Source organism: Elgaria multicarinata, chromosome 8 (assembly GCF_023053635.1).
Source record: "Elgaria multicarinata webbii isolate HBS135686 ecotype San Diego chromosome 8, rElgMul1.1.pri, whole genome shotgun sequence".
Taxonomy (NCBI): domain Eukaryota; kingdom Metazoa; phylum Chordata; class Lepidosauria; order Squamata; family Anguidae; genus Elgaria; species Elgaria multicarinata.
In genome coordinates, this window is record NC_086178.1 from 10,042,066 (window position 1) to 10,102,627 (window position 60,562).

The 60,562-nt window shown below is 44.8% G+C and overlaps 1 protein-coding gene across 1 annotated transcript; it reads left to right on the forward strand.

Annotated features, from left to right (window-relative positions):
* The first annotated feature begins 27,553 nt into the window (after positions 1-27,553).
* LOC134402412 (cytochrome P450 2J5-like) lies at positions 27,554-51,444 on the forward strand. Its single transcript, XM_063131842.1, has 10 exons — positions 27,554-27,732; positions 36,984-37,146; positions 38,009-38,152; positions 38,370-38,530; positions 39,639-39,815; positions 43,564-43,569; positions 43,713-43,854; positions 48,465-48,652; positions 49,945-50,086; positions 51,254-51,444. The coding sequence occupies exons 1-10, from the start codon at positions 27,562-27,564 to the stop codon at positions 51,442-51,444; spliced, it is 1,485 nt and encodes a 494-aa protein (XP_062987912.1). The 5' UTR covers positions 27,554-27,561.
* Positions 51,445-60,562: the final 9,118 nt, after the last annotated feature.

Below are 60,562 nucleotides of genomic sequence, written 5' to 3' on the forward strand. Positions count from 1 at the left end.
GCAGAGCGGCCCAATCTGCAAATCGCAGATCTTGAAGAGAAGCGGAGCTAGGGGTCCGTGCACACCCCTACATTCCACCATGTTAAGGCCGTAATTGGGGGTGGGTCATTCTGACGTTCATAAAATGGAAAATGTTTCACCAATCTTTCTGAAATGGAGACCTGCCAGAAAGAAATGTTGGTTTTACATACCCTGTGCGTTTCAAGAAGTTTGGTGAAATATTAAGGGCAGGATGGCAGTTCAAAGTACCAAAATGGGAAAAACCTCTCTTGCTCAAAATGGCTCTTCTGTACTTCTGGGTGGCAACAATATTTTTGCTCACTTAAAGCTCTGAATTGGGACCCTTACCCTTCAAACCAGTGGTGGGATCTTGTCCCCCTGTCCTTCTAGTTGGTGGAATGGATTTTCTTTTTTCAAAGTTCGCTTCCTATGGAAACAAAGAGCGTTGAGAAATATGTCAGTAAGAATAAAAGAGAATTATTTTAAAATTATATGGAGGTGGTACCTAACTCTGGTTAGATTGAATAAGATAAATAATCAGCAGTCAGCAAACTGTTGTAGAGTTTGTGGGGGTAAAGGAACGTATTTACATATGTGGTGGGAATGTAACTATGTTCAAAAATTTTGGAAGATGGTGTTTTTGGAGATTGAAGAAATTGTGGAAATGAAGATAGAACGAACACCAAAAGTTGCATTACTGTCACTATTTGAAGATTTTAAATGTAAAAAGGAAATCAAGGAATTGATAACGAATTTGCTGACTGCAGCAAGATTGATTGTAGCTAGGAATTGGAAGATTCAAGGGGAATATTCCATTGAAGAATGGTATAAAGAAGTATGGGATATAGCTATTAATGATAAATTGAGAAGTAATATTAAATGGAGAAGAGGTATAGCTAAATCAAATGATTTTGAAGGAATTTGGAAACAGTTCCTAATATTTGTGTTTTCTAAAGGAAGTGGGAAACCACCAGCAGAAGAAAGTATGAGATTCTGGAATCAGGAATGAGATCCCGAGGTGGGGGGTGCACTTCTATGTTAATTTTGATTATGTATTTAGATAAGATATTATGTATTCAACGTTTCAATATTATGTAGTATGTTGTTGTTTTTTCTTTAGGAGAGGATGTAATGTGTATGTTTAAGTATTGTAGAAAAATAAAATTATTAAAAAAAAAATCGCTTCCATTGTTTTTTAATGAACATTTCTTTGCCCCATTAAAGTGAGTACAGACTCATAACTCCTAAATGGAGCATGCTCAGTAGCGTCACTCTCCCCCCTCCCTCCTGTCTCAAATAGATTGGAATGTTGGAAATAAGATGGCTGAAATAAATGGCTGCCTGGCTCATTTAGGAGCCATTTCCTTCTGCAGATAAGCCAAGGCCCTGTCTGGGCCCTCTCCTTCCACACAGTGCTGTGGAGGCCAGGGAGGGAGGGAGAAACTATATCTGCCTTGCTTGGAGGGAGGCCCTTCCCTGGCCTCCAAGGAAAAAGAAAACCTTGCTGGCTTAATTAGGGGTTTGATAGAAGGATTGATTGACTTTGTTGTGTGTCTGTGATTGTGAAGAGGGAGGTGTGTGTGTGTGTGCGTGTTTGACGTGCTGGTGCATCCTTCTTAATTCAAAGTAAAGGATATACAGCAAACTTGGGGTGGCAGTTCCTCACCCAAGCCTCTTAAAGTTTAAACTTTATGGAAATAAATATTCAGACTAGGAATGAGAGGAGGTTAACCCTTGCCTATCTGCCATGAGTTTTATCTTCTTCAGGTAGTGTGTGTTTCTTTAAAAGGTGCTGAACTACATTTTAAGCTTTCTTTTATAGATTTGTGTGTGTTTTGGTTGTACATAGAAAATATTTTCCTTTCGCTGTGTACCTGCTTCTTATAAGCTAAATCTGCTGCTTTATGTTTGTATGAAAGGAAAATGTTTTCTAAAATGTACATCCATGAATCTTATACCCAAAGCATTATTTCGGAACAGAGAAATGGGTAAGGGACCTAGTTTTTGCTACAACCTGGCACCCTCCAGTTGCTGTAGACTTAGATTCACAGAATCATAGAATTCAATGCCCCTCAGTAGTTGCAGTAGTCCAGGGCATGTAGTTCTCTTCATCCTCCTCTTCATTTTATCCTCACAACGACCCTGTGAGGTAGTGTAGGCTGAGGGAAAGCCAGGAAGGGGGGTGTAAGGAAATAGTGGGGGCTAAAGGCTGACATGTTACTCTTCATTTTATGGCCCCACTCTTAGCCCCCACTTTTCCCTTTTTCCTTACACACACCCTAGCTTTCCCTCAGCCTACACTTCCTCACAGGGTTGTTGTGAGGATAAAATAAAGAATAAAATGAGAGAGAGGGGTGGTGGTGGTGGATGGAGTGATCCTGAACATGTGTGTGTGTGTGTGTGTGTGTGTGTGTGAGAGAGAGAGAGAGAGAGAGAGAGAGAGAGAGAGAGAATGGGTAGATGGGGTGATCCTGAGTGTGTGTGTGTGTGTGTGTGTGTGTGTGTGTGTGTGCTTGAGAGAGAGAGAGAGAGAGAGGGACGGAGGGAGGGAGGGACGGAGGGAGGGAGAATGGATGCATGGCATGCATGGGGCAGTGCAGCTGGGTAAATTTTAAAGCCTTGACATCATGGTCTTATGCCCCTCTCTTCATCTGAGATGGACTTGTGTAAAACTTCAGTTGTGGAGCACATTTTATTTTCTCACTCCACCCCTCACCCCATCATCCTATGTTTTCAACTGCTCCTACATTTCTTATGTTAGAATTAGGGGTGTGATCCGCTCCGATTAGGAGCGTAGAAGCAGTAGCGGATTGGCCTGCTCCGCCTTACCCAGAGGCGGAGTAGGAGCGGACCGCGGACCCCTAGAAGCAAGGCGAAGAGAAGCGACCATTTTTCGGAGCTCCTAGTTCAGGCGGAGCGCTCCGGTCGCCATCTTGAAAACATTTCGCCATAGGATTGCATTGCGTCAAATAATCGCGCATAACTAGGTTGTTTTTGAAGCTATCGTTCTGGAAATTCTTGTGCTCAGAGAGTCGTGGATGGGGGTCATTTTGAGACCACTCTCACCTCTCTGCGTCGTGTGGGTCCCGTGCTATATTTTTTTGAAAATCGGGTCAACCGCGCGGCTCAAACGGCGTTTTCGGCTTTTCGCCCATAGGATTGCATTGAGGGAAAGAATCGGGGATAACTGGGGGGGGGTTTAAGCTATCGTTCTGAAAATTCTTGTGCACAGAGAGTCGTGGATGGGGGTCATTTTGAGACTACTGTCAACTTTCTGCGTCGTACGGGTCGCGCGCTAGAAGTTTTTAAAAAATCGGCGGGAAAAATACCTTTTTCAAAGGGCTGAGGGGCAGAGTCAGCTCCCGGTCATGATGATCCCAAAGTTAGAGGAGGGCATAGGCAAAACAGGTAACTTGGGATTCTGGGAAACTTCTCTTTCTTCATCTGAACGGGCTTTTCCCCGTGTTTTTTAACACAGTAGCCCCACCAAATGCACAAACACAACCTGAAATCATATACTAAGCCAAGAATAAGAGATAGAAACACAGCACTGCTCCCCACCCTAACTTTGGGGAACAACTGAAAAGATGTGGTGCAAGGGGATGAGCTCCCCTAGGGCATCTCATTGTGGACGTGCCCCCACTCTCTCCTGCACTGGAAGGCCATTAGAGCCTTCCAAAGAGAGTAAAACGGTGGAGCAATGCCTATCATGAGTTGAAGTGAATGTTCACTTTTTAGTGGTGGAGCGATGCCTGTTATGAGTTGAAGTGAGCGTTTACTTCTTAATCTCAGAGCTGTTGGTGGCTGTCTTGAGTTGAACTGGCAGCTGCTTCCCCCTCCCCCGGGCACGTCCCCCTATTGCTGGTAAAAGACAGATATAGCCTTTTTTAAAAAAATCTTCTTGCTGTTTATTCAGCAACACTGCTGCTTTTAATTCCACCCCTCCTTTGTTTATTTATTTGTTTATTTATTCCATTTTATATGCATTACTGGCTTATCCTTGGCTCACTTCCTTATGCCCCCAGAAATGCCAGCTGCATGCCTGCCTGCCTTCCCTCCCTCCTCCCCTGCCCACCTCGCAGGGATGTTGTGTGTGTGTGGCTTTGACTCAGGGGAGAAGTCCTTCCTGCGCTCACTTGGAGTTTTGGAAGTTCCAAATTTTGCAGGTTTAAGCCCCGCCAAAAAACAGGGGATGATGGGACTGCCTTGAGTCTCGGCGTGCGTATGTATCCCTGGATAAGCTGTCATGGTGGTGAGTTTGAGGGGTTTTTTTAACGTGCAAATTGACGGAGCTATTGGAAAGGGGTGTGAATGGGTGTTGGATTTTCATAAATTCCCCAAAAATCAGGGGATGATGGGACTGCCTTGAGTCTCGGCGTGCGTATGTATCCCTGGATAAGCTTTCATGGTGGTGAGTTTGAGGTTTCTAACGTGCAAATTGACGGAGCTATGGAAAGGGGTGTGAATGGGGTGCCCGATTTTCAAAAATTCCCCAAAAATCAGGGGATGATGGGATTGCTTTGAAACTTGGCGTGCGTGTGTATACCCCCATGAGGTGTCATGGTGCCAAACGTGAGGTTTCTAACTTGAACAGAAAAAAAGTTGTATAATTTTTTAGCTTTCAATGCAAGCCTATGGGGGGGGGAAACGGAGCCCCGGATCCGGATCCGGAGCTCCGAGCGGAGCGGAGCGGAAGTGGGCGGAGCGGGGGCGGGGCAGAGCGGCCCGATCCGGAAAATGGCAGATCTGCAAGTGAAGCGGAGCGGGGGGTCCGTGCACACCCCTAGTTAGAATGTTATGTTATGGTGGCTGACATGATCCTCTTCTTCCTCTTCATTTATTCTCACAACAACCCTGTGAGGTAGTGTAGGCTGAGAGAAAGCAGGGAGGGGGTGTTAGAAACACGATTTTGAAATGAAATTGCTTGGACAAAGTGGTGAAAGTTTAAACACTCTGTTTTATTGAGCAAACTTGCAAGTTTGGGTGTCTAGGCAGGTAGGCACACCCACCAGTTAGTGCATAGTCTTTTTATCCCTTAGCCCGGCCGAAGCAGTCCCTCCCCAGTCTCTCCATTGGTCAGAGACTAAAGGGGTTACAGCCTATCCCGGTACGCCTTGTAACTCCTCCCTTGTTTACTTGCTTTTTCATTTCATTTGATATTCCACCCACTATTATTTACTTATGTCCATTTTAAGGTTTTATTCTTTCTGGGCACACCTTTCTTTATTCCTCTTCATCACGTCCCCCCCCATAAGGTCATGAGTTCAAACAACAGATTTGTTTCTCTTCCCCTATCATAACTTCAAAAACATAAATTCTGACAGTTCACATAGTTATTTAACCTCAAAGTCATAAATTCTGAGGGGCTCCAGTAAGTCTAACACACAATTCCATTGCTCTGTTATTTTTGTTATAAAAATATGACTTTCCCTCTGCTAGGTCATATACCCCTACCCCTCACCGTCTTCACTGTTCCTAGCTGAAAAGACCAACATTCTTTTTAGCTGACCCATTTCAGAAACTCTCACAAAATGTTTAATAATGCATTATCTACTATATTTCCCTTATAACATCTATATAATCCATTGGTTATATCTCATTACAATATCCTTATAACATTGAAAAAGCAACATATCTTTCCACATATAACAGGGGGCATAAGGAAAAGAGTGGGGGCAGGATGCAAGGGTGGGTTTGTGAGGGCCGGTGAGGGAAGGAATTTGCCTGGGTTGGGTAATTACATTGATATACTGCCCCATAGCCTGGGTGTATTTATTTATTACATTGATATACTGCTCCATAGCCAAAGCTCTGCAATAAATACCTAAATGTGTTGTTAACAATGATCTCCAGTTATTGACATAGCAAGAAAATACGAGCAAGGAAGCAATGTTTGGTGATGCCTTTCATCTGGAAGGTATGTGATATGTGGGTTATCAAGCAGTTATATGAAAAATGCTAGATACTTATATGAAAAATTTATTATAATTTTTATGAAAATTATAATAAATTATGTGAAAAATGCTATATAATTATTTTTTAAATAATTTCCCAATTTACACTATTTAAAAATTTAAATTATTACACTATAGTGTAATTATTTTAAAAAATTACACTAAAATTTATAATTTTTACTATATTGACATTAAGAATCCACTTAAACCAAGTACAGATCTGGAGGTTATGTGTCATGTGAACCATGAAAATTGATGGAACGAGCCCCTTACTCATTAATCCAGTGGTGGTGTCTTCTTCCTCCTTCATTGTAGTTGGTGGAATGACTTTTCCTTTTTTAAAAAAATCCCTTCGGTTGATTTTTTAATTTTTTTTTTGCCTTAGAGCCTCAACGTTGTTATGTAAACCGTAGGTTTTTTTTTTTATTTGTTTTTTGAATATAATATATAGGGTGGCCATCTTGATTTGTTAGCATGCTCAGTAGTGCCTCCTCCCTCTCCCTCCTGCCTCAGCTATATTGGAACATTGAGAGAAAATGGCTGCCTCTTCTACCAAATACTTACTGTCAGTGTTTTCTCAGAAGTACGTTCCATTGAATGTAATGGTCTTAGTCCCTGGTAAGTGTGTAGAGGATTGTAGCTTTTTCCACACGCCGTACACAGAAATGGTTTTCCACTTCTGTGAATTCTTTGATGTAAAATAAGGGTGAACGTACGACTGAAGCTTTTCCACACTCCACACATTTGTATAGTTTCTCCCCTGTGTGGGTTCTTTGATGTCTACTCAAGGTCCCACTACAGCTGAAGCTTTCCCCACATCCCATACATTTATATGGCTTCTTTCCTGTGTGGTCATCCATTACACAAAGCCATGAAATTCAAAAAACAAAAAAACTACGGTTTACAAAACAACGTTAAAGGCTCTACAGTTTTCAACCAAACTCCAAAAAGCAGGGAAATTGAGAGTTAAGGTTCACAAGCCTTTAACACCACATCCTCCCTAAGGAGGCAGAAAGTGCCAGTGAAATTCTCATTCTCCCAAAGCAGATATAAACCATGAGGACAGGATGGAGAATAGGATATGCAGAGGTGACTGTGGGGTTGTGGAAAACTGATGATGAACAACTTAGGGCCACCTACTTCTCTTTTTTTGTTTAGAGCAGCCCTTCCACAACCTGGTGCCCTCCAAAGGTGTTGGACTACAACTCCCATCATTGCAAGTCATAGAATCATAGAATCATAGAATAGCAGAGTTGGAAGGGGCCTACAAGGCCATCGAGTCCAACCCCATGCTCAATGCAGGAATCCACCCTAAAGCATCCCTGACAGATGGTTGTCCAGCTGCCTCTTGAAGGCCTCTAGTGTGGGACAGGCCACAACCTCACCAGGCAACTGATTCCATTGTCGTACTGCTCTAACAGTCAGGAAGTTTTTCCTGACGTCCAGCTGGAATCTGGCTTCCTTTAACTTGAGCCTGTTATTCCGTGTCCTGCACTCTGGGAAGATCAAGAAGAATAATTTAAAAAAAATAAATTATTACACTATAGTGTAATTATTTAAAAAATAATTCAAACCTTTTCCTTCTTAAAAGCATCCTATGTCGCCAATAGGGAGTAAATTTCTCCCCCACAAGGCCCATTAAGAGAATGGCCTCAAAGCATCCATTCATTTCAGTCATCACATTTCTATACCACCCCATACTCGAAGCTCTCTGGGCAGTTCACAAACATTACAGGCAACAGCTCCGAATGTCCAAATATTTCCCCAACCCAACATTCTCTTGGGATGAGGCCAGCAAGTGGGGAATCATCTTGCTTTTTCGTTTTACTTTTATTTATTTATTTATTTATTTATTTATTTATTTATTTAATTTCTATACCGTCCAATAGCCGAAGCTCTCTGGGCGGTTCACAAAAATTAGAACCATGAAGAGCATAATAAAACAACCAACAATTTAAAAACACAAATACAAAATACAATATAAAAAAGCACGACCCGGATAAAACCACATTTTATTTAGGGTGTGGGGATTAAGAGACGGGAAGGCCTGTCTGCATACTTGCAATTAGGGGTATGCACGGACCACCCGCTCTGCTTCACTTCCAGATCCGCGATTTTTGGATCAGGCCGCTTCGCCCCGCCCCCGCTCCGCCCATGTCTGCTCCGCTCCGCTCGGAGCTGCGGATCCGGATCGGAGGTCCGTTTTCCCCCCCATAGGGTTGCATTGAAAGATAAAAAAGTAAACAACTTTTTTTCTGTTCAAGTTAGAAACCGCATGTTTGGCACCATGACACCTCATGGGGGTATACACATGCACGCCAAGTTTCAAGGGAATCCCATTATCCCCTGATTTTTGGGGAATTTTTGAAAATTGGGCACCCCATTGACACCCTTTTCCATAGCTCCGTCAATTTGCATGCTAAAAATCTCAAACTCGCCACCATGAGAGCTTATCCAGGGACACACACGCACGCCCAGACTCAAGGCAGTCCCATCATCCCCCGTTTTTTGGCGCAGCTCTAACCTCTAATGCACCACCCATAACCCTAATTCACACCCCTTTCGATAGCTCCATCAATTTGCACGTTAGAAACCTCAAACTCAGCACCGTGATAGCTTATCCACGTGTCCACATGGATGCCAAGGTTCAAGGCAATCCCACCATCCCCTGATTTTTGGGGAATTTTTGAAAATCGGGCACCCCATTCAGACCCCTTGGGATAGCTCCGTCAATTTGCACGTTAGAAACATCAAACTCACCACCATGACAGCTTATCCATGTGTCCACATGGATGCCCAGACTCAAGGCAGTCCCATCATCCCCTGATTTTTGGCGCGGCTTAACTCACCCCAAATTGTCCCATTCTACAACTACGTCAATTTGCATGTTAGAAACCTCAAACTCAGCACCATGATAGCTTATCCATGTGTCCACATGGATACCAAGTTTCAAGGCAATCCCATCATCCCCTGATTTTTGGGGAATTTTTGAAAATCGGGCACCCCATTCACACCCCTTGGGATAGCTCCGTCAATTTGCACGTTAGAAACCTCAAACTCGGCACCATGAAAGCTAATCCATGTGTCCACATGGATGCCCAGACTGAAGGCAATCCCATCACCCCCTGATTTTTGGCGCGGCTCTAACTTTTTAACTCACCCTAAATCAAGTCCCATTCTACAACTACGTCAATTTGCATGTCAGAAACCTATCCTTTGGTCCCATGACAGATTACCCATGTGTCCCCATGGACGCCAAGTTTCAAGCCAATCCCATCATCCCCTGATGTTAGGGGAAGTTTTGAAAATCGGACACTCCAGTATGTCAGGGATTTTAAAGTTGCAATGCAGACAGCTGAATGGGGCCAGTTGAAAGGAAATCCCAACATGCCATGAGATAACCCTAAATCTTCTTGCACACTTGAAAAATGGATTTTTGAACTTGATAAAGTCTAAGTGAGCACAGGAAGGACTTCTCCCCTGAGTCAAAGCAAGACACATACACCATCCCTGCAAGGCGGGAAGGGGAGAAGGGAGGGAAAGCAGGCAGGCAGGCAGGCAGGCAGGCAGGCAGGGTTGGCGGGCCCAGAAAAGCTGGTACCTTGCACAAGTAAGCCATAGATCTGCGGGGGAGTCAGTCCCAGCAGATCCAGCTACCTCACAAGGACGGCTCCCAGGTATGCGGGCAGGCGTATCCACTGTAGTGGCTGTGCTCAACTCGGTGCACTACAAGACGAGTTGAAGTGAGAGCTCACTTCTCAGAAAACTTAAACTGTCTGTATGCACAAAGTGGCTGTGCTACGGGTGATCGGTGCATTACTGGAGCTTAGCTTTTTCTCAGAGGGGAAGTCCATGAGTTGAAGTGAGAGGTTGCTTCTCAAAGAGGGGGTTACAGCGGAAGAGGGGTGGGACGAGACGGGGGAGAGAAGCTCAACCAGCTGCTGCGACTAATCCTCACCCACATCCTGAAAGACCACAGCATCCACAGGAGTGGCTGTGGTGAAGTCAATGACTCTCATGAGTTGAAGTGAGAGCTCACTTCTCAGAAAAATTAAACTGTCCGTACGCACTAAGTGGCTGTGCTACGGGAGATCAGTCGACTGCTGGAGCTTGGCTCGCGCACATAGGGGAGAGGAGCTCGACCAGCTGCTGCAACTAATCCTGCTCACCCACATCCTGGAGGACCAAAGCATCCACCGAGAAGTGGCTGTGGTGAAGTCAATGGCTGTCATGAGTTGAAGTGAGAGCTCACTTCTCAGATAACTTAAACTGTCCGTACGCACTAAGTGGCTGTGCTACGGGAGATCGGTCGACTGCTGGAGTACCTCTCTCAATTGGGGAAGTGAATGAGTTTAAGTGAAAGGTTGCTTCTCAAAGTCAGCACACTGATCGAGTCACCCACATCCTGGAGGACCACAGCCTCTATGTAGTGGCTGTGCTGAAGTCAATGACTTCCAGGAGTTGAAGTGAAAGGTTGCTTCTCAAAGGCGAGGACTCTCCTGTTCCATTTTCGCAGCGAGACAGGCAGCTGCAGTAACACTCACAACCACACACACAATGACAGCTTTTGCACAGAGGCTCATGAGTTCAAGTGACAACTTGCTTCTCAAAACCATACTTCTGGATCAGGGAGTACGTCTTCCACTGCCAGGGCACTCCAAAGGGCGACCCGTGGACTGCTGGAGAGAGGCAGCCTGGCTAGTGGTGGTGGTGCCAGGCATTGCCTTGCCCCCTGCTTGCACCTCACCCAAACACATGCAGTCAATCACGGAGTCTTTTGGAACTGGGTGGAAAACTATCCGGATGAGTTTACTAAGCTGTACCAGACGCCACAGAAATGAAATGAAATCGAGTGTGGTGCTTTGCCCTCACACAGTCACACACACACACACGGACGGTGACAAACTCTGCCTACAGCTTTTGTAGAGGCTCATGATGCCCACCAGGCAGGAAGTATTCTCCTTTAGGGGAAGATTCAGCCTGGCAGTGCCTGCTACGTTGTCTACTGTGGTAGTAAGGAAGAGATAGCCTGAATTTGACGGAGTGAACTGAATTGTAGAAGGACTACAGCCTGCCTGCCTGTATGTAAGGCGAAGAAGGCATGACCTTACTGAGAGAGACGAATCGAATGATTCAGAGTTGATGTTGTGAACTGAAACACAGCCACTAAATAATAATAATAATAATAGTAATAATAATAATAATAATAATAATAATAATAATAATAATAATAGAAAAAGCCTGCCTGCCTGCCTGGCTGCCTGAACTGTAGTCTGCCTGCCAACCGAAGGAGGGGTGGAATTAAAGGGAGGGGAGCCTGCTTGTCACTCCCACGAGGGCTTGAGGGTGGGGTATCCCAGCAGGGGCAGATTGCTCTTCAGATAGACCAGCTGCTCCACCAAGTCCGGCTCCAAGCGAGAGCGGTGAGGGGTCACTATGTCGCCCGCCATAGAGAAGACCCTCTCGCTTGGAACACTGGTGGGTGGGCAGCTGAGTCGATCCATGGCCACCCGCAACAGGTCTGGCCAAATCTGAAAGCGGGATGACCAGTAGGCCAGGGGGTCCATGGTGCACTCCTCCATGGGCTCTGCCAGGTAACGCTGCACAGCGGTTGCAGCGTCATCCTGGCCGGTGGCTGGGGAGGGTCTCTGCCCAACCACGGCGTGCAGAGCCTCTTCCCAATACCCTGGCCTGCGCTGCTGCTGGGAGGGATGCAGGTGAGGCTGCTGCTGGTGCTGCTGCTGCTGCGGGGAGGGGTGGCCTGCTCCTCTGCCTCACTCTACCCCACCCTCTTGGCCCATGCCGCCCGCACTTCGCCCACCAGCATTTCCATCCAGTGCTGCCTGGTATTTGGCCCACAAAGCCCATCCTTCACATGAGGGTCGCACATGGCTGCCAACATGTAGACCCTGTCTGTTTGGATGGGCTCCAGCCTCCGCGTCAGGCCGTCCCTCAGCCTAGTCACCGCTTCGCGGACCTCGGGCTCTAAGTGCCTGCCGGTGACGGGATCCTTGTACTCCAGAAACTCGCCCATCTGTTTCTGGAGATGCCTGCATACAGGGATCACCTGGCTGAGGAGGGCAGAGCTAGTGCTCAGGGTCTCGGTGGCGTTCAGGAACGGCTTGAGGACCGCCACCAGCTGGGACATGGCATCCCACTTCTGCTTGCCCAGGGCTGGGTGAAAGCCCATGTCCCTGACCCTGAACAAGTCGTGGTTGGCACGCTGTTGCTCCACCATACGCACCAGCATGAGGTAGGTGGAGTTCCAGTGTGTCACCACGTCTTGCACTAGCCTGTGCTGCGGGAGATTCAACTCCTCCTGCTTCTCCCGCAGCAAGCGACTGCCCTTGACACTGTGGTGGAAATGCCCTGCCACCTTTCTGCAGCTCTCCAGGAGGTTACGGATACCGGACAGGGGACCGAGGTTGGGCTTGCTGCTGCCCACCCCAAGGCCATCCCTCACCACCAGGTTCAACACGTGCACGATGCAGCGGACGCCCTCAAATCCGCCGTCGCGCACCGCCTTCACCATGTTGGCTCCCCCGTCCGTGACCATGTAACCGCGGGTGACCTTCTGCCCAGCTAGCCACCCATCCACCATGCGGTTCATGGCCTCCGTAATCTCCCCTGCCGTGTGGGACTGGTCCATCACTTGCGTGTGGAGGAAGGCCCAGCAGTAGCCCTCCTTGCCAGTCCCTCTAGTGCTGGATGATGCTTCCTGCCCCACGGCTGCCCACCAGTGAGCCGTCAGGAACAGGGAAGCGTGCAATCCGCCCTCGCTGGACCAAATGTCTGAGGTGAAGTGCACCATCCATGCCTCTGCCTGGCACAGATGACCCAGCACTAACTCCCTGCAGGAACGGTACAGGGAAGGCACCACCCGCCTGCTCAGGGTGGTGCGCCACGGCAGCTTATAGTATGGCACCACAAGCGCCATCAGCCTCTTGAAGCCTGCGTTGTCGACGAGGCTGAATGGCTGGTCGTCCAACGCCACCATGCAGGTGGTGATCTGGGTGGGCGTTGGAAAACACCATTTTGTGGTTCCATACTTCCCCCATCCCATGTCCGGCAGGGTTGCCTGCCTAACCCTCATGGGGATGGGAGATGGAGAGCTTAGAGTGGCAGTGCCACCACCAGCAGCAGCAGCAGCAGCAGCAGCAGCTTTTGGCTTTCCCCTGGAACCAGTCGCCTTTCCCGCCTCTTTCCCCAGCAAGATCGCCTGGTGCTGCCTCTGAAGATGCATCTTCATGCTGCTGGTTCCATAATGCCCTGTAGATGAACCCCTGCTTAGGCTGAGTTTGCAGTGGCGACAGACAGCAAAGCGGGGATCCGCTCCCAACTCAAAGTGGTCCCACACTATACTTGTATTTCGCTTCCGTGGTGACACCACCAATTGCTCGCCTGAGCTCTCTGGTGTTGCCACAGAAACAGGGGTGGCAGCGGAAGAGGTGTGGGATGAGACTGGGGAGAGAGCCTCGGCCTGCTGCTGCTCCTCCTCAGCACCCACCTCCTCCTCCTCCTCCTCCTGCCCATCCACTGTGCTGAGACGAACCTCGTCTAGGAGGTCTGGAGACAGGTCCATCAGCGGGCTCATGGACTCAAAGGATAATGATGGAGTTGGGGATACTCTTCCTCCTCCTCCTCTAATGGCACTGCTGCTCCCACCCTCAAAAAGAGAACGCCGGGCACAAGTTGCAGAAGAGAGTGCCTCTGCCTGCTGCTTCTCCTGCTTCTGTTGCGGAGCAGCCAGCCAAGGAGTTGCCCGTTTGATTTTCACAGCAGGAGAGGCAGCCTGCTTACTGGTGCCAGCCTGACCCTTGCCTTGACCACTGCTTCCAGCACACCCCGCCACAGACATGCGCCTGCTCCCTCTTCTCATGATGATATTACTAATAATAATATCTATAAGAATATACTAATATTCTACTACTAATATGTATAAGAATAAAATATTAATACTAATAATAATATGTATAAGAATATATACTACTATTAATATGTATAAGAATAAAATATTAATACTAATAATAGTATGTATAAGAATATATGTATAAGAATATAAGAATATGTATAAGAAAATTACTGTATGTAGGGAAATGGGACAAGAAGTGTGTGTATGCTTTGCCCAAACAGGATTTGAAATGCTCAATCTGTGGCTGTTGCACTTCACAAACAGTGCACTGCACACACAGCACACTCACACAATCACACAGTCACACACAGAGTCCAAGTAACAGAGAGAAGAAATAGAGAATATTTTTTTTTTGGTATTTTTTTGTATTTTTTGGTATATAGAAGGAAGGAAGATGAAACACAGTCAGGCTTTAAGAGAGGGGAGGGGGGGGACAACCAACCAACCAAACAAACACACACACACTCCAAAGTTTAAAAATAAAGTTTATATTAAATCAAAGTAAGGGAAAAACACAGAGCAAACTAAGCTAAAAGTCAGAAAGAAGCAAACAAACACACACACACGTTCCAAGCTAAATCCTAATCTATCTCCAAAGTCCAAACACAGCAGCAGCACCTATAACCAATTCCTCTCTCCATGAACGCCAACCCACAAAGAGACACAAAGCAGAAAGCTCTGAGGGTGCCTCTGCCTTAGTCCCCCCCTCCAACGCTGGAATTGGAGGATGCTTCATGAGGTGATCAATTCTCATCAGTATTGGGAGTTGAATGTGCCTGTCATCGCTTCAAAACAAACAAACAAAAAAAAAAACCCAAACCGCCGGTTTACCGCGCTGTCCCTGTTTGTTGACCCGATTTTTTAAAAATTCTAGCGTGCGACCCGCACGACGCAGAGAGGTGAGAATAGTCTCAAAATGACCCCCATCCACGACTGTCTAAGCACAAGAATTTTCAGAACGATAGCTTCAAAAACAACCCAGTTATCTATGGGCGAAATGTTTCAAGATGGCGATCGGAGCGCTCCGCGGAAAGAGAAGCGCTCCGAAAATGGTCGCTTCTCTTCGCCTTGCTTCTAGGGGTCCGCGGTCCGCTTCTACTCCGCCTCTGGGCAAGGCGGAGCAAGCCAATTCGCTCCTGCTTCTGCGCTTCTAATAGGAGCGGAGCACATGCCTACTTGCAATTGCCTGCAGAAGCAGCTTTTAAAGGGGAAAGAGTGGACTTAAGCCACTAGGTGTAGCCACTGCTGTTCTTCAAATCCTTTCACCCCCTCCTTGAAAGTAACCAGAATGCCCTTTTCCAATTTGAATAAGTGCACAATCTGTGATGGTGCCTGCTTCAAAGTTTTTATCTGTCAAAATGTTGGAGTAAATCCCGTTTCTGAAAATGGGTTGTCCGATTTTCAAAAATCCCCCCAAAATCAGGGGAGGCTTGGATTTGCTTGAGGCTTGGCAGGCGTGTGTATACATGGATCAGGTGTCATGGTGCCTAATTTGACATTTCTATCATGAAAATTGACAGAGATATCGAAAGGGGTATGAATTGGGGTTTGGGGTGATGCTTTTAAGGTTAAATCCTCTCCAAAAATCAGGGGATGATGGGATTTGTTTGAAACTTGCCATGAATGTGGATCTAGATGGCATCTGTGAGGGTTCATGCTTCAAAGATTTTATCTGTCAAAATGTCGGAGTAAATCCCGTTTCTGAAAATGGGGTGTCCAATATTCAAAAATCCCCCCAAAATCAGAGGATGCTTGGATTTGCTTGAGGCTTGGCATGCATGTGTATACATGGATAGGCTATCATGGTGCTGAGTTTGAAGTTTCTGACATTAACAGAAAAAATGTTGTAGGCTTTTTTGGATTTCAATGCAAGTCTATGGGGGGAAAAGCAGAGCTCCGATCCGGATCTGGAGCTTCGCAGTGAAGCAGAGCGGATCATAGTCAGGTCAGAGCAGAGCAGAATGGACCCGATCCAGAAGTTGTGAATCTGGAAGAGAAGCGGATCGGGGGGGTGTCCGTGCACACCCCTACTCCTCAAGCTTTTTCAGCTCCCTCTAACTCTTGAGGGGCTTGTGGTATCATTCCCATGTATTCTTATAGCCACTTTGAAATACAGGCTTGTTGTAAAGAGTGGGTGCTGGAGGGGGGCATATATAAACATGGAAATAATCTGTTACTTTTTTTGCAACCCCTCCCCCACTTATCTGGGTCTTTTAAACTGGTGCCTATGAAACATTTATGAAACTGCAGTCACCTTCTCTTTATTGTATTCTATTTTCTTTTTGTGTTTGGAGATGATCCCTAGAAACCGCTGTGTTGGGGGTCATAAGAATTGTTCCCCAAAACCACTTTGTTAGTTTGTAGTTTGATCCTGTGTGGTTTTCTGTGAAAACTAAATGTTTAACTCCTTTAGGTATTTGAATTTGTAGATGATCCCTAAACCCCTTCAATGATTTCCTACGGCCATTCGGAATGAACCAATGCATTTCAATGGCCACTCGGTGTCCTTCGGTTTAGTACGTCCTGGGAGGGAGGCAGGGAAGATGGTGGGAGAGTAGGGGGGAAGGAGAGGCATGCAGCGTGTGTCATCAGAAGATGACACACTGTGTGCAGGTAGATATGCATCACACAACACACAAAAATGAACCTTCTGGAATATATTCAAAGTCCTAAGGAGCAGGGACAATATACTCCCAGAAACACATTCTGGCACCTACTGACCCAAAGGGAACCCCTGAGATGGGTAACGATAGAACGTGGTCTATAAACAATTAAATAAACAAACACACCAACCCAGTCATTTAGGAGTCACAAATCTTCAGTCTAAATGGATTCATTCCCATCTCTTTTCTCCCAATAGTAATAATCTCACATGGAGTCTAAGGCAGTTTCAGTCCCCATCCAACCCAGAAACTGTATATGTCAGGATAATGTATGGCATAGGTCCTATGCCATCTAAAAATGTCTATAGCTGGCTAACTACTACACTCCTGACTACCACAACCAAATAAGATAGATCAAAATTAGAATTTGATCTATGACTTGCATTTTGAGATGGATTAGGATGTTTTTAGGATGTGTTTTAGGAAGTTTTTAACAATGTATATTATGTTTTAATTATTATGTATTTTCTTGTTTATTGTTGTTTCCTGCCTTGATCAGAATGGAGAGGCAGGCAAGAAATACTTTTTTTTATTATGACATAATTATAGCTTCCTTGAAATGGACAAGAAAAACTCTACCCAAGAGTGAAGTAGTAATTATAGTTGATTTGTAAACTTCGACTGAACTTAAATGAACTATTAAGGACATGATCACCTGCACCAGGTTGGAGATTACTGATCTATGTACATGTGCTTGCAACTCTCCTTGGATAGCAGGGAGGCAAAAGAGAAAAGCTTCTGGAAATAAAAGAGACAGGACTCACACATCCATGAGGATTTAGTGATATCATAGAGGATAAGACTAGGGTGACCATCATCACTGGAAAATTCCGGAAACCTCTGGGAGGCAAGCGGGAACCGGAGTGGTCCACCAAAACACCAGGGTGGGGGGTTTGCAGGTACTCGGCTGCGGCCAGCCTTACTTGCCTGCAGCCATTTTTTTGGGTGCAGTGGTGGCGGCGGCCGTCTTGATTTAGAGCCTGAACTCTCGCGAGAATCACGCAAGTTGTCGGCTGCTGGCTGGGTCTGGGAACTCTTGCGAGACCCAGCCAGGAGCCGAGAATTGGCACGATTCCCACGCCTGAAAGCTGCACTGGGTCAGCGGAGGAGGCGGACCAAGAAGAGGCTGGACCAGGGGCAGGTGGTGGACCAAGGCCCAGGCCTTGCTGCTTGTTAGAAGCGGCAAGGTGGAGAAGTGAGGCAGCACGGCGGAACAAGCGAGGTGGAGGCGGCAAGGTGGAGGCAGTAGAACAAGCCATGGCAAGCTGGCGGAACAAGCCGTGGCTGTGTAGAAACGGCAGGGCCGCAAGGCGGCAACGGCAGCAGCAGAAGCAGCGGAGGGAAAAGCAGCGGGGGGGGGAGCCGGCGGTGGCAGACCAAGGCAGGCAGGACAGCGGTGGCAAGGACAATGTGGCGAGGCAAGGCGTGCACCAGATGAGAGGGCTGGCAGCAGCGCAGGGGCCAGCGGAAGCAGAAGGAAGGAGGACACTGACCGGCCGCGGACCAGGCAGCAGCAGGACACGAGGTGTGAAGGGAGGAGGCAGCTGCAATGTGGGAAAAGGTAGGCCAAGGCAAGGCCACCATCCTCCTTAATTTGGCATGGGGGTGATGAGGTGGAGGGGGGAGAGGCTGGGACATAGGGCTAGGGAAAGGCGGGGGGGAGGCTAGAGCTTGAGAGGGGGGCTTCATTGCTAACCATACCATAGGCTTTTCTTCAGCCACTTTAAAACTGGCTATTTGCAAGTTTTCAAAAGAGTCCCTGAAAAAAATTAACCTTGGTTACCAGGAGGTAAGTAAACGAAGGAGGAAAATGCCTCAGGTCAGGTGCAAACAAGTATGGGGAAGTAAAAAGAGCTGGTGATTATGATAATGGATGCTGATGCTAATATTAATAAGGCTCCTTCTCTTGCTGGTGATGCTGATAATGATGCTGATGCTAATATTAATAATGCTCCTTCTCTTGCTGGTGATAGTGATAATGGATGCTGATGCTAATATTAATAATGCTCCTTCTCTTGCTGATGATGGTGATAATGGATGCTGATGCTAATATTAATAATGCTCCTTCAGTTGCTGGTGATAGTGATAATGGATGCTGGTGTTAATGTTAATAATGCTCCTTCTCTTGCTGGTGATGATGATAATGCATGCTGATGCTCCTTCAATTGCTGGTGATGATGACAATGGATGCTGATGCTAATATTAATATGGCTCCTTCTCTTGCTGGTGATGATGATAATGGATGCTAATGCTAATATTAATAATGCTCCTTCTCTTGCTGGTGATGGTGATAATGGATGCTGATAATATAATATTAATAATTCCGGTTGTCCTTTACTTTTCCATGCCCCAATATAATTCCTTGTGCCATGGAGATAATAGATTAGCATTGAACCTGCGAAAACCATTATCTTTAATGGAAACTGCTCTGGGCCTTTAAACCCAGATGCAAATGCAAGATCAAATGCAAGATCAAAGTTACAAAGGTGGCCATTCATGACTTCAGACATATTCTAAACCTTAGTACTTTCTTGCCAGTAATTTTACATGTTGTCTGAAAGTGTTTTCATGTGATATACATCTTGATATCTAACAACTGCCCTGCATCTTCATTGCTACTCACTGTTTCTACATAGCTCTCCAGACAAGGAAATAACTTTGGGCCATTTCACTTGCATGTGATGCAGTTCTGCAAAATTTCCTTAGCATGTGAAACAGTTGTGTAAAATGTACTTGAGTCTTGAATCTTACCTGCTTCTGAAATGGATGCTTTAAATCCATATACTTATGCTATATTGTGTAGTGGCACGGTTGTTGTTAGGGTGAGCTGAAATAAGTGACGTGTTTGAGATTGCATTTAAAAGGAACTTGCCTGTGAATTGTAGCTAATTGCTTTGAAGGTGGTTTTATTTTATTGTGTTGAACATACACTTGATGTGGATTCTTTGGTGTTCAATACAACTGAACTTTAAAATTAAGAATTACAGTATGTCCAGATTATTTTTGCCTTAGACGAGAAGTTATACTGTTTTTCAAAGTTGAAATCTATGTTAAGGGAAGTGTTGTTGTTGTAGTTCTGTCCCTTTTTCCTGCATTTCATGACAGTAATAGATTTGTTGCCGGATTCAGAGATGCTCAGTGATATCTTACTGTCTTGTCTTTTAGATTCTGGTTTACAAGTTAATTAACACTGCATAAATACATCATAATGCCAAAAACAAAGTGCAAGTTCACACCACAGCTGAGGGCCAAATTTACCTGCTTCAAGAAGGGTCGTGATGAGAATGAGGCTGAGTGCACCATATGCAGGCCTGGCACTTACATGTCTGTTGCACATAAAGGTGCTTTGGATTTGCAAAACCATGTGGACTCAGCGAAGCACAGGGCGGCTGTTCGAGGAGAAAAGTCTTCTGCCGAAGTGACTGATTTCTTTGTGAAACCAGGAACCAAAACGTAGGATGAGATCACTGCATCGGAGGGTACAGTGGCCTTCCACACAGTGATGCATCACAGCACCTTTAGATCAATGGACTGCACCTCTGACTTGTTCAAGACACTATTCCCTGACTCAGAAGTAGCCCGGAAGTTTGCAAGTGCTCGCACCAAGACAGAAGCAATTGTGAACTCTGTGCTTGCACCACAGTCTGTGGAAAATGCCCTGCAAGCAATGAAAGACTACAACATTCCATACTGTGGAGTCTCAACGGATGGAAGCAATCATGGTGCGGTGAAAATATTTCCAGTTCTAGTTCAGTATTTTGACTGGAAGAATGGTGGGTTGCAGTCCAAGCTCATCGAACTGAGCAACACTCCAAATAAGACAGCAGATACAATTGCAAACTATGTGAAGTGCACTCTGGAGAAGAACGGCTTGTAGGAGAAGTGCATTGCCTTCACAGGTGACAACTGCAATACCATGTTTGGTGGACTACGGCGGACTGAGCAAGAGAATAACGTCTTTGCAAACTTGAAAAGGCTGCTGCAGAAGACCACTTTGATTGGTGTGGGTTGCCCAGCACACGTTTTGAACAATTGTGTACATCACGGGGCAGAAACTTGATGTGGATGTGGAGAATATTATTTTTAAAATATACCAATACTTCAGCATTTACACAGTGAGAACAGAGAGTCTGAAGGAGTATTGCAATTTTATGGAAATTGACTATAGACAGATGCTTTCCCACAGCCGGACACGGTGGCTATCCTTATTCCCTGCAATCACAAGGCTACTACAGATGTTTCCAGCCTTGAAGTCCTTCTTTCTTTCTCAAGACGATCCACCTCCTACGCTCCAGAAGTTCTTTGAAGACAGCTTCAGCAAGATCTACCTCTGGCACATGCACGCACTCTTGAGCATGTTCCAAAAATACATCGAGGAGCTGGAGCGTGAGAACAACTCCGTGGTGGAAGTGTTGAAATGTTTGGATTCTGTCATGTACGTCTTCCGTGAATGGGAGACCAACAATTTTTTGTCTCTTAAAGTTAGGGAACTCCTGGGGAAAAGTCGCAAGGAGGGACTTGACGCACGGTGTGACTCATTCTGTGCCCAAGTAAAACAGCAGTACAAGAGGTGCATTGAATATCTCCAGAAGTGGACGAGACCCCTAGAAGAGTTCTCAATATTCAGATGGATTGCCCTGACTGAGGCACCAAAATGGGCTGATGTGGAGACTACCATGCAGTACTTGACAGAGAGGGGAGTGGTCATCAACGATGTCAATTGCTTTGATCAGTTTGCAAATCTGAAAAAAATATTTTGAAAGTATGTGTGATGACATTGACTTCAAAGACTTGATGGCACATCAAAAGTGGACAAAATATTTTGAAAGTTCAAAAACCGCAGATTACTACTCAGAACTGCTGAAGACCGCACAGTTCTTTTTTGCAATTCCCTTTCACAATGCAAATGTGGAACATATCTTCTCCATGATGCAAACACAGTGGACGAAAGAAAGGAGCCAGTTGTCTGTGGAGACACTGAAAGGAATCTTACAGCTTAAATATAATTACAAGAAATGGACTTACAAGAATTTTTACCGTTTCCTGTTAAACACTCCACCCCTTTTAAGAAAAATAAGATCTGGTGAAAAATATCCAGGCCACATCAAGAGGAAGAAAAGTCTTAGAATTTGTACAGTAAATAAAAATATGTTAAATTCTGAAACTGCATATTAGACATTGTATTTTATATTGTATTTTGTATTTGTGTTTTTAGTCTTGAATGTTTTTCCTTTTTTTATGGATTCAATTTTTGTGGCAATACAGGCTAAAAGCCTATTGAAAGAAGTTTATGTCAATTGATAAAATATTGTTGAGATTTCGTGATTCTATGTTTCCACAATTGTATATCATTACTCTAATACAGCGGTTCCCAATTAGCTAAGTACTGCGGAATAGTGGTGTGCACGGACCCCCCGATCCGCTTCTCTTCCAGATCCACAATTTGCAGATCGGGCCGCTCTGCTCTGCCCCGCTCCGCCTATCGTCCGCTCCGCTTCGCTTTCCCCCCCATAGGCTTGCATTGAAATCCAAAAAAGTATACAACTTTTTTTCTGTTAAAGTTAGAAACCCCAAGTTCAGCACCATGACACCTCATGGACGTATACACACACATACCAAGACTCAAGCCAATCCAAGCATCCCCTGATTTTTGGGGAATTTATGAAAATCAGACACCCCATTTTAAGACATGGACTGTTCTCCGACATTTTGACAGAAAAAAATTGGAAGTGGGCACCCTCACAGATGCCATCTAGATCCACATTCATGCCAAGACTCAAGCAAATCCCATCATCCCCTGATTTTTGGCGGGGCTTAAACCTCTAACGAACCACCCATAATCCCAATTCACACCCCTTTAGATATCTCTGTAAATTTTCATGTTAGAAACCTCAAACTCAGTACCATGATAGCTTATCCATGGATACACATGCATGCCAAGCCTCAAGCCAATCCCATCATCCCCTGATTTTGGGGGAATTTATGAAAATCGGACACCCCATTTTCAGACATGGACTGTTCTCCGACATTTTGACAGATAAAAAAATTGGAAGTGGGCACCCTTACAGATGCCATCTAGATCCACAATCATGCCATGTTTAAAACAAATCCCATCATCCCCTGCTTTTTGGCGGGGCTTAAACATTTAAACTCACTCCAAATCAAGTCCCATTCTAGAACTATGTCAATTTGCATGTCAGAAACCTCATGTTTGGTCCCATGACAGCTTATCCATGTGTCCACATGGACGCCAAGTTTCAAGCCAATCCCATCATCCCCTGATGTTAGGGGAATTTATGAAAATCGGACGCCCCATTTTCAGACATGGACTGTCCTCCGACATTTTGACAGATAAAAAAAAATTGGAAGCAGGCACCCTCACAGATGCCATCTAGATCCACATTCATGCCAAGACTCAAGCAAATCCCATCATCCCCTGATTTTTGGCAGGGCTTAAACCTCTAATGCACCACCCATAACCCCAATTCACACCCCTTCTGATATCGCCGTCAATTTTCATGTTAGAAACCTCAAACTCCGCACCATGATAGCTTATCCATGGATACACATGCATGCCAAGATTCAAGCCAATCCCATCATTCCCAGATTTTGGGGGAATTTATGAAAATCGGACACCCCAGTATCTCAGGGATTTAAAGCTGCAGACAGCTCAACAGGGCCATTTTAAAGGAAATCCCAACATGCCATGAATTGGAGAGTAGAGTTAAACCTAAAAATGAATCTTCTTCCACACTTGAAAAATGTATTTGGAACTTCCAAAAGTCTAAGTGAGCGCAGGAAGGACTTATCCCCTGAGTCAAAGCAAGACACAAACCATCTCTGCGAGGCGGGCAGGGGAGGAGGGAGGGAAGGCAGGCAGGCAGGCAGCATACATTTTGGGGGGCACAAGGAAGTGAGCCAAGGATAGTTTCAAAGCCAGTAATGCAAACCATCCCTGTTTGGTGAGAGCAGCACAGAGAGATGCCTTTTCTTTTGCATTCCGTAACTACTAGGAGGCTAGGAGGATAAGAGTAAAGCTTTGTGATCCTTGCTTCAGAGTTGATTGACTGCACTGTGATCACAGCCATTACTAAACAACAAAATAATAATGTTAATAGCAGTACTAATTAATATTAATAGCAATAATAATAACAACAACAATAAGGAGTTGAACCACAATGAAAGCCTGCCTGACTTCACTGAAGAGGAAAAGCCAGGAGAGCTTGGGCTATGGGGTGTAAATATAAAATAGAATAAATAAATAAATAAATAAACAAACAAAGGAGGGGTAGAATTAAAAGTAGCAGTGTTGCTGAATAAAAAACAGGAAGATTTTTTTTAAAAGGCTTTGTCTGTCTTTTACCAGTAAGAGGGAAGTGGACGTGCCCAGAGGGAGGGGGAATTGTGCCAATTTTGACTGTCCCTGTCTAGGGACCACTCTTTAAGAAGGAAACTTTCACTTCAACTCATGATAGGCTTTGGCAATAGCTTGCTTCTCCACTGGTTACTCTTTGGAGGGCTCTGATGACCCTCCAAAGGCAGGAGAGTGTGTGCACTGGGCACGTCCACATGCCCTAGGGGACCTCATCCCCTTGCACCACATCTATTCAGTTGTTCCCCAAGGTTAGGGTGGGTAGCAGTGCTGTGTTTCCTATCTTTTATTTATTTGCTTAGTATATGATTTCAGGTTGTGTTTGCGCATTTGGTGGGGCTACTGTTTTAAAAAACACTGGGAAAAGTCCGTTCAGAGCAGAAAGAGAAGTTTCCCAGGATCCCAAGTTACCCGTTTTGCCTATCCCCTCCTCCAACTTTGGGATCATGTGATCATGACTCTGCCTCTCTCAGCACTTCGAAAAGGTACCTTTCCCGGGTTTTTTACATATTTTTTAAAAAAATTCTAGCAAGCAAACCAAACCACGCAGAGAGCTGAGAGTAGGCTCAAAATTAGGGGTGTGCACGGACCCCCCAATCCGCTTCGTGGCCCAATCTGGAAAATCCAGATCGGGCCTGATCCTCTTCCCGGCGCTCCGCCTATCTCCTGCTCCGCGGAGCGGAGCGAGATCTGGCTTCGCCGCCGTCACTATATGGACGGCGGCGGCGGCGGCACAAGAGAAACCACCCCCCCCCACCCCCTTACCTTCCTCCGTCGCAGGATTCAATTGAGGCCCCGGTTGAAGCCGGAAGAGGCCTCGGCCTTCATTTCCAGCTTCAACCGGGGCCTCAATTAAAGCTGGCGACGGAGGAAGGTAAGCATCCCTCCTCCCTGCTCCCTTACCTGCCACCGCCGCCGCCGCCGCTGCCGCTGCATGGATGGCGGCACCAGCGGTGCCAGGTAGGCCAGACCCCCGCCCCGGCCCCCAGCCCCCGCCCCCTTACCTTCCTCCCTTACCTTCCTCCATCGCGGGCTTCAATTGAGGCCCCAGTTGAAGCCGGAAAAGGCCTCGGCCTTCACTTCTGGCTTCAACCGGGGCCTCAATTGAAGCCAGAGACTGAGGAAGGTAAGCGTCCCTCCTCCCTGCTCCCTTACCTGGTGCTGCCGCCGCCACCGCCGCATGAATGGCAGCGCCGGCAGCGCCAGATTAGTCCCCCTCCCCCCCTTACCTTCATGCGAAGCTCCGGATTGAGGCGATTCTCTTCGCCTCGATCCGCAGGCCCCCTGACTCTCTTCGCCTCCGCCTTAAGGGTAGGCGAAGCCCCCCGCTCCGCTCCTGCTTCTCCGGTTCGAGGAGAAGCGGAGCACATCCCTACTCAAAATGACCCCCAGCCACGACTCTCTAAGCACAAGAAGTTTCAGAAAGATAGCTTAAAAAACAACACAGTTATCCCCTATTCTTTTCCGCAATGCAATCCTATGGGCGAAATTTTTCAAAATGGTGATCGGATCACGCCGCGAAAAGAGAATCGCTCCGCCTGTGGGTGCTTTTCTTCGCCGTGCTTCTAATGCCAAGCCATGGAGGACCCCCTGGGTGGGTTATGCAGACTACCAATAGGGAACCACTATTCTAATGTGTTGTATGACTGTTCTGGTTGTTTATTATGTTATAAAAATAAAGAAATGGTTTTATATAAGTGTTAATTTTTTTTTAGTATTTAGTATATTATTATAGTAGTTGTGTGCCTTTAGCACTCATTGATTGCTATCATTTACTTTTTTTGAACAACCCAGAGAGCTTCAGCTATTGGGCAGTATAAAAATGTAATAAATAAATAAATGTGACTGAGGCCATGCCCCCCCAGTGGGCCAGACATGTTGAGTTGGCTCCGCCTTGCGGGTGGGCATGTTGGGGTGGCCACGCCTCCTGAGGGCGGACGTTTTATCCTCCTTTTTGGTTTCCAAAATATGGTCACCCTAGATAAGACTATCAATGGTTTGCTTCTGAATACCTGTTTTTAGAGAGCTACACTGGGAGAGGGCCATTGCCCTCAGGTCCTGCTTGTGGGCCACTCAGCAGCATCTTGTTGGCTACAGTGGGAAAGACGTTGTTGAACTATGTAGGCCTTTTGTCTGATCCAGCAGGACTCTTCTTAGTTTCATATATTATTATTATTATTATTATTATTATTATTTATTTATTTATATAGCACCATCAATGTACATGGTGCTGTACAGAGTAAAACAGTAAATAGCAAGACCCTGCCGCATAGGCTTACAATCTAATAAAATCATAGTAAAACAATAAGGAGGGGAAGAGAATGCAAACAGGTACAGGGTAGGGTAAGCAGGCACATGGTAGGGAAAAACTAACAGTAGAAAGTAACAGTAGAAGTCTGCACAACATCAAGTTTTAAAAGCTTTAGGAAAAAGAAAAGTTTTTAGTTGAGCTTTAAAAGCTGTGGTTGAACTTGTAGTTCTCAAATGTTCTGGAAGAGCGTTCCAGGCATAAGGGGCAGCAGACGAAAATGGACGAAGCCGAGCAAGGGAAGTAGAGGCCCTTGGGCAGGCGAGAAACATGGCATCAGAGGAGCGAAGAGCACGAGCGGGGCAATAGTGTGAGATGAGAGAGGAGAGATAGGAAGGAGCAAGACCGTGAAAAGCTTTGAAGGTTAACAGGAGAAGTTTATATTGGATTCTGGAGTGAATTGGAAGCCAATGAAGAGACTTCAGAAGCGGAGTAACATGGTCGGAGCGGCGAGCCAAGAAGATGATCTTTGCGGCAGAGTGGTGAACAGAAACCAACGGACTGATGTGAGAAGAAGGAAGGCCAGAGAGAAGAAGGTTGCAGTAGTCCAACCGTGAAATAACCAGTGCATGAACAAGCGTCTTGGCAGAAGAGACAGACAAAAATGATCGAATCCTGGCAATATTATACAGGAAAAATCGACAAGATTTAGCTACTGCCTCAATATGAGGAATAAAGGAGAGCGAGGAGTCGAAGATAAAGCCAAGGCTACGAGCTTCCTTGACCGGAGTAAGCGTAACATCATTGACAGTAAGAGAGAATGAGAGATGAGGAGAAGGTTTAGGAGGAAAAACAAGCAATTCAGTCTTTGCCATGTTAAGCTTCAAGCGACGATGAAGCAGCCAAGCTGAGATATCTGAAAGACATGCCGAGATACGATCGTGAACATCAGGAGAAAGTTCCGGAGATGACAGATATAGTTGTGTATCATCGGCGTACAGATGATATATATTTCATCAACATTTGGTACACTGATTTTCTGGATATTTATGTCAATCCCCACCACCCAAAATGGTCCTGTGCTAGCTTTGAGCAGAATTAGACTGGCATCTCTAATTAAACCTCCTTCCAGTTATTAGAATGACACATAGCACAATTAGCCATGATACAAAGTACACCGTGCTATTGTGACACAACCCCTGAGGACCAAATTCTAAGGCTACATGGAAATGATATCAGATGAGATATTGCTTATTTGTTTATGTTGTTTTGTAATGGGAGAATATAAATAGAGATTAACAGGGACAAAGAGAAAGGAGTGGCAACATCTCTAAGGCAGGCGAAAGGCCAAAAGGGAAAGAAGAGTCGACATACCCAGACATCGTAGCAATAGTCAAAGAGAAGGCTGGAGAATGATGGGGATACGGGCACTTCTGATTGCTGTGCTGGTGGCTCTTCTGATTTTGGACTTCCTGAGACAACTCTGGTCACGCAGACACTACCCTCCTGGGCCTCTTTCCCTTCCTCTCATTGGAGGCCTGTGGCGAGTTGGAATGAGACTTCATGAAGATACTCTCATTAAGGTACTTCTTTCCAAATAATTTATCAATACCTCATTAAGCTGAATAAGAGATTGAGTGAAGAGAATTTTGAATTCTTTCCTTTCTGAGGTGACCATGGACAATAGAGTTGTGTTAATAAAATATTGTGGAACAAATGTGATATAAAAAAGTATTTTAATATTATTTTAAATTTTATATATATAATTCAAAGTCAGGAGTTGGTTAGCCTTTTTTCACTACCGTGATGTTGACTAATTCTCATGAAAAAAACTTTGTTGGAAAGCTGTTGGCACATAGATTCCACAAATAAGAAAGGTTTTCACTGTAATTCAATATTTATGTCATTTAAGTGTGATTTGATTTTTCTCCACAAACTGTGTTCAGGGGGAAAAACTGCTTGTTAAGGTTTATTTGTATACTATTTTGGGGCCAAAAGTTCTCAAAGTGGTAAACAGCATATTACAGTACAATTAAATGAGGAATGTATGTGAAATGTAGAAGATCTCAGGATGATGCTTATCAGAAACTATTTAATAATATCCCTTGTCATCTAAACCACTGATAATTTTACTGGTATTATGCCATCTATGGACGCTATAATAAATTTAACCATACACACAATTATCAGTCCAATGAGGAATTCCAGGTCTCGATTCCACTGAATATACACCAAACCCTCTTCTGTCTGTGTCAGGTTAGGTACAAGGCCGGCACCAAGTCCGCTTAGCGCTGAAGCACTCCTCACTGCCCATTAACTCTCTGCAAGACAGTAGTTTCCCATCTTTTTCAGATCTAGGAGTCACCTTCAGCCTGAACATTAGGGGTGTGCACGGACCCCCCGCTCCGCTTCACTTGCAGATCCGCCATTTTTCGGAGCGGGTCGCTCCGCCCCGCCCCCGCTCCGCCCACTTCCGCTCCGCTCCGCCCGGAGCTCCGGATCGGATCCGGAGCTCCGTTTTTGCCCCCCCATAGGCTTGCATTGAAAGCTAAAAAAGTAAACAACTTTTTTTCCGTTGAAGTTAGAAACCTCACGTTTGGCACCATGACACCTCATGGGCGTATACACACACACGCCAAGTTTCAAGGCAATCCCATCATCCCCTGATTTTTGGCGAATTTTTGAAAATCGGGCACCCCATTCACACCCCTTGGGATAGCTCCGTCAATTTGCATGTTACAAACCTCAAACTCGGCACCAGGGCAGCTTATCCATGTGTCCACATGCACGCCAAGTTGCAAGCAAATCCCATCATCCCCTGATTTTTGGCGCGGCTCTACCCTCTAACGCACCTCCCATAACCCTAATTCACACCCCTTTAGATAGCTCCGTCAATTTGCACGTTAGAAACCTCAAACTCAGCACCATGATAGCTTATCCACGTGTCCACATGCACGCCAAGTTTCAAGGCAATCCCATCATCCCCTGATTTTTGGGGAATTTATGAAAATCGGGCACCCCATTCACACCCCTTGGGATAGCTCCGTCAATTTGCATGTTAGAAACCTCAAACTCGGCACCAGGAGAGCTTATCCATGTGTCCACATGCACGCCAAGTTGCAAGCAAATCCCATCATCCCCTGATTTTTGGCATGGCTTAACTCACCCCAAATTGTCCCATTCTACAACTACGTCAATTTGCACGTTAGAAACCTCAAACTCAGCACCATGATAGCTTATCCACGTGTCCACATGCACGCCAAGTTTCAAGGCAATCCCATCATCCCCTGATTTTTGGGGAATTTATGAAAATCGGGCACCCCATTCACACCCCTTGGGATAGCTCCGTCAATTTGCATGTTAGAAACCTCAAACTCGGCACCAGGAGAGCTTATCCATGTGTCCACATGCACGCCAAGTTGCAAGCAAATCCCATCATCCCCTGATTTTTGGCGCGGCTTAAACTTTTTAACTCACCCCAAATCAAGTCCCATTCTACAACTACGTCAATTTGCACGTTAGAAACCTATCCTTTGGTCCCATGACAGCTTACCCATGTGTCCCCATGGACACCAAGTTTCAAGGCAATCCCATCATCCCCTGATGTTAGGGGAACTTTTGAAATTTGAACACTCCAGTATGTCAGGGATTTAAAGTTGCAATTGCAGACAGCTCAATGGGGCCAGTTCCAAGGCAATCCCAACATGCCACGAGATAACCCTAAATCTTCTGGCACATTTGAAAAAGGGATTATTGAATTTGATAAAGTCTAAGTGAGCGCAGGAAGGACTTCTCCCCTTAGTCAAAGCAAGACACATACACCATCGCTGCAAGGCGGGAAGGGGAGAATTATTATTATTATTATTATTTATTTATATAGCACCATCAATGGAAAGCAGGCAGGCAGCATGCATTGTAGTGCCGCAAGGATGGCTTGAGCACTAACGCATAGCAAACCAACCCATAAGTGGGCGCAAAGTGAGGCAAAGATGGCTGGTTGTTTCTTTCTAAGCCAGCAGTTACGCCTTGAGGGGCACAGAGGAGGACGATTGGGAGCAAACCAGGCACCAGGCGGGCAGAGAGGCAGGCAGAGTAGGCGAGGAGTCAGTCCTGGCAGATGCCCCACCACAGCAGCACCCCGGGGGAGGCGGGCAGGCAGGCAGGCAGGCTGCGGGCATTTCTGGGGGCACAAGGAAGTGATGGCTGGTTTCTAAGCCAGCATTGCAGTTAGTCACGCATTGCAAACGCAAACCATCCCAGCGAGTCGGTCACCGAGGAGGACAGGCTAGCAGAGGGGCAGGCAGAGTGACATGTCATAGATCTAGTATTGGGGAGGAGTCAGTCCCGGCAGATGCCCCAACACAGTAGCACCCTGGGTGGGCATTGGAAAACGCCATCTTGTGGGTCAATACTTCCCCCACCCCATGTCCTGCAGGGTTGCCTGCCTAACCCTTGTGGGGATGGGAGATGGAGAGCTTAGAGTGGCAGTGCCAGCAGCAGCCTTCGGCTTTCCCCTGGAACCAGTCGCCTTGCCCGCCTCTTTCCCCAGCAAGATCGCCTGGTGCTGCCTATGAAGATGCATCTTCATGCTGCTGGTTCCATAATGCCCTGTCGATGAACCCCTGCTTAGGCTGAGTTTGCAGTGGCGACAGACAGCAAAGCGGGGATCCGCTCCCAACTCAAAGTGGTCCCACACGATGCTTGTCTTTCGTTTCTGTGGTGACACCACCAATTGCCCGCCTGAGCTCTCTGGTGTTGCCACAGAAACAGGGGTGTGGGATGAGACTGGGGAGAGAGCCTCGGCCTGCTGCTGCTCCTCCTCAGCCCCCACATCCTGGAGGCCCACCGCCTCCTCCTCCTCCCCCCCCTCCACTGTGCTGAGGACCTCGTCTAGGTCCATCAGCGGGCTCGTGGGCTGAAAGGAGAATGAAGGAGTTGGGGATACTCCTCCTCCTCTAATGGCACTGCTGCCACGTGCCTCTTGCAAACGGGCACTTTTCCCATTCCCACCCTCAAAAAGAGAACGCCGGGCACAAGTTGCAGAAGAGAGTGGCTCTGCCTGCTGCTTGTCCTGCTTCTGTTTTGGAGCAGTCAGCCAAGGAGTTGCCTGTTTGAGTTTCACAGGAGGAGAGGAAGCCCTGCTGGCAGACTGAGCCTTGCTGCTTTCAGCACGCCTGCTTTCTCTTTTCATGATGACTAACAAAATATTAATACTACTAATACTATGTATAAGGTACTACTAAGAATATGTATAAGAAGAATATAATATGTTTAAATGTAGGGAAATGGGACAAGAACAATAAAATATACTACTACTAATATGTATGAGAATATACTACTAAGAATATCTACAAGAATATAATAATATGTTTTAGAATATTACTAATAAATGTAGGGAAATGGGACAAGAAATGGGACAACCACTACTATAAGAAGAACAAAATATGAATACTACTACTAATATGTATGAGAATGTATACTAATAGACTACTAAGACTATGTCAAAGAATATAATAATAATATGTTTAAGAATAGGGAAATGGTGTGCGTATGCTTTCCCCAAAATGCTCAATCTGTGGCTGCCTGTTGAACTTGACAAAAGCAGCCCACTCCGTCGAAGTTACACAGAGAAGAAAAAGAGAATCCAATTTTTTTGGTATATTTGGTATATAGAAGATAGAAGGAAACACAATCAGGATTTAAGAGAGGGGAGGGGGAAAAAGAACCAACCACTACTATAAGAAGAACAAAATATGAATACTAATATAATATGTATGAGAATATATACTAATGGACTATGTGAAAGAATATAATAAAATATGTTTAAGAATATAAATGTAGGGAAATGGGACAAAAAGTGTGTGTATGCTTTCAAAAGAAAGCTTTCACAAAAGCAGAACAGTCAGGCTTTAATACAGGGAAGGGGGGGGGCAACCAACCCAACCACACACTCCAAAATTCAAAAATAAAGTTTATATTAAATCAAAGTAAGGGGAAAACACAGGGCAAACTAAGCTACAAGTCAGAAAGAAGCAAACAAACACACACACGCGCCAAACTAAACCTATATTAAATTAATCTATCTCCAAAGCAGGAGCACTAGCTAAGTAAGTGTTCCCTCCACGAACGCCAACCCACAAAGAGACACAAAACAGAAAGTTCTCAGGGTGGGTCTGCCTTAGTCCCCCCTCCAACGCTGGGATTGGAGGAGGATGCTTTCTGAGGAGATGAATTCTCATCAGGATTGGGAGTTGAATGTGCCTGTCATCGCTTCCAAAAAAATAATAATAATAAAAAAAAAAAACCCAAACCCCGATTTTTAAAAAAATATTGCACGTGAACCACAGCACGCAGAAAGTTGAGAGTGGTCTCAAAATGACCCCCATCCACGACTCTCTGTGCACAAGAATTTTCAGAACGATAGCTTAAACCCCCCCCCAGTTATCCCCGATTCTTTCCCTCAATGCAATCCTATGGGCGAAAAGCCGAAACGCCGTTTGAGCCCTGCGGTTGACCCGATTTTTAAAAAAATATTGCACGTGAACCACAGCACGCAGAAAGTTGAGAGTGGTCTCAAAATGACCCCCATCCACGACTCTCTGTGCACAAGAATTTTCAGAACGATAGCTTAAACCCCCCCCCAGTTATCCCCGATTCTTTCCCTCAATGCAATCCTATGGGCGAAAAGCCGAAACGCAGTTTGAGCCCCGCGGTTGACCCGATTTTTAAAAAAATATTGCACGTGAACCACAGCACGCAGAGAGGTGAGAGTGGTCTCAAAATGACCCCCATCCACGACTCTCTGTGCACAAGAATTTCCAGAACGATAGCTTCAAAAACAACGTAGTTATGCGCGATTATTTGCCGCAATGCAATCCTATGGCGAAATGTTTTCAAGATGGCGACCGGAGCGCTCCGACTGAACTCGGAGCTCCGAAAAATGGTCGCTTCTCTTCGCCTTGCTTCTAGGGGGTCCGCGGTCCGCTCCTACTCCGCCTCTGGGTAAGGCGGAGCAGGCCAATCCGCTACTGCTTCTACGCTCCTAATCGGAGCGGAGCACATCCCTACTGAACATGCATTTGGGACCCACTTCTTTTCTTTTAACCATGTATTTTGTAAGGTGGTAGTGCTGTTTTTGCAATCCGCCTTTGGTCAGGCTGCAACCCAGTAGTGGGTCCTGACCAACCAATTGAAGACCAATGCACCTGGTGCTCTCCAGATGTTTGGGATTTCAGTTTCCATCAGTCCCAGCCTGCATGGCCAATGATGATCAATCCTGGGAGTTGTAGTCGAAAACATCTGGGTGGCCTGTGGTTGTGGATGTTTGCTCTAATGGCCAGAACTGAATTTTCCTTAACTGTGAGTCTGTGTGCTATATCTCATTTTTATTTATACTCAAGAGTAAGCATGGTCCCCCGATCTAGATGATGGGCTTTGCAAAGTCATGCTGTGTTTTACTGATTCAGAAATTTCCTGACTATTGAATATATTTGAAGTATGACTGCTTTCTGGATGTTGGCATGCATGTAGGTTTTCTCTAAAAATAATAATGATGTGATGCCGGTGACTGAGGTGAGTAATGGATTAATTGTAATTTCCCCCCCTGTTGCCATAGTTCTTTAACTTCCACAGCCAGTGGTGTATATTTTTCTCTCTTTTCCTCTTCCTTTTCTGCAACATTTTTGTCATTAGTAATTGCTATGTCAATGAGGTAGGTTTGTTTTTCTTGGTTGTTTTTGACTGTTATGGTTGAACTTCTGGTTGAAGTTGAAACAAGCTAGGAGGTGCTAGCCTTTAGTCCATTTTGTTCCATGGCTAATGTTTGCATGGTAATAGTAGTTTTAACTCTTCTGAATGCTGGATGCTTGTTCATTGTACTAGATTTTTCTGTACTTGTCAACTGCTTCCTTTGTTCAGTGGTAGCATTATGTTGAATCTGTGAGTATGGATATGAGAAAGGTGATGGGGAAAGAGTGCTAAATGTTAGGAAATGACTATGATCATCTAGTGAAGGATTTGAAATCAAAAAAGATATTTGAGGGAAGGGGAGTCTGTATCACACAGAGTATACCAAAAGCTTCAAAGTACAGTAAAAACTACAAAAGTAGGAATGAGTGAAGTTAATTACAGATACATAGAATGTCTCACTTGTTCTTTATTCCAGTGATTTTAGCATTAATTAATTAATTAATTAATTACATTTTTATACCGCCCAATAGCTGAAGCCCTCTGGGTATTATGTAAGATGTTATATAGAAGGGGTTTGTCTTAATTGTGTGCTGTGAAATCAGACCTGTGACCAAGGGCATGTTTGGGTGGGCACACCCCCTTGGGGGCTGGACAAGTTGGTGGACACACCTCCTTGGGGGTGGCTATGTTGTCCTCCTTTTTGGTTTCCAAAATATGGTCACTCTATTTAAATGTATGCTGAGCAGCTAAGTCAAAGTGGTGTAGAAGGGCTTTGAAGATCTAGATCTCAGAGCCACACTTACTCTTGAGTATAAATGAAAATAAGATATAGCACGTAGACTCACAGGCCTTAGCTAGACCAGGCTATATCCTGGAGTGAACCCCAGGATCATCCCTGTGCATCCAGATGATGCACAGGGGATCTCGGGATCAGGGAGGGATCATCCCTCCCTGGCCCTGGGATATAGCCCTCCCCTTTGAGCCTGGTTTTTCCGCCATGTCGGGCTGAGCCCGAGACAGCAGAACATGTGGCCCATTTCCACGGCTTGACCCTGCTCCAGCGCTGCACCCATTGGGGTTGGGGGGGGCAAGGAAACCAAAGTAAATTTTAAAAATAATTACCTTTAGCGCACAAGTGTTCGTGCGCTACATCCTCTTTATAAAATTAAAAATGGTGGGCACGACGCCTCTCTTCCTGAGGTCGTCGCACCTTACGTGTAAATGAGGCAGAGATCTTGTGTAAATCCCAACACGAGATCTCCCCTCCTCTGCCCCGGAACAAAAGGTAGGTCTAGCTGAGGCCTCTGTTAAGATAAAGTTAGTTCTGGCCATTAGAGCAACCTTCCACAACCACTTGCCACCCAGATGTTTTGGACTACAACTCCCAGAATTCATCATCATTGACCATGCAGGCTGAGAGTGATGGAAACTGTAATCTCAAACATCAGGAGAGCACCAGGTGCATTGGTCTTCAATTGGTTGGTCAGGACCCACTACTGGGTTGCAGCCTGACCAAAAGTGGATTGCAAAAGCAGCACTGCCACTGTACAAAATATATGGTTAAAAGAAAAGAAGTGGGTCCCAAATGCATGTTCAGGCTGAAGGTGGCTCCCTGGTCTGAAAAAGGTGGGAAACTACTGTCTTGCAGAGAATTAATGGGCAGTGAGGAGTGCTTCAGCACTAAGTGGACTTGGTGACAGAGGTTCTGCTTGAAAGGGAGATGAAGGTAGGTCAGAATACATCTTGTCCAGAGCTCCAGGACCTCTTTCAGCCTGGGGACTGAATCCCATTTAGAGGAAGCTCTCAGGGTCCACAATGCAGTGGTGGGAGGGGCCAGAAGGAAAAGGGGCAGGGGGCAGAAGGAACAAAAGCACGGCCAATAGAGGCTCTGTGTATTTTGGCTCCTCCCTTAAAGACTTTCAGGATATTCTGGAGAGGAACATTTCAAGAGACATGATGATTTGTTTATTGGGTGATTAAGAAGCCTTGCTGGATTTTATGGATAAAAGATATGACAGTATCCTTAAAATGGTACATTATACCAAATTACTAAAAGAAAATAGATTCCTATTAATATTGGGAAATTTCTTTAATTACATGCCGAATTCTGAGTTAATTCGAATAGGTGGCTTTTGTGTTTGTTTGTGCTTTTCCTCCGAGCAGTTCCTATTCAATTTGTCAACCATATTTTTCAGATTCCTTCTCTGGAGAAAGCATTGTCTTCAATTTGTCTAGCTTTTAAACCAGGGGCTATATTTCCCCCCGTTTTTTTCAATACACAAGCCAGTGGTTGCAAAATCTAAAGTCCACAGAGGGACAGCTGATATATATATATATATATATATATATATATATATATATACACACACACACACACACACACACACACACACACACACACACATATATATAAAGACACACACATATAACCTTTTGGGGAAGCCATTGCCTGCTTCTGGTGCATTTGAATCTGGATTTTGTGCACCCCACACAAACACACATTATTGATAGTTTCTTTAGTAGAAATTGTGTATTTTTTAATACCACACTAAGAGATTTTAAAATGCATTTCTTATTACAGGATATGACTTTATGTTTAATAAGCTAATGCACTGATGGTTAACTTTATTATTGATTTTACTATGTTTGCACTAGCGGTGTGCTCCGCTCCATTACGGACCCCCAGATCCAGAGCAGGCCGATTCGGACCTCTGAAGCCCAGTTCTGGAGCGGATCGGGGGAGGTCCGGTTCGGACTGAAGCGGTTCGGACCGGTCTGAGGCGATTCAGACTGGTCTGAAGCTTTGGACCCAGTTAAGTGGGGAGGGGAGCTTACCTGGCTCCCCATCCACCACAGTCCAAGCAGCAATGGCAGCACAGCCAGGTAAATGGGGAAGGGCAGAGCCAGGAAAGGGGGGAGGGGGCTTATTTGGCCCCCATTTTGTCCCCCCTTCCCCACTTACCTGCCTCCGCTGCATGCTGTAAAGGAAAACTGGGAGAGAGAAGGCAGAGAGGAGAGGTGCTGCACATGGCCCCAAGCTGCAGAGATGAGGATGTGTGCAAGGCTGGTGTTCATGTAATAACTTGCAATAATCTGATTTGTTTGATTGCCACATTTCTGTTCTCTATTTTGACCCAATTTGCAGTTAGCAAAGCAATATGGAAATATTTGCTGTGTGTGGCTAGGACATCAGCCTGCGATAGGTGTGTGTGGATTCCAAGCTGTGAAAGAAGTGCTGATCAACCATGACGAAGCATTCTCTGAGCGACCTTTTACTCCTTTCCTAAAAGCTGTAGGAGGAGAAAAGGGTAAGTTGTGAACAGTAAGAACTTGTACTGCTCCCTTCTCTAGAGAAAACATAAGATGACAAAGGATTTCTGTATGAAAGTTTCAATCAACTGGAGATATCATTAGCAGGTGAATTCAGGAAAGAGCAATTGCACTGTATTTACCAGCTACTAAATGGATTGTAACATATGCTGTAAAACAGAGCATCACCTTCACTCAGAAGACAGTAAAGCAGACACAAACTTATTGTGATAAAGGTTTTCAAGTGCAGGTCTTCCTAGTTTGAAAGGTATACCTGGAAAATCCATGTGTAAAGAACAGGGAAGCAGAAGCCATGCAGGTGGATTTGGGAAAGAAATGAAGGAGGGCAAGAGCAGGTGAGTTTTGAGGGAAATGAAAGATACCTAGGCAGGTAAACAGGTGCATGTTTATGGCACAAGGGCATCGAAGTAATATTATGTACTCCTGTAGCAAATGTATGAGGATTGAAAGTGAGTTATTCAGATTCCCCAAGACACCAGGGCAGGATCTACACTACTGTTGTAAAATGGTTTACAACACACTCCATATACAGTTTTCAAAATGTTTTCCAAGGGTTATATCCTGCTTGGTATAGATCTGGCCCAGGTTCTATTTGTGGAACTTATAGCATATGCTACTCCTTTGATGGAAACCATAATAGTGGTAAATATTTCTACCTGCAAGTCAGATACAGCTAGTCTGAGAAACATAAAAGAAGCACTGTACTTTTAATCTGTTCGTTTTTTGAAGTCTTTGTATTCTATATGAGGATATATGAATGCCTCTTCTAGTTCAGGAACCTAACCATTTTTTATTGAATTTTATACATAATCATTTCCCATTGTTTCTTGATGACATAAGGTATTGCATTTTCAAGTGGGCACACCTGGAAGCAGCAGCGAAAGTTTAGTGTAGTGACTCTGCGGAAGCTGGGAAAGAAAAGCATGGAGCACCAAGTACAAGAGGAGGCCCAGCAGCTTGTGGAGATTTTTGCACGCGCAAAGGGTATGTAATATCAGAAGATGATGCAGGCACATGTTGAAGTCTGCAGAAAACGTTTTGTGCTCTGTACACTGGAATACAATTTCATTCCCAGTACTTGAGTTCTAACACAAAAATACATTGGCCAAGATCCCAATTGTCTCCTTTGTACCACTATGAAATCCCACTCTGGGTATTAATAGGAGATGCTGGATTAATATAAATATGCCTCCATTTTCAGGGCAGCCACTTGACCCCTCCTTGCCCATCACCAATGCAGTCTCCAATGTGATTTGTGCTGTGACATTTGGACACCGGTTTTCTCTTGAAGATGAAAAATTCCAGAAACTGATTGAAGTCCTTCATGTTGCCTTAGCATTGCCAGGCAGCATCTTTCATATTGTGAGTAGGCTTTTTTCTTTCTTCCTGACTCAGACAGGACTCTGTCTTTGATCCCAGTCAAAAAAGCACATTTCCCCGAAATACACATGAGGTGGGTGGGTGTTGTGCATTTTTGCTAGGGTGAATTTGCACTAATGTAAACAAATTCAGGAAACGGGGGAAAATCTGATTCTATCAATAAATCAATGATTGAACGAAAGGCACTTAACAATCTGTGAAACACAGAAATAATGGATTTTATAGAATCTGTGCACCCCTATAGTTTCTAATCTCCTTCATAGAATTCCCTTTTTCATGTACACAGTGACAGATGTATGTAGCAGGAGAGTGACAGAAAACAGAAGCAGCAACTGACTGTTGTTGGAGGGTGGGAAGGGGTTCAGTAGAAGCTATGTGGGTTAGGAGACTTCAATAGCTTTAATGTTGTAGAAGTGATCTAAATCGATTCAGCCTTCTTTATGGGTACATTGAACCACTCCTCCCTGGTTTGCCTGTGGCACCCTATTCTGCAGAGGGTGAGCTGGGATATAATAGAGGTAAATCAGTTCACATGGGGGAGAGAAGCTCACCTTTGAAGCAGCATCAGTGGTTACGTTGGAGTTGGAGTTACGTTCTCTGGCAACTAAAAGAGAAAAAAGAGGGTGACCCTGTTCAGATGACATGCTAAGGCACTGTGGTTAAGCATTTGGAGCTAAACATTATGGCTTAGTGTGTCATGTGAGCCATGACTAGCATCGTGGCTACATAACTATGGTTCAAATATGCTCACTATTTTCTGCAAAAGCATTAGTGACCCCACCATGGTTTAGTGTGTAGTCTGAACAGGCCCAGTGTCTCCTCAGGCACCATCACTGCTGCTAAGGTAAGCAGCCCCTTCCCCGATACAAATCAGTGAACCCTTTCACTTCTCCACCCCAGAGTCCTTTTATTGTGGGTTTCAGAAGAAGATGCTAAATCCAGCTTTGCAATAAATGAGAATACAATTAATATTTCAGGCTTCAAGAATATTCCAGAGAATGATACTGAAGTGCTAATCCAAAAGGGTTGGCTAGTGTTACCCAGCCTCCTCCTTGATGATGTCAGGATTTGGCTTTTGTCTTCCCTATAGTTGTATGAAACTTTCCCATGGATCATGAACCATCTTCCAGGACCTCACAAAAAGGCCCTCTCCGCCCTTGAGATACTGCTTTCACATGCAAGGGAGGAGATAGAGAAGCATAAGGAGCAACAGTCCTTTCATGAGCCACAGGATTACATAGATTTCTATCTACTTCAGATGGAGAAAGTAAGTCTATACTGTACTTGAAAACTACTCATCCAAGTTATCATTGTATTTCCTCCTTAGATTACTACTTCTGTAAAGTATCATTCCATTTCCTTCTGTGACTGGATAGCCATATCTCATGACTCACCAGTAATTTCTTCTAAACCTCATGTAATATTTTCATGCAGACGCCCTCCTGAACTTCACCCATATTAAATTCAGATGCTAAAGTGAGTTATAATCCATACTCGAGTGCATCCACTTAAATATCTATAAAAAAGAAAAGTAGGTATTTTCACAACTACGAGGATAATATGGTTGCTGTTGCTGAATGGAAACCTATGCCTCAAGGCTTCATGCCTATGCAACTTTGCTTCTATACTAAATAAATAACCTTGGATTAGGGCCCATTCTGCACAAAAATACATACTGAGAAAACTAAGAAGATCAATCTTTTTAATCCTCCTGACTGTAGAAAGTAATTTCTTGATTATATTTTAATTCCACATTACTCTGTGATGCTGATGTAGGTGTTCATAATTTCCACTTCATGTTATCCACACAACGTCTGTGGAGTAGGTTGTGTCACTGGCTGAAGATCACCCAGGCATCCATTGAACTTCATGGCTGAGCAGGAATTTGAACCCATCTCTTACCCATCTATGTCTAACACTTTAGCCATTATGTCACAATGGTTTTGCTATATAAATGGGTAAACTGTGAAAGAGCCATTAATCTGGGTTAGCTGATCTTGAAAGTAAACAGTAATATCACAGCACAGATTAAGCATGAAGCATCTCAGTTCCAGCGCCAAAGTGTCAGGACATACGTTGGTTAAGCAACTGGGCAAGACAAGGTAAGTGAAATTACCTAACTATTTAGTTACGTAAGGTACACATTTATAATTCAAAATTCATAGACAGCTGCTGAAGCCAAAACAAGGCCATATCAAAATCCCAGAGAAGTAATCACTTAGTAGAGAGCTAAATCAGGGGGGAATCCAGCAAGAATTTACAGCTCTTGCTATAAGATTATAGAGTAGTTGAAAAGAATCCCTGCTACATATTTTAACTCATCCTTACTGTAAAGGAGGGGGAAGCAATTCATAGCTCTATATGGAAAGGAACCACTGTACAGGACTAAATGTTGGAGGCACTGGCAGCACTAGAAAAAAATTCAGCAGGGGGCACAGCAGGGCAAAATGCATTTCTAGGTGGGTGGGCTGTGACCCAAATGTTAAGATCTATGAAAGAAAAATGGTGGTATATCTCACACTAAAACTGCAATCCTAACCATATGTTCTGAAATAATTCATATATTGATTAATTTAGGTTGTTGTTTTTAATATAGCATGTATTAGCCAAATTCAAATTACATTAAGGAAAAAGGCTTTCAAACAAGATAGAGTCACTACACAAGCATTTCCTTGGCATACAGATTAGACAGACAGAACACTTTAATTAGAAAACAGTTATTTTTCAACCAGTGCAGGCAGAGCCAGGATGGTAGACTCTTAATGTAATAGTAGTGACAAAAGATGGTTCTCAAACTTATCAACAAATTGAAAGCAAATGCATCACCATGCCTGGATGGTATCCATCCTAGAATTCTCAAAAAACTCAATATAAAATTGCAACATGTCCCTAAGCTCAGCGTCTGTGGCCATAGCTAGATGGGGCGAAATCCCAGGGCGATCTCTGGGATCATCCCTGTGCATTCACATGACAAAAAGGGGATCCCGGGATCAAGGAGGGATGACCCCTCCCTTGCCCCGGGATCTCTCCCTCCCCTTTAGGCCCGGTTTTTCCACGGTCTCAAGATGAGCCAAAGACCACAGAACGTGTGGGTGGGCGCCACAGTTTGTCCCGGCTCCTTGCGGTTCCTCACGAGGAGCCAGGACCCGTGCACGTGGCACAGAGTTCCTCAGGAGCACTGCTCCCATTGGGGGTGGGAGAGGGGGGAAAGTGATTGTTTTTTTTAAAAAAAAAACCTACCTTTTGCGCATGAGCATTTGTGCACTGCTGTTCCTTTTAAAAAAATTAAAATGGCGTGCACAATGCCTCTCCTCCTGAGGTCGTCATGCACCACATGTAAACAGAGAGGGGATCTTGTGATAAAACCATCGTGAGATCTTCACCCCTCCATCACGGACTAAAAGGTATGTTTAGCTAAGGCCTGTACCAGAAGACTGGAAGATGGCCAATGTAACACCAATTTTTAAAAAGGGATCTAGGGGGGATCCAGGAAATTACACACCAGTTAGCTTGACATCTGTTCCAGGTAAATTGGTTGAAAGCATTATTAAAGACAAAATTAGTAAGGTCCTGCTGAAGAAGAATCAACATGGTTTCCGCAAAGGCAAGTCCTGACTCTCTAATCTGCTAGAATTCTCTGAGAGCGTCAACAAACATGTAGGACATTGTTTACTTGGACTTCCAAAAGGCTTTTGATAAAGTCCCTCACCAAATCTCCTGAACAAACTTAGCAGTATTGGAATAAGAGGAGAGGGCCTCTTACAGATCAGTAACTGGTTAACAAACAGAAAGTTGAGAGTAGGAATAAATGGCCTCACATTGGGCCTCCCTCCCGGGTGCCCCCTCACTCAACCATGATTGGGTAGAGATGCTGCGTGGCCCCTGTTCTTTTCTGGGGTCTTCTCAGGGTGCATAGAGGTGGGTAGAGGCCCTACTCATGTGGGCCCCAGCATTGCCGTCCACCTTGCCTTCATTACAACCCACAGAGTTTGCTGCCAAGGCAGGGAAAGCTACAGCCCATTCCTGAGCAAGGCCAGGCCATCAGAAGGGTACATGAGCCAGGCAGAAAAGGGATAGGCCTTAAGTTTGAGGAGGACAGGCTGGTTCTTTCCTGTAACTCAAGGGAGGTGATCCGCTGGACTGGATAAGGGCCCACGCGGCACACACACCCTCATTCTTTCTCACTCCATTTCAGCATGTTTAGTGGCAATGTACAGCCTTTCCTCCTAATGGCCTCTTTCCCTCACCCCTGTCCCAATGCCAGGTGAGGGGAAGAGGAAGCTAACCTCTTTTGACAGGCTTGGTAGATGGGGTGTCTCTGGATCACAGGCTTGGTTGACTGGGTGTCTCTAGATCACAGGCCCTGTTTAAATCCCAATCTTTTGTCAGCCTCATTATTTCCCACACTCTACATTCCTGCAATCAGACATGTGACCAAGGCCATGTTTGTGTGGGCAAGCCCCCTTGATGGCCAGCCATGTTGGGGTGTCCTCCTTCATAGTTTTATTTTTTTGTGAACCACCCAGAGAGCTTCGGCTATTGGGCGGTATAGAAATGAAATAAATAAATAATATATAAAATATTTTTTTTGTTTCCAAAATATGATCACACTACTTTTGCAGCAAATGGTTAGTGAGTGTAGTCACCATGGTTAGGAATGGTTCACACAACCTGCTAACCCACAACATTTAGCTGAAAATGCTTGCCCTACCAAGGCTTAGTGTGTCATCTGAACAGGGTCAGTGGATGCATAGTCAATACTTAACGTAGATCATTTATTCCTGACATCCTTTAACCACCCTATTGAATTCATAATCAGGGTTACTAAGGAGTGAGAAACGGGTGTTATTGAGCTTCAGGAGTATGTAACACATGGCATTAGTTATTCCACATTAACTAATGTGGAGTTCAGTGTATATCTGAGATAAAACATATCACACCACACAAAATTTCTTCACCAAGCACAAATGCAATCCAGAGATCTTCACATACAGTAGAATATACGGTTTGCACAGGACAGAGTACAAGGAACTCAAAACACTCAACTATGAGACATGATTTGCTGCTAGGATGATATGGGTGGTTAGGAAAGTAAGGAAGTGCAGAGGGACAGCCTATAATTCATTCTAAATTAAATTTTACCTTTCCCCACTTTCAACATTAGAGCAGAAATGACCCCAACTCTACCTATGATGAAGAGAACCTGGCTCACTGCATTCATGACTTCTTTATTGGGGGAACAGAGACAACCATCACTGCTCTGATATGGGCTTTATTTCTCCTGGCAAACCATCCAGATATCCAAGGTGAGAGAGGTCTGCCCCATGGGAACAAGGGACACTCTTGATCCCTATCATGTCGCTCTTTGAAGATTTCTTACCTATCAAATGATGTGCTAAGAAGAGGAAGCTTTAACTATTTTACATCTGTGGGCATTGGGTGGTATAGAAATGCAACAAATATTTTTTTTTCCTTTTTATTGTGAATAATAAAAAAGAACAAAAATTATGAAAATAACATTGCACATATAGGAATATCTTCATTTCCCCCCATCCATTTAAGAAAAAAATGGGGAGAGGCGGGGGGAGAGTTATGCATAGGTTTCAAGATAAGCAGACCATATAGCCATGTATTTATCCACTTGTAAGTTGCGCCTATATAACACCAGTTCAAATGTTGATAATGTGGTTAAGTCCTCAGTCCATTGCATTATGGGAGTTGAGCATTTGTCCTTCCAACAGGATAATAAGTCTTTTAGTTGTCATAAGGGCTTTGAAAATTTATTTGTGCTGGCCATGTGCGGGCCAAGAAGTCGGTAGGTAAGTTAGGAGGACATGGACATAGTACCATATTATAGGTTGTTTCAGTACAAAGTTTTATCCTTTTTATAACCTCCTCCCAAAAGGGGGCCACTTTTGAGCAACACCAAAACATATGAATTAAAGAAGCATTAGGTGTATTACATCTCCAACAGTTAGGTAAGTTAGACAGACCCTTATTGAAAAGGCATTGTGGAGTCCAGTAAACCCAAAACAGGATGTCTTTGCTGAATAAGACATAGCCTAAGACCCTTAAAAGCTTCAGATACAAGCTTCCCCGCTGTGGCACCCCGGTTGTGGAACGAGCTCCCCAGAGAGGTCCGCCTGGCGCCTACACTGTACTGCTTTCGTCGCCAGCTGAAGACCTTTTTATTCACTCAGTATTTTAACACTTAATTTTAACTTAAATTTAAATATTACTGTTTTAACTCTGTATTTTAATCTTATATCAACTTTGCTGTGTGGTTTTATCCTGGTTGCGCTTTATACTGTATTTCGTAACTGTGTTATTATTATTATTATTATTATTATTATTATTATTATTATTTATTTATTTATTTATTTATATAGCACCATCAATGTACATGGTGCTGTACAGATTACACAGTAAATAGCAAGACCCTGCCGCATAGGCTTACAATCTAATAAGTGTTTTAACCTGTTGGGTGTTTTATTGTGGTTTTAATTTTTGTGAACCGCCCAGAGAGCTTCGGCTATTGGGCGGTATAAAAATGTAATAAATAAATAAATAAATAAATAAATAAGATACAGATTCTAAGACAACAATCCGTTGATTAGGCAAAATAGGACACACCAATTCTCTATTCCAATCCTGTCAATTTTGCATGAGAGAATGGATCAAAATGTAATTGACATGATGCCATATGCCATACCTCTCTATCAGCCAAGACTGTAGGAGAGGGTTGTTTATTCTAATGTGTCAAGGACTGAGTTCCATCCATTTGGAAGAGGCTCTAACTATAAGGATTTGAAAACTGACCAGGGTGGCAAATCTAAACAAACTGGAAAAGCCAGAAACATAGTACAAGCCAATAGATAGGCCTGATGGTACAAAGCAAGGTCTGGAAAACCAAACCCACCTTCTTTAATTGGAAGTTGCATCCTTTTCAAGGATACTCAGGGTGAAGACAAGCCCCAGAAAAATGTATGAAACAAAAGGTTAAGTTGTTGAAAATATTTGCCAAGTGTAAATAAAGGAATCCCACATATAACATAGAGAATTCAAGGTATGATGTAAAGAACATAAGAACATGAGAATTGCCATGATGGATCAGACCAAGGGTCCATCTAGTCCATCACTCTGTTCACACAGTGGCCAAACAGCCATTGGCCAAGGATGAACAAGCAGGACATGATGCAACAGCTCTCTCCCACCATGTTCCCCAGCAACTGGTGCACACAGGCTTACTGCCTCAAATACTGGAGATAGCACTGGAGATGTTACCTTAAGTGTGCTGATTTCCCCCCATAAACTCAACTTTAATGGTGCCCATCTATCCATATCTCAAGCAATCTCAGCTTATTTAAATTTATTTTAATCAATTGAGATATATCTCTGGGTATGAGTATTCACAGATAGGTAATAAAATCAGGGCACCTGATTTTATGAAAATTAGCCATCACACTATAAAATATGCTGTCTCCAATCAGCATCAATTCAGACATCGATCAACTACTATTCTGTTTAATTGTGCATGCCAGTGGTTCCACATATAGATCATATATCAATGGAAAACATGGACATCCTTGCCTAGAACCTCGCCCAAGCACAAAGAAAGATGACAACCAACCATTGGTCACAACTTTTGATCTTGGGGTCAAATATAAAATTCTAACCCACTTCAAAAATCTCATTGGAAAACCACAATTACTCAATGTAGAAAGCATAAACTTCCAATGGACTTGGTCAAAGGACAAAATAAATAAATTACTCTGACTGTGCCTCTTAGAAAAGGGTAGGGTAGGGTAGGGGCGATAGCTCAATGCGAAAGAGCACTTGTTTTGCAAGAAGACATTTCGTCATCTTCTCCAGGTAGAGTGAAGAATAAATCCTGCCTGAAATCCTGGAGAGCTACTTCCAATCAGTATCTACAATACTGGGCTAGATGGACCCATGGTCTGACTCAGAATAAGGCAGGTTCCTATGTCCCTTGAATCTTTCTTGCTGGAATGGAACCAGCCTATAAATAAATGAGTTTCTGAACATCCTTTAAGAGGCCAGGACCAGAACTGCCTACCACCCATTAGCACAAAATACATCATCACAGTCTTAATAAAACTGTTTAAAAAGAGCGTCATCAGACAACCAGTTATAGTATGCTCATTCCTAGCCACTAATGGATTTTCGCAGGTCCTTTTCATGACGCCATCCATGTCTTGCTCATTCTGCTCATTTTTCCATTACAAAAAAGTAGGGCTGTGCTCCGCTTTGATTCAGTTCAGAGAAACAATAGTGGAGCGGCCTGATTCGCTTCCAACAAAGTTGGAGATGAATCGGATTGGGGGGCTGCGCATTGAGGCAAAGTGGTTAACCTCAATCCGGAGCTCCGGATGCAGTTAAATGTGGGGGAGGGGGACTCATGTGGCAGCGGCGGCGGCGGCGGCACAGTCCATGCAGCGACGGCAATGGAGCCAGGTAAAGGGACAGGGGGGAAGGGGGCTTACCTGCCTCCATCACAGGCTTCAACTGAGGGCCAGGCCTCAAAGCGGAAGCAGGCCTCAAAACAGAAGCTGGCCCTCAGTTGAAGCCCGCGATGGAAGCAGGTAAGGGGGTGGGGGCATTTCGCTTACCTGGCTCTGCTGCCACCACCTCCGTGCGGCAGTGGCGGCAGATACAGGTAAGGGGGAGGGGGCTTACCTGCCTCCGTTGTGGTCCATCACGGACTTCAGCTGAGGCCCCGGCTTCAAGCCGGAAGAGGCTGCAGCCTTCTCTTCTGGCTTCAACCGGGGCCTCAATTGGAGCCCGCGATGGACCGCGACAGACACAGGTAAGGGTGGGGGGGTTGGCTTACCTGTCGCCACTGCCATCCATGCAGCAACTGCGGTGGAGCTGGATCTCGCTCCGCAGAGTGGAGTGGGGGACGGGTGGATCAGCCCAAACTGGTTGGGGCCTGATCTAGAATTTCTGTATCGGGCCATGAAGTGGTTCGGGGGGTCCATGAACAGCCCTACAAAAAAGACCGAGAAAATCTGATTTTTGGCTGTAATGAAACTTGCTGCCATTTCCTGCTGTGTGCAGGAGAAGCAGTGTGATGAAAAACCCCACTGAATGGGGCACGTGGTGGTTGCTTGCTGCCTCTTTTTTCCTTGCATGAATAAAGAGGAAGCTGTTAGTCCCTATTTTGGGACAGAAACAGGAGGTATTTATTTATTTATTTATTTATTTATTACATTTCTATACCGCCCAATAGCCAGAGCTCTCTGGGCGGTTCACAAAAAGTGATCATCGTAGGGGAACACAATTTCCTCACATCTGATGATGCTCAAGAGTGAGAAACAAAGAACTGGCAGTCGTAACAAGTCTGAGAGATATAACAACATTCAAAAGTAGTACAGTAGACTTCATAAAATGGAACTCAACTTTTGCTCCAACATACATTTTGGGACCTGGTTCTGACTATTTTTACAATATATTTCAATAGTGAGAGCACTGGAGGTTCAACCTAACTTAGGTGAGGCAAGGTCAAGCCTTAGGAAACACAGCACTCCTGGCAAGAGGTGCCTCTGGTGCTCCTCCCCCACCCACATGTTGGCACCCTACTCAGCTCTGCTTAAGGCCACCCTGAGCTCTGGTTTGGTCCACCCTGAACTTGGCACCCCGCGCTATTACCCAGGATCAGGCTGTGCAGCCCAGTTTAGCAATGTAGTGGTTACTGCGTCAGAATGAGACACTAATAACCAACAATTGTTTATTAATTGAGTGCTTTAAAAGTAATTTTTAATACCTTGGCATGTAAACCACTTAGAGATTTTGTTATATCAACTCATGTTGAATAAATATTTGTCAAGGAGTTTTGAAGATTTATGAAATGAAGTCATATCCAAACTAAAGCTTCCATTTTCATTATTTTTCTCAGACAAAGTCTACAAGGAGATAGAAGATGTTTTTGGTTCATCTCATTCCATCTGCTACCAAGATAGAAAGAAACTGCCCTACACTAATGCTGTGATTCATGAGATGCAGCGTTCAAAATATGTCGTATTATTTGGACTTCCAAGAAAATCTGTAATGGATGTGAAAGTGAACGGTTGTCTCATTCCTAAGGTACAGAATGCAGTGAATGCCCATAGTCACAATCCTGTATCTCAAGAGCATGGAGTTTCAGAAACTTTAAATTCTTTTTTTATGGGCTCAAAAATACACATCTGAAGGTTTTCAAATTTACAGCTGTAAATATCCAGTGTTTATTATAGAAAGGACATTCGAGATCTAGGGCAAAACATAAACTCCCACCCCACTTCCTACCCACCCGCATTCCTCCCGTGAGCTGATTGCAACTAGGAAAGGGGCATTCTTGTTATTTTCAAGGAGGAGGTGAAAGGATTAGAAGAACAGCAGTGGCTACACCTGGCGGCTTAAGTCCACCCTTTCCCTTTTAAATCCTGCTTCTCCAGGCAATTGAAAATATGCAGGCAGGCCTCCCTGTCTCTGAGCCCCACCCCCCCACCCCTGATACAAAGTAAAACCAAAAAGCACCTGCTGGCATCATCCCAGGGAAATGTTGGGGTTGGGAAATATTCGGGGATTTGGAGCTGTTGCCCTTAATTTTTGTGAATCACCCAGAGGGCTTCCAGTAGTATCGAGTGGCATAGAAATGTAATGACTGAAATTAACACATGCTCTGAGGCAATTCTCTTAATGGGCTACATAGGAAGCTTTTAAAAAGGAAAAGGTTTGAGTGACTGAAGATGTAGCCAACAGAAAACACTCCCCCAAAATGTTTTTATTCCTTTCGGGCAACAACTATGTAGAATAGCACCATATTTTTTATAGAATATGTCTGTTTTCTGGGAATTCTGCTCCTTTTTGGAGATGTCAGACCGCTGCAGCACAGCTGACAAAGCTGTTTTGTGAGCCGAGCCATGCGGATTCCCTGAATTCTGGGTACTTACTATGTGCATTTTTGGATCTGAGAGATTTCCACAAATGAGGGCCACAAATTGTGCTAATATGCAGGATTTGTGCAAATTATGTCCAAAATTTGCATAATTTGCACAAAATGCAGCTGAAATGCATGCATTTGTGCAAATTACAGGCATAACTTGCACAAATTCAGTTTTAATTAATGCAAATTCATGAACACTGAATATCCACTAGATGGCCCAATTCACTGCAAGCCAAGTCAGGTCAGCAAGCAGAACATGGAACAAAATCAGGGTGTGTGTGAACTGAGGAAATCTCGTTGAGCTCTACTATCCAACTGGATTCCTCCATCATCCCTCAGCACTTCAGATATCCAGTCCAGAGTGAGTGGTGATTAGTACTGTGAAAGTGGGGGACAATCCTGAATGGTGCTGTTCTGACTTCATTCTCTGTCAAATGTTCCTTTCTTACAGGGTGCGTATATTCTTCCAGATCTGCGCTCTGTTCTTCTTGATCCTGAGTGTTGGGAGTCTCCTGAAAAGTTCAACCCAAACCATTTTTTGGACAAGGATGGAAATTTTGTAGCTAGAGAAGAATTCCTACCATTCGGTGCAGGTAAATGCAGAAATCCAGACCTGCTTGTGATTCATAGACAGGTTTTCTGAGTTAGATTCAAAGTACAAAGCTATATATACTCCTTTTAGGCTGTTATTTTCTACAAAGAGCGGGTCCCTTACTTCTGAGTAGACATTCATAGGATTGCACTGTTAGTGTTGGACTTTGGGAAATGATTGTTTAGTCATAGTCAACGAATTATATTCCCATTTAATATGTAGAATCGTTCAGTGTTCTTTATTAGTGGAATAGCTGAAAGATAAATTGATGTCATGTTTGGGCTGATGAATTTTCTTCCTTTTCCATGAGAGAATAGACTGCACTTGCATTATGTCAAAGTACCACCCTGGTACTTTCACCTCTGAATGCCAGCAGCTCATAAAACTTTTCTACATAAACATTTATTGTGCAATTGTCCTTCCCTACTCATGTTCGTTTTCCGGTTCCCTAGATGATGATTTGGCCTTCCAGTGTAATTTCTGCAACTAACCAGCACTTTTTAGTGATGTAGGGAAAACACAGCATTCAATGAGGAAAGGGGACAGGTTTTAATAGTTAAAAGAGGGACATCGGAAATAATTATTATTTTGTTTGATGCTACTGTATAAAAGATGAATGTGCCCAGCTGCTATATATAGGGATTTTGGTTAGTTTTGGCATTTATGCCAGAGTCCCACCTAAAGGTTATGTAGCATAAAAGCAGAGAAGAAAACACTGCTCAGATGGTGCTCAGTTTTCAATTATACAATGAAACCAAAAGTGGATGTAGCAAATTAACAGTGGATCAACAGCCGCAAGTAAAAAAAAAAACTCTTTCTCAGTCCCATTCCCTGTGATCCCCATTGTTTAAGTTAAGATGCTCTATGCATTTCTCTGTCGTAAGTATTTCCAGTAATTTTGCCTGCGTTGAAATTGAATAGAAGCAGTTTGAGCTACTGGTGGAGCCTGGGCCAAAGCCACACCTCTCTGAATGATGCCAACCAATAGAGTAAAAGGGAGTTATAGAGGGGGCAGCTGTAGGAGGGGCAGTTCCTCCTGGGTTACTTTGGGGTGTGAGGTGGGGAAGGGGCTTCCTTTCTCAGATGCACGTGTTGTTCCAGGCTGGGGTAAATGCTCTGAAGAAGAGATTGTTACTCAGTGGCTGTCTTTCCTTTCCTTTCTCCACAGGGGATCGAGTGTGTCCTGGGCAGCAGCTAGTGAGGATAGAACTCTTTATCTTCTTGACCAGCCTGCTGAGGATGTTCAGGTTTCAGCTGAAAGAAGGCATAAAGAAACTCAATCCATGTGTTATGAAAGGGATCACATTATTTCCCCATCCTTATAAAATCTGTGCTGTTCCTCGCTGTAGCTCATCATAAACATATATATGTATTTAGAATAGCTTACTAATTACCGCAAATTTCACCCTCCTTACTTTTCTGCTAAGAAACCCCCACCCTGACTTTGCTGTTCATAAATAAAAAATAATAATAATAATGCACACGTGCTGATTTCTTTCTGTTGAGAGAGATCTTTGCTTCTCATTGCTATTAATAAGAGTACAAGGGAGGGGGGTTCACGGACACATTAGTAAATGCTGGGGTGGGGAAGTAACGGGGCAAGTAGCACACACATACACTTGGGATCTTAGATGCTTGGGGATGCAAAGGTCTAAGTAGGCATAATATAGTACATAGGAGTAAGGAATACACATAAGGTTCGATCTAAGCACATATAGGGCAACAAATACATGCAAGGCTACAGCTGGAGATAATAAGTTGTTATCAATAGATAAGTTAGTCAACCAGGCTTGTGTCAGATGCCAGCTGACTTCTTCCATAAAAGGAAATGGGGACAGCAAAAACAAGGTTATGAAGGGACACGTTGTGGTTTAGCAATTTCTTACAGTTAGAGAAAGAAGTAAGAAAGGGCTACTGACCAGAAGAACAGGGAACATAACTTCCTTTGGAGTAAACAACTTAACCACAAAAACAAGGAACTTGAACTTTCTTTCACATAAACGACCCACTGTAAAGGGGAGGGGGGTTTTCAGGAACGGTTGGTTCTACAGATGAGGTGGTCCAATGAAGTCAAAGATTTAGAGAATGTCAGGAGGAGGAGTTGGTGATGTAAAATTGAGTATTTAGGAAGAAACATACAGGAAGAAGCCACTTTTCTTTCTTCTCTTTTACCACCAAGGCCTCAACTGATTTCAGTATGGGTCTGGGTCTGATCATTAGGCTTCAGACCATGGTCTTTCCTGAGAAGGGAAAGAAGTCAAGCACCAGTGTTGCATCCTGGGGAGCGGGGTGGTGTTTGTCCAGCGAAACCTTGTCTTCTAGAGTTTGTAAGTAAGTTTTAAGTTTTCTTTGCTGAATGGAGGTTCCTGTGTCTGTTTAACTTTCTTACATTGTTTTAATAAATGTTTTAAAGCTGTAATAGTTTCATTGAGTTTATGAGTGTGAGTAGAAATTAATCATTCTGGGTGTCTATCTCCACTTCTTCCTTTCATATACTATAGCGGGGAATTTAAGGATGCAAGGTACTGCAGGAACCCACACTTCCAGGCAGCCTATGTTCTGTACCTCTTAAAAATAAAGTTTCCCTGAAAAAAAACCTACACTGTGGATGATTGGAGTAAGCTGGCAGGGCTAATCAATGCATCCCCATCTCTCCTGGCTGCAACAGGAGCTCAGTCAGGGCAGTCACAATTGTCAGCACTCATTTGTCGGCAGGCCTGGAATTTAGCTTCAACTATGTTTGCAGCTAACTGGGGAAGAGCAGAAAGGGCTGTCTTGGAGTGCAGAACCATTGAATGACCTAAAGTTGCAGGAGGAAGAAGGATAGCTAGAGAAGGAGAGAGCAAGGGGAGGAGGCCAAGTAGAGCATGAGGAGAGGGTGAGGAGTTGCCCCTGCATGCATTCCAGCCAGTGTGTCTTGACAAGACTATACTTACCTCTTAACCCATGCTTCAGATCATCCAGAAGAAATTGAATTTATAGGAACTTTACTCAGTTGTTGTGTCCACAGCTGTGGGACCCTTGGAGACAAGCATCTGGTTCCACACAAAACTTGGGTGATTGTCATTTAATTTAGTTTTCTTTCTTTGCCGGCAGCAGACAAGCAGACTTGCCTTTGCACTGCCAGTCTGGTACAAAACCTGGTATGGATTATCTGTCTGTCTAGTTCTTTCCATGAATTTCAGGTTGTTTCAGGGTTGCCAAGGAGACAAAGTAGTCAGATTCTCACAGGTTTGCTTACAAGGAGACTAATTTATTATCATATTGTACATATCCTAATCAAAGTGGACTAGCCTGCAAAATCTTCCTGCACAGAAGACCCATTGAGCCGTCTGGACACCCACCCCTGGGAACAAGAACAATTATAGCATAACTGAATTTGGCATTGCTGCCAAGTTAAGAGAGTGATTAATCATACCTGGGGCTCAATAACAAAACAACTCATCTCATCATAAGAATCTATAGCATGAGGTTACATATTGTGATAAACAAGGCACTGCTTGGAAGTTCTTTGCATGGGCAAGATCCACTAATTGGGTTTCTAAGCAGAGCTGTGCACCAGCCCCCCAAACCACTTTGGGGCCAGATCTGAAACTTTCTTATTGGGCCCAAACTGCTTCGGGTTGATCCGACCCTCCCCCGACCCACTCCGGAACCGGATCCATAGCATGATCCAAAGGGTCAGATTGAGATCCAACCCCCATTTTGACCCTTTCCCCACATACTTGCCTCTGCGGTGGGTGGCAGAGGCAGGTAAGTGGGGAAAGCTGGACAAAATGGGGGCTGAATAAGCCCCCTCCCCCTTACCTGGCTCCGCTGTCCACGGTGACAGGCAGCGGAACCAAGTAAGCCCCCTTCTCCCCCACTTACCTGCGTCCATTGCAGTCTGGCGGCAGCTTCAACTGAGGCCCAGGCATGCTTCCGCTTTGAGGCCTGGGCCTCAGTTGAAGTCACAGCTGGACTGCGACGGAGGCAGGTAAGCCCCACTCCCCCCTTACCTGTCTCTGCTGCCATCGCTGCATGGACTGCGGCACCACCGCCAGGTAAGCCCCCTCCCCCCCACTTACCTGCATTCAGAGCTGCAGATCGAGGTGAAGTGATCCGCAGTGCCTCAATCCACAGTTCCGCTGACCCGATTTAGATCTGACCTTAGCGGAGGTGGATCGTGCCGCTCCGCTCCTGATTCGCCATTCCGAATCGGAGTGGAGCACAGCCCTATTTCTAAGTGTGTTTTGGCCAGCTTTCCGACTGAGCCACCTTGGAATGACAGCTCATTAGAGCCTCCAGATAAGGCAGCTGAGGTTCTCATGAGATCACTGTAACTGTGCTTTTTGACTTTGTTGTTTATTCGTTCAGTCATTTCCGACTCTTCGTGACTTCATGGACCAGCCCACGCCAGAGCTTTCTGTTGGCTGTCGCTACCCCTAGCTCCCCCAAGGTCAAGTCTGTCACCTCCAGAATATCATCCATCCATCTTGCCCTTGGTCAGCTCCTCTTCCTTTTGCCTTCCACTTTCCCTAGCATCAGCCTCTTCTCCAGGGTATCCTGTCTTCTCATTATGTGGCCAGTTTTGCCTTTAATACTTCAGTTTTGCCTTTAATACCATTCCCTCAAGTGAGCAGTCTGGCTTTATTTCTTGGAGTATGGATTGGTTTGATCTTCTTGCAGTCCAAGGCACTCTCAGAATTTTCCTCCAACACCACAGTTCAAAAGCATCTATCTTCCTTCACTCAGCTTTTCTTATGGTCCAGCTCTCGCAGCCATAGGTTACTACGGGGAATACCATTGCTTTAATTATGCGGACCTTTGTTGTCAGTGTGGTGTCTCTGCTCTTAACTATTTTATCAAGATTTGTCATTGCTCTCCTCCCAAGAAGTAAACGTCTTCTGATTTCCTGGCTGCAGTCAGCGTCTGCAGTAATCTTTGCGCCCAGAAATACAAAGTCTGTCACTGCCTCCACGTTTTCTCCCTCTATTTGCCAGTTATCAATCAAGCTGGTTGCCATAATCTTGGTTTTTTTTGAGGTTTAACTGCAACCCAGCTTTTGCACTTTCTTCTTTCTCCTTTGTCATAAGGCTCCTCAGCTCCTCCTCGCTTTCAGCCATCAAAGTGGTGTCATCTGCATATCTGAGATTGTTAATGTTTCTTCCTGCGATTTTAACTCCAGCCTTGGATTCGTCAAGCCCAGCATGTCGCATGATGTGTTCTGCATACAAGTTGAATAGGTAAGGTGAGAGTATGCAACCCTGCCATACTCCTTTCCCAATCTTAAACCAGTCCATTGTTCCATGGTCTGTTCTTACCGTTGCTACTTGTTCGTTATACAGATTCCTCAGGAGGCAGACAAGATGACTTGGTATCCCCATACCACCAAGAACTTGCCACAGTTTGTTATGATCCACACAGTCAAAGGCTTTAGAATAGTCAATAAAACAGAAATAGATGTTTTTCTGGAACTCCCTGGCTTTCTCCATTATCCAGCGGATATTGGCAATTTGGTCCTCTGCCTTTTCTAAACCCAGCTTGTGACCATATGTCTGGATCCCCCTGGACAAGTCTGGAAATGGACAAGTCTGGCGGGAAATTCAATATTTTATTAAAATGTCCGGGACTTTTGTCTTCACCAATGCCATTGCGCTGGCCAAGAAAATGCCCTAATTGTCACGGGAAAAGAGCTTGGAGTATGTGTTTCTTGTGCACCCAGAAACACATCCTCCAGCCCTGCCCCCAGTGCCAATCCAGCCTTCTGTTGGGCTGGCGCCATCGTGCCAGCCCAGCAAAAGTTGACTCTTTGTGCTAGGAGGGCTGCAGCAGCCCTCTCAGAGCCACTCTAGGCTTTGGCTGTGCGGGCTCGAGAGGAAAAGGGTGAAATCGACTTGGGGGGAGAGGTGTTCTGTCCTTCAGTCCCCCCACCCCCCAGCTTCATCTAGCCTTCTCCTCCTGGGCTGGTGTGATTGCCAGCCAAGGAGGAGGAGGAGGAGGAGAAGGAGAAGGCAGCAAGAAACAACAAGAAGCAAGCAGCAAGAGGAGAAGCAGCAGCAGCAAATAGGAGGTAAGACTGAGGTGTATGCATGAGGGAGAGAAAGTGGGTGCATGTGGTGTTTGAATGACTGGAGGTGTGCCTGCATATTTTTTGGAGTGGGCGATCCTGCATGTGTGTGTGTGCATGCATGTGTGTTGGCAGTCTGAGTGTATTGATGTTTGAATGAGATGCCTGGTTGTTTTACTATGAATGGATGCATGTTTGCAGTGTGTGTGTGTGTGTATGTGTGTGTATATGTGTGTAGTTTTTTGAGAGTTGGGGGGATGATTTGGAGGTGATATTCCTATTAAATAATGCACTTTAGACCCATAGAGGTACCTACCTTTCCAATTTGTTTGATGTAATTGGCATGATGTATGTTTGGTAGCAATGGCTTATAATTGTTCATCCTTCTTAAAAACCTTTTAAAAAATTAACAGGGTTACCATTATTATTATCATCATCATCAATCTCCCTTTTCTTGCTTGTAGTGGGTTTTTTTGATGAACATGATAGACTTTGCCAAGTCATGCTATCTTTTACTGATTCAGAAACATATTGACTATTGAACATGTTTTAAGTAGGGCTGTGCATGGACCCCCCTATCTGCTCTGGATCCTGATCTGCAACTTCCAGATTGGGTCTGCTCCACCCCACACCAATCTGCCTATGGTATGCTCCATGGCGGGGCTCCGGATCCGGATCGGAGCTCTGTGTTCCCCCATAGACTTGCACTGAAAATCAAACACCTATAACTTTTTTAATTTTAATGTTAGAAACCTCAAAATTGGTACCATGAGAGCTTATCCCTGTATACATATTCATGGCCTCTTTGAAGCAAATCTGAGCATTCAGTGATTTTTGGCAAATATGTCAAAATCTCCCACCCCATTTCCAGAAATTCAAATATCTCCATCATTTTTTTAGATACAAACTTGAAAATGGGCACCATTCCAGTTTCCACCTAGGTCCACATTCATGCCAAGTTTCAAGGAAATCTGAGCACACCCTGATTTTTAGCAATTTTTAAAACTTTCTAACCCTCAACCCTAACCCCAATTAACAAACCTTTCTACATCTCCGTCACTTTTAAAGTTAGAAATCTCAAAATTGGCACCATGAGAGCTTATCCACATATCCACATTCATGCCATGTTTCAAGGAAATCAGAGCATGCCCTGATGATTTTTGAGGAATATTTTAAAATATTCCGCACCCCATTTACAGAAATACAAATATCTCAGGGAGTTTTCCAGATACAGACCTGTAAGTGGGCACCCTGAGAGCTTCAACTGAGATTGTTATTCATGGCTAGTTTGAAGGAAATCCAATCATCCCCTGATTTTTGACAAACATTTAAAAATAATATTCCCCCACTCCATTTTCAGAAATGCATCTATCTCAGGGATTTTGTAAGCTGCAGACAGCTAAATGGGCTTGTAAATAAATAGATCCCTATTCATGGCCATTTGAAAGGAAATCTGAACATGTCCTGAATTTGGGTGAATATTTAAAGGTAAACCTAAATAAGAATCTTCAACACTTCAAAAATTATCAAGAGTGAGCGCAGCACCAATGCAACTGCCTTCACCAGGAAGAAGGACTAATGCCCTGAGTCAAAGCAAGACACACACAAACCAGCCCTGTGAGGTAGGCACAGAAGAGGAGAGGCAGCAGGTGCTGGTGACTATGCCCCTGAAGCACTGGGAGCAAGCATGCCAGAGGCTTCCAGGGTTGTTGACCCACACAGCCCATCAACATCACCCAGGCACCAGGAGGGCAGAGAGGCAGGCAGAGAGGTGATCCACACAAAATGTATGACTAAGCCATAAATCTATGGTGAAGCGGGCAGAGGCAGGCAGGCAGAGAGGCAGGCAGGCAGAGAGGCAGGCACAGGCAGGCAGGGAGGTGGGCACAAAGGAGCTGGTACATTGCACAGGTAAGCCATAGATCTCTGGGAATCTCCCAGCAGATCCTGCTACCCCACAATGATGGCTCCCAGGCGGAGGAGGCGGGCAGGCAGGCAGGCAGAGAGGTGGGCAGGCAGGCAGGCAGGCAGGCAGGCAGGCAGGCAGGCATTAAGGTGCTAGTACATTGCACAGGTAAGCCATAAATATCTGGGAATCTCCCAGCAGATCCCACTACCCCACAATGACAGCTCCCAGGCGGAGGAGGCGGACAGGCAATCAGAGAGATGGGCACAGGCAGGCGGGCGGGCAGGCAAGTGGGAACAAAGGAGATGGTACATTGCACAGGTAAGCCATAGATCTCTGGGAATCTCCCAGTAGATCCTGCTACCCCACAATGGCACCTCCCAAGAGGAGGAGGTGGGCAGGCTGGCAGAGAGGCAGGCGCAGGCAGGCAGGCAGGCAGGCAGAAAGGTGGGCTGGCAGGCGGGCATTAAGAAGCTAGTACATTGCACAGATAAGCCATAGATCTCTAGGGGAGTGTACCTCCCATTCCTGTTGGAGAACAACAGCCAAATATCAAAGTGCTGGTGAAGTCAAGGAGTCGCATGAGTAAATGTGTGAGGTAGTTTCTCAAAGCCAGGAGCCGAGATAGGAGCACCCCAAGGACATCACTGTGCACAAATAACCTTAGAGAAGTGGAATCCCAGGACAGTTGAGGGGACACATGTTACGTTACTCCAGGAAGGAAGCCTCAAACCCAAGTATTGAAATTGCAACAAGGCCTATGCTGGACAGTGGACATGCCATGTGTCTTCTGCCCAGAGAAAGTGCAGAAGAAATACTTTGTGAATCCAGTGAGAGCTAGCTAAAAGCAAACTGAAGCCAGACCTGGTCTGACACATTTTACGTTGCTCCAGGAAAGAACCCTCAAACCCAACTTTTCAATTTGAAACAAGGCTTATGTTGGTCAGTGGATGTGCCCACCCCAGTGTCTTCTGTCAAGGGAGATGGGAGAACTCTCTGAAGAGCAGCCAGGGGACTACGGGAGTCTACCTCCCGTTCCTGTTGCTGAACAAATGGGCAAAACCGAAGTAATGGTGAAGTGAAGGAGTGCCATGAGTTGCAGTGTGAAGTAGCTTCTCAAAGCCAGGAGCCCAGACAGGAGCACCCAACAGAGCCGACCGTGAGAAACTATGCTCAGCGAAGACACAGCCACAAAGCCTATGTTGCACAGTGGACGTACCATGTGTTTTCTGTCAAGAGAGGTGGCAGAACTATCCAAAGAAGAACCAGCAAACTGCTGGAGTCTAAGTCCCGTTCCAGTTGGAGAACAGCCCAAGCCTAAAGCGCAGGTGAAGTCAATGAGTGGCATAAGTTGAAGTGTGAGGTTGCTTCTCAAAGCCAGGAGCCCAGCCAGGAGCACCCAACTGAACTGACCATCAGGAAATACGCTCAGTGAAGCATCAGCCCCAAGGCCTATGTTGCACAGTGGACGTGCCATGTGTCTTCTGTCAAGAGAGGTGGCAGAACTATCCAAAGGAGAACCAGTGGACTGCTGTAGTCTAAGTCCCGCTCCTGTTGCTGAATAACTGGGCAAAGCCAAAGTAATGGTGAAGTGAAGGAGTGGTACGAGTTTAAGTGTGAGGTAGCTTCTGTTAGGTATTTAGCAGAGTTTAAGTAAATGCATATCAGCCTTCGACCCTTTGCTCGGCGACGAAGTGCCCTCTCGAAAGAAATACTCACAGACGTGGAGTTTCTTCAGTAAAATAGTTTACTGAGGCATATCAACATACATTGTTCCAACACATAATCTTCCATCGACCAGCAACAACGACAGGGACAAAACGTTCAATATGTACAACTATATATACATTCAGAAACTAGATGATGATACTATTGCATCAGTCAATTATTCAATTAGGGATGAGGGGGAACGTCTCCCCTTATCTTTGTCCTTTTACAGTTTCATCATTAACTATCGATACCTGCTGTGACACTGAAACTCCGACTCTATGCCAAGTCCAGTTTTATTCAGGGCTTATCTTTCTGTAGATAAATTTTCTACCCTGACACCCCTTCAAAATTTAACAACAGAAAAATACATCATACAACAATAGATATAAATACATTCATGTATTATAAAAACTCAAACCCTAGTTTTCCAATTAATTCTGTATGACGTTGTACGACTAATGGTTTAGTAAACAAGTCTGCTACATTTTGATTTGACTCACAATACACCAATTTGATGAAACCTTGACTGATGTGTTCTTTAACATTACAATATTTAATTGCAACATGTTTGGTATTGGATTTTAACATATCAGATTGAGCTAAAGAAATACAGGACTTGGAATCTTCATGTACTTTCACTGGTAAAGAAAATGGTATTGTTAAATCCTTTAACAATTGTACAAACCAAGTCACTTCACCACATAACTCTGATAGAGCAGCAAATTCTGCCTCACATGAAGAGGTTGCCCAAATGTCTGTTTCCTTGATCTCCAACTCATAAGAGAGTTTCCAAACTTGATTACCATACCTCT

Bases quoted from the DNA above. Each gene is read 5' to 3' on its own strand.
- LOC134402412 (XM_063131842.1), top strand. From the start codon at position 27,562: ATGATGGGGATACGGGCACTTCTGATTGCTGTGCTGGTGGCTCTTCTG. The intron at 38,531-39,638 runs GTGAGTAGGCTT...TCTTCCCTATAG, and splicing joins CAGGCAGCATCTTTCATATT to TTGTATGAAACTTTCCCATG. The intron at 43,855-48,464 runs GTGAGAGAGGTC...TATTTTTCTCAG, and splicing joins AAACCATCCAGATATCCAAG to ACAAAGTCTACAAGGAGATA.